General features: G+C 35.8%; 1 pseudogene; it reads right to left on the bottom strand.

The window, feature by feature from the left end:
• Positions 1 to 10119: 10119 nt before the first annotated feature.
• LOC143665957 (developmental pluripotency-associated protein 2 pseudogene) lies at positions 10120 to 34504 on the bottom strand (annotated as a pseudogene).
• Positions 34505 to 72089: the final 37585 nt, after the last annotated feature.

The following is a 72089-nucleotide window of genomic DNA, read 5'->3' on the forward strand; positions in this document are numbered from 1 at the left end:
TCTAACATATGTAAAGTTCATGACTTCAGGCATCTGCTGTACTTCTAGGACTTAGAAACTCCCTGTGATGGTTAAGTTCAGGTGTCAACTTGGCTAAATAATGGTGCCCAGTTGTCTGGTCAGGCAAGCACTGACCTAACCATTACTGCAAGTATATTTTGTGGCTGGTTAATAAACCAGAAGGCTGCTTTATGAAATCATCAGTCAGTTGATTGCATCCATGGCTGAATACATCTGTGATCAACCAAGGGTGTGCCTTCAGTGTACCAATAAGCTGGGTTTAATCCAAACATTTGAAGATTTTTAAAGGAGAAGATAGAATCTTCACTTCTTCAGCCAGCCAGCCTCTCCTGGGGAGGTCATTGAGGGCCTTCATTGGAGTTGCCAGTTTGTGGCCTGCCCTATGGATTTTGGACTTTTGCATCCCCACAGTTGCTTGAGACACTTTTATAAATCTCATATTTACAAGTATCTTCTGTTGGTTCTGTTTCTCTAGAGAATCCTGACTAATATACTCCCCAATAAACAAAGCTCTTAAAGGATGGGAATAGGTGTCTCATTATTATAAAATGTTGCCTTTATCAGTAAAGATGACATCATTGGCCACAAAATCAATATTTCCTTTTTATGATCCCCCTCCTTCTGGAGAAAGAAGACTGATGGGTTTTTTATTCTTCATGGGTTTTCTTGGAGGGGGAAGTCAGTTTTAATAGTGTATATCTCTACAGCATGAAATGACAATGGTTGAACACTACTCTGTTCTATATGTGGAAAAAGCATTTGATGGGGAAGTCAGAAGTCAGAAGACTTGAGTTCACATCCTGACTCCAACAGTGTCATCATCTATAAAGTAGAGATTTTATTTCTTATCCCACCTCTCTTATGGTCATGATGTAGTGAGGATCAAATAAGGTTATATAGGCAAGAGAATTTTTAAAGCAAATCACAATTGCTATTGATACGTACATATTTAATTTTAACCTGGTAAAATATTAAAGCCTAAGTTATTGGATAGCAGATATGACTTGGAGTTAATAAGGGACATAGGGAGCCAGGTACTCAAACAAAAATTTAAATGAAGATATTTCAATGATGTTTTTGATTTGCTATAAAAAATTTGTGAGTATAGGAGGAAAAAAAAAACAAAATAGACTTTAGAATCCTGTGAGCTATCTCTTTGAACAAAACTAGCTCATGGTTTGCCCCAGAAAGGAATATTATTTAGGGGGCATAAACAGTCTGATAAGCATAATGGGATTTGAGTCAGGAGGTGGGCAGTGCATTACTCTCAGATGGTGACTGGGAAGTCAATTGGGTCAGTTGGTTCATCCATTGGTTTGATGCAGACTAAATATCAGGACAAGGAGCCAAAGTCTTTACTGGGGAATCTGAAATGGAAGAGATGGAGACAATAGAAGAAGGAACCAAGGTAAGGAAAACAGCAGATGAATCTGAGTAGAAAACCTGTTGGAGTTTATAGACAATGCACAAACTTGAAGAAGGTAAATTTCACTAATGTGGTGAAGGGAACTGGTGAGGTAAGTTTGTTCAGGCAGCCTGCAGAACAGAAGATTCCTACCTAAAGGGAGCTGTTTTTTTTCCTACCTGCTTTGTTCTACCAAGTATTGAAATGTAAATGTCTGGGTTCCTCTCAGAGCAGAGTCTGAATCAAAAGTTTGTGTTAAGGGAAGTTATTTAGGAATGTTCTGCCAGGGAGCAGGTAGGAGAGAGAGTGGGAGTAAACAGAGGCAAAGAAGAAATCGTGCAAAGATGCAGAATCAAGTTGAGCTCCCTAAAGGCAACTAGTGTCTGACCCCACTGAACCTTCTAAGAAACATTCCAAAATGTGTGTTTGAAGTGGCTTCGTGTAGGAAGAACTTTTTTCCATTATTTCCTGCCCTCCAATACTTAGTGGTGATCCCATGTTTGTGCATGGGTTCCCACAATGGAACCAGAGGGCAGGATGCAAATGCTTTTGAAATGGGACCCAAGGCTAGACCTGTCAAGTTAGTATCTGCTTGAAACTTAGAAAGGCTTATGTGGACTGGTCACCACAGGTGTGACAGGGATAAAAAGCAGGGTCAAGAGGAAATGAAATGATGCATAAAGGTGTTTGATACAAAAGGGAAAATGTCAAAAATAAAGTGAAAAAAATATTTTAGGACAAGCTCATTTGGGGCTGTTCACTACAACTTCTAATTGCAAGGTGAATTTAGCATATAGGCTTTTGCACTATCATTAAATGAGTAGGGATATTTTGTTTTCTGCTATTTGAAAGATATAGAAAGCCTGGCTTTATTGATGCTACTGAATGGATTGAGTGATTGAGTGATTGAGTAATTGTCCTACTGAATGGATAAGAGATGGAATCTACATTAGTGGAAATTGAATCCTGTTCAGTCTGATTTCAGTTGATGTCTGGAGAGAAGAAAAGGAAAATTGTTCCTCAATCGCAGAAAGAAAGCAAATTCATAATATAGTATGTTGTGTTTCTTCCACTTTTAACAGTGTACATACAGTTTTCTGATGACAAAATTTATTATTTTCATCAGTTAATACTCCTAATTTCTTATATCTTTAAGTTGGTCATAATGGTATGGATAAATTAACTCATTTATAAAATGATGATTAAATATAAGGTTTAAATAACTGTTGAAAAAGCCATAAAATTCTAATATGATGCTTGATGCTTTATTTAGCAATCAGGATGAATATATCTAGCACTTTCTAAATTTTGTGTTTTTAGCATGTAGTCATTCCTATTAAAGGCCTCAGTGGGTTTATCTCTAAACTAAAAGTTCAGTCAAACTGCTGCTTTTGTTACTTGCCATTTACCCCTTAGTCCATTAACCAATTTTCTTTCACATATTAAAGTTCAGCTTGGGCTTCATATGATAAAAGTGCTGTATGGCAATGGTGTACTGATGACTGCTGGTAGCTGTGCTCACACCATTTGCTCTGCTCTCCTGCAAATGTGTGTGCCTGTGTGTTTTGCAAACTTACTTATCTGCATGCTCAATACAGTAATGACCCACCCTTAAACATACTCTTACTATTTATGCATCTTCCAGTTCTCCTTGTATTAACTTTCATCATTCAGTAAGGGATTTCTCTTTGTTTCAACAGGCCATGAAATTTTTGGAAATTTACAAGAATATTTAATGTCAAAATGTTTATTCTTAGAAATTCACAGTTTCTGTTCAATCTGTCCCTACTCTATTTAAGAAAATACCTCTTTAGAAGACAAAATGGTAGTTTGCCTTTATGAAATAGAGTTGGTTTATCTTACTAATGGGGGAAGTGAAAAGATGTAATGCAGAATATCGAGCCAAATTACTGTTGCCAAAAATGTGTAACTCTGAAACAGTATATAAAAGATTTAGTGATGATATTAACTATGTCTTCAGAAGAATTGTTTTCAGTCCAAACAAGGATAATAACCACCACCAATTGCCATCTGTGCATAAGACAGAACATTAGTAATTATCATTTAATGGTGCTGTAATCATTATGTATATAATCTCTGACCTAGCATAGCTCTTAAGGTAGTGATATTAATGAAGAAACCCAGAGCTGTTGATAGACTTTGGACTTGTCCAGGCTTATACCATTATGTTCTATCACATTTAGAATGAAGCTACTTATATGGCTCTATTAATTTCCCCAGCACAAGTAAGAAAAGTACAAACTTATATGCTATGTAACTTGTAAGCTATATAAACTTCAGGAAAAGTTGTTAAAGTTATTACATATCTTAAATCCATGATTTAAAACCTTCCCACAAAGATAAATCCAGGATCAGATGGCTTCATCTATGAATTCCACAGAACATTTAAGGATTAATAATACCAACTTTACAGAGCATTTGCAGATATCAGGAGGAAAGAAAAGCACCATTTACCAACTCATTTTATGAAATTCAATTGTTTCATTCTTTGATATATACTTCATGGCAATACACTCATATGTACATAAAAAGATATGTAAAAGGATTGTTTATAAGTACCAAACACTGGGAAAAAAAATCCCAAATCCTATAAGTAATAGATTATATAAATTGCAATATTTCTATAATAAAGTATATGACAAAGAGAATAAACAAACTGCAATTACATGCACAAAAATCTATTAATAAGATGAAAAATGTTGAACAATAAAAGCCAGACAGTAGTATCCAGGTTGACTCCATTTCTATAAAGTTTAAAGTCAAGCAAAAATGACATGTATTGTTATATTAAATTGAATCCCCAAAAGACATTATTATTGATAATTTATTCAGTCACTATTTATGTGGACTTAACCACATATTAACCCTTTTCCATGCTTGCTATTCCTTCTTACATCTCCAAGCCTCCATCTGGGACCATTTTCTTCTGTTTGAGGATCACTTTTCAGTATTGTTGGTACTATAACTCCTCTGATGTTTCTTTCTCTTTTTACTTTGTCTCAAAATGTGGATTTCTCTTTCTATGAAGATTATTTTGGCAATTATTTTACTTCAAAATATTGACGATAGCTATCTAATTGTTGGTCCTGTGGAGGTAATCTCTATCCTTTTTTTTCCTTGAGTTGGTCTTATGACTTTTCTGTGAGTCTGCTTCTCATCATATGATGTCAATAAGAGAGTATGTATAATGCTATGAAGGGAGCGTAAGTGTGTTTTTCACTGTGAGGTGTTTTGTTACGTTTTGCTTGCATTGATTCTACATAGGGTTCATAATGACAATTGAATGTATAGCTTGACTTCTTTTGATCAGTTTTGGGAAATTCGTAGTCATTCTATCCTGAAATATCGGGTTAGAACCATTCATTATTTCCTCCCGTTTTGAGACTTTAATACATATTATAACAATTCCTCATATCTAATAAGATCTTTTCCATAATTTTCATTCTTTTATCTCTCTGCTTCATTCTGCATATTTTCTTTTGAACAATACTCCAGTCCATTAATTTCTTTCTTGCTGCTAAGCCCATCCAATGAGTGTTTAATACATAAATATATGCATGCATACTTTATCATATTTGTTTTAGTTCTTGAATGTCTATTTTTAAAACTCACAGGTCATGGCTGATATTTTAAATCATGCATTTTATTTCCTCTACCATATTAAATGTGGTTATTTTAATACTACTATTTGATAGATCCATGGCCTGGATCTCTTGTGGGTCTCTTTCTATTGGCTGTTGCTTTGCTTGTTTTCATCATTTATCTTGTCTTCTATGCTTGGTTATTTTATTTCATGCCAGGTTTTGTTTATAAAAAATTCTGGAGCTAGTTTAACTTCCCACAGAAGGAAGTTTTGTTTTGATTCTTGCAGGTGCTAGGCTATTGGCACTAAAAATTCCTGGCAATCCAATCAAGGATTTAGCATTTTTAGGGATTTATTAAAAATTTGGTTGGTATTCATTTCCTATGAGAGCAGTAAGTCTAGTTCTTTTATTTTATTAGAGAAGTTGCAAATTTACAGAAAAATCGTGCATGAAATAGATAATTCCCATTTATCATCCCACTATTAACATCTTGCATTGCTCATAGTATATTTGTTACAATTGATGGAAGCACATTTTAGTAACTGCACTATAAACTATAGTCCATGGTTGAATTTAGGGTTTACTGTTCATGTAATGTAGCTACACAGATTTTTAAAAAATTTATTCTAGTAACATATATGCACCCTAAAATTTCCTTTTTTATATTATTCAAATATAGAATTTAGTGCTTTAGTTATGTGGCTGTAACATCACCACCATCCATTACCAAAACTCTGTATGTTTTAAGCCTTAACTTCCCATTTTCTATCTTCACCACATCCCCTAGTAACTTGTATTTTAGATTCTGATTCTAAGGGATGGCTTATTCTAATTATTTCATATCAGCAAGTTCAAATAGTATATGTCCTTTTGTGTCTGGCTGATTTCACTCAATATAGTTTCTGCAAAGTTCATCCATGTTGTTGCATATATCAGAAGTTTAATCCCTTTTATGGCTGAATAATATTCCATTATAAGTATATACCCCATTTTATTATCCGTTTACTGGTTGGTGAACACTTGAGCTGCTTCTATCTTTTGACCATTGTAAATTATGCTGCTATGAACATTGGTGTGTAAATATCCATTTCAGTCCCTACTTTCAGTTCTTTTAGATTTATACCAAAACGTAAGCTTGCTGGATCATATGGTAGTTCTATTCTCAACTTTCTGAGGAACTCCAAAACTGTGTTCCACCATAGCGTCCCCATTTTACAGTCCCACCAGCAATGAATAAACATTCTCCACATTTGTTCCAACTTTTGCAATTTTCTATATTCTCAATAGTAACCAGTCCAGTGGGTGTAAAATGGTATCTCACTGTGATTTTGGTTTGTGTATGCCTAATGGCTAATGATATTGAGTATCTCTCCCCATGTGCTCTTTGGTCATTTGCATATCTTCTTTGGAGAAATGTTTATTCAAGACTTTCATCCATTTTGAAAATTGGGTTGTTTGTCTTTACATTGTTGAGTAGAAGGAGTTCTTTACATATTCTGGATATTAAACCCTTATTGGAATATGGTTTCCAAATACCTTCCCCCATTGTGCAGGCTTCATTTCATTTTTGTGATAAAGTCTTCTGAGGCACAAAAGTTTTTATTTTTGATGCGATCCCATTTATCTATTTGTTCTTTTGTTGATTATGCTTTGGGTGTAGCATTTAAGAAACCATTGCCAAACCCAAGGTCCTGAAGACACTTCTCTACATTTCCTTTTAGGAGTTTTATAGTTCTGCCTGTTATATTTAAGTCTTTGGTCCAATTTGAGTTGGCTTTTGTATATGGTGTGAGGTAGAGTTCCATCTTCATTCTTCTACATATGCAGATCCAGTTTTTCCCAGCACCATTTGTTGCTTTATTGTGATTCTCATATTTTTAATTATTTTCTTGATATCTTTACTTGTTTCTCTGTTTTTCCTTCATCTTCTTTAGCATATTGAAGATTATGTTTTTAAAGTCTTTGTCCATGTCCCCATTTCTAGTCATCTTTATTGATGTTTTCTCGATTTTTATCTTCCTCTTTTGGATGGACCATTGTTCTAGACTGCTAGCTGCTGGAATACAATACACCAGAAATGGAAAGATTTTTAAAAAGGAAATTTTATAAGTTGCAAGTTTAGGTTCTAAAGCTGTGAAAATGTCCAAATTAAAGCAAGGCTATAGAAACATCCAATCTAAGACATCCAGGGAAAGACACCTTGGCTCAAAAAGACCAGTGATGTTCATGGTTTCTCTCTCAACTGGAAAGGTACATGGTGAACATGGTGACATCTACTGGCTTTCTCTCTGGGCTCTTGTATCATGAAACTCCCCCAGGAGCATATTCTTTTTTCATCTTTAAAGGTCTCTGGCTGCGTGGGCTCTTGTGGTTCTTGTGGCTCTCTTGCTCTTTCCAAAATGCTTCCTTTTTTAAAGGATTCCAGTAAACTAATCAAGACCCACCTAGAATGGGTGGAGCCACATCTCCTTCTAATCAAAGGTTAATACCCACAACGGGGGTATGTCACATCTCTGTGGAGATACCCTATTCAAGTTTTCAACCTACAGTACTGAATAGGGACTAAAAGAAATGGCTGCCTCCACCAGATGGATCAGGATTAAAACAGGGCTTTTCTAGGGTACATAATCCTTTCAAACTGGCACAGCCATCATTTACTGTTTCTCTTGTAATATGTTGTTGCACATAGTACATTTTAGTATTTTTAAAATGTTAACTCTGGGATTTATTCCTAAGATGACTGTTTCTTAAATTTGTACCCAGCTGGTGATATGACAAAGATTTTCTTGAGTGTCAAGACCTAACACAACCAAGAAAATTTGAGCAAAAAAATACCTTTCACCATCTTTACAAATTAGCTTTGTATTGACTGGAGGTTAGCTCTCCTTTCAGGAAGGTCAGCCTAAGGCACATGCAAAGTAAATGGAGAGTGCAGGTCCTCCCTCATCCCTGGGCCTGTATCTTCTCTTGGGCTTGCATTTCTTAGTGGCCCTAGAAATTCTTTTTTTTTAATAGAAGTTTGAAATCCCAGGAAGAAGACTGTGTCTCTCTTTCAGTTGTTACATTGCAGGACTTAAGCAAGTAAGTCTTTGTCCAAGGTTGCCTACTTCAATTGTTTCTTAGAGGTACTCACTTTTCTCAAGCTGCTTTTGCCTGGAGGACGAATTCTAAGCAGTGGAGTATGCTAAAAATTTTTTTCCAAAATCAGTGGTTCTCAGCTGTGACAAGGCCAGGGATCCACAAAGGTTGTGAAGGCTTTGGAAGGGGTTAAGGAAGGGGCTAGGAAGGGTGCCAGGTGCATCTTCCACAGCTCCACAAAGCTGCACTTTCTTGACTCAATACCTGCCCAGCAAATGGAGCCCCTCAACTGTGCTCTGCAGCTCTTAGGAAGTGTACTGGCTTTAATAATCCAAAACAGGTCAGAACAATTGCTGTCCTCAGAGTTGAATCCCCCCATGATCCAAAATAGCCAATCAAAAGGAGTGATCAGTCACTGGATCCCCCCACCCCCTGGTTCTTGTGAGGTCTCGATTTTTATGTCACTCTCTGGCATCTGCAAGATACACAGGGGTTGGATCCCACTGCTGCTGCCATAAGAATGGGGGATGGGTGGCAGTCACTACTACCCAGAGAGAACAGTTCATTGGCATTTTTCATGTTTTAACTGCTTCTTCTTCCTTCTCTTCCCCGGATGCTGTTACAGGGCTCTACTGGACTTCAGAGTGTTGAAATAGTTGATTCACAGTTCCTGCTTATTTAATAGTTATTCTAGTGGAGAGACTGACTCCTTGAGCATTTTGCTCTTTCATCTCCCCAGTATCCCTATTGGCAGTCTATTTCTTATCCCCCTTATAGGTTTAGTCTCTCACAATTCCAACCAAAAGCCTCAATGGTTTACTCGGGTCTCTTTTCTCTTGAAATCCCTGAACTCCAATTTTGTCCCCAGAGAACTGCAAGTCAGTCAAAAGCTCTCATCTTTGTAACCTTTTTACCATTTCTTTTAGTATTAGGAGAAACATATAGGGAAAGACAGCCTCAATTATCAGCCTCACCTCAAATGGGTTTTGTTTCTTCTCCCAGCTTTTGACCCCATGAATCTTCATTGCTTTATTAATCCCCACAGATCAATTTTATTTTTGTGCTTTTTTTTTTTAGTTGCTTTTCACACAATCCTTGGTCTAAATTGTCCAGTCAACTGGAAACCCAAATAACAGTGTAATGCACCTAAGTATTTCTTAATTCAAGAGTCCTTAAGCTTCAGTCTGTGTATATATTTCAAGGTATCCTTGAATTTGGATATGAAAAACATTGCACCTTCTCCAGGACCCTCCAGTCCCTCTCTTGGCAAAACTTAATATTGTGCTACCTCGCAAAAGATGAATATTTACATTGATCTTCAAGTAATGAAGGATGGATTTAAGGCTTAGAGGCAGCATATTGATAATTGACATAAAGGGATTCATTACCCCAAAATGGTTATCCATAGTGTAGGCATAAAGCTATAAAGCTATTTTTATTATTTTATTATTATTATTATTATTTACTGAGCATTTCCACTTGTAGGAATTTTATCCAGCAGCAAATCCACATGTAGATATTCATCGTATAAACACACACACACAGGATGATTGAAAAAGGTTGTCAATATTGCTATGAGAAATATTTTACTGTATAACACAAAGTACCTTTTGACTATTGTGAATATATTATACATCATGTAGCAAAAACATTCTATATAGCTACACACTTAATGTTGAAATATTTACTGATACTTTTTCTATAATGTACATCTCCTGTAACCGTAATTTATATGGAACCAATACATAGAGGAACATTTCAATTTGAGTAGTTGGGAAAACCTCTTCTTAAACCCAACTCATTATAGGTAGTGGTAGAAGTCGCTTTTTGGAAAAACCAAAGATCAGAGTCTAGAAATTTTGACTCAAGAAAGCAGGCAGCATTGAGGATGGTTAGGACACATCACAGCAATCAGGATGCAAGTCAATTTAGCTGCAGACTCTTGGTCATTAGTTGTTTATTAAAAAATTACCTATCCAAAAAAGAGATGGTGGTTGTGTTCAAAGCAGATCACTTCTCCTTCCCCATTAGCATTAATCTTTCTATTAACTTCTTGTTTCTCTTCACACATTCAGGGCAAAACATATTGTCTTCTACATCTGCAGATGCAAAAGTGCAGGCTGGTAATAAAAGGAAAAAGATCATTCTCTTGGGAAAGTCAGGAACCCTCACCTGCCCTGCATGGAACTGCAGGTGAACCCAACCCTTTGTGTCTATAGGGAGATCTCTGCCATGGACCACATATCATGTGACACCAGAGATTTGCTGCAAAAAGGTCTCAACAAAAATAGGCATGGGACATGAATTTACAGTCTTGGGCTGAGCTGCTCTTGCAGCAATTCTTGTCCATAACGCCAACATTGCCTCCTGAGCTGAAGTTATCACTTCAATTCTTTTAATCATTTCTTCTTTGTCCCTTCTCTTTCAACTTCTCTGACCCTTTGCTATCTTGGTCATTGGCTTGCAATTCTTTGAATGTGATTGCAACTTGGCATTCTGCAGTAGTGTAGGAATATTCTGCCTTTGCTCTGGGTAAGCATGTTGTTGGAGCCTCAGATAAACCTCTATTTTTGGACCATCTGTACTCAAATTAAAATGTTGGCACCACTTCCACATAGTGTCCCTATGTACCCTATCAATTGAAGGCAAAATGGTTGGCAAGGGAAGCACTGGAGATTTAGGTTCTGAGCAAGCTTTGAATTGCTCATTCGTTTGAGGAAGGGGAACTTTATCCCTTTCCCTAGACCTCTTTATTTAACTTCTGCAGTAAAAGTACTTTATATACAGCAAAATTCATTAGTTTTAATTGTACATTTTGATTTTTTGTTGTTCCCTTTAATAATTTGCACATAATGAAATTTACTAATTTTAAATTATTTGATGATTTTGGCAAATGTACGCAGTGGGGAGCCACCACACAATCAAGGTAGAGAATATTTATATCAAACAAAATGCCAATTTGTAGTCACTTTTCTGTACACACTTCCAGCAATCAATGATTGTTTTCTTCCTTTTATAGAATTTGAAATAAATGTAATCAAACAGTGTGTGCTCTTTTATATATACCTACTTTCTCAGCATGATGACTTTGAGATTTTTTTATGTTGTGTATATCAGTAGTTAATTCCTTTTAAATTTTAAATAGTATTCCGCTGTATAGATATAATACATTTTGTTTCTATTTTCACCTGTTGATGGCCTTTTGGGTTCCATCTAGTTTTGGTCTATTATGAACAAAGTGGCTGAACATTTGGTTGATATATTTCATTCCTTTCATGGAAGTATCTAGGAATGGGATTTCTTAGTCGTATAGTAAGTGTGTGTTCAACTTTATGAAAAATGTTAAAATGTTTTTCAGAACGGTGTTACCATTTTGTACTACCACGTCAATGTATGTGAGTTTCATTTGCTGAATACATAGTACTGAGAGTCTTTTTAATTTTAGCTATTTTAATGTGAATGTAGTGGTACCATATTGAAATGTTTATTTGTCTTATTCTAATGACTAATGATATTGAGATTCTTTTCATGTATGTATTTGCAGTTCCTATTGAAACACTTCACTCATTCTTGTTTTCATGTTACTTGTCTTAGTGTGTTGTAAGACTTGTCTGCATCCTGTGTAAAAAGGGACTTTTACAGATATATATATATATTTTTTTTTACATGGGCAGACACCGGGAATCGAACCCCGGTCCTCTGGCATGGCAGGCAAGCGTCCTTGCCTGCTGAGCCACCGTGGCCCGCCCCAGATATCATTTTTGTAAATATTTTCTCTCCGTATGTGAATTGCTTTTAAATTTTGTAACACTGTCTTTTGAAAAAATAATTTTGTAGAAATTTACATGATATCCAATTTTCCCTGAGCTTTCTGTGTCCTATGAGATATTTACCTAACACAAAGCTACACGATTTTATTCCTATTTCTTCTAGAATTTGAAAGTTTTAGCTCTTTCATTTAGGTCTGTGATCCATTTTGAGATTTTTTTTGTGCACTATTTGAAATTAAGGTTGAGGATTTTTTAAACGTTAATAGGCTCAATGTGTACAGCTCCAGTTGCTGAAAACTCGATTCTTTACCAATTGAATAACCTTGACACCTTTGTCAAAAATCAATTGACCGTATGTATGTAGGTCTATTTCTGCCTTTTCCATTGACTTATACATCTGATCTTTATGCTGACACCATACTCCTTCTATTACAGTAGCTCTATAGTCAGTCTTGAAATTAGGTAGTGTATATATTTCTTTTTATATTTCAATACCATTTTGGTTGTTCTAGTGCCTTTGCATTTCAATATAAACTTTAAAATCAGCATGCCAGTTTCTAAAATAGACCTGTTAGGATTTTGGTTGGGACCACCATCATTGCAGTATTAGCGTTTTTGATCCTTAACCTTGGGGTACTCTCTACATATTTATGTCTCCTTTAATTTTTCTAAGTAATGTTTCATAGTTTTTAGTATACAGGTCTTACCCATATTTTGTCATATTTATCCCTAAGTATTTAATATTTTGATGGTTTTCAAATATATTTCTAAATCCAATTTCCCTAATGTTTTTTGTTTACATAAGAAATAAAATTAACTGTTATATATTCCGTTTGTATCCTGCTACCTTCCTAAATTTACTAATTCTTTGTAGCAGCTTCTTTTGTTATATCTTAGAATTTTTCTACATAGACAGTCATATTATATGTCAATACAGACAATTTTAGTTTTTCCTGTCTAATTTGTTTTTTTCCCCTTGCCTTATTGCACTGGTTAGGCCCTCCTGTATGATGTGGAAGATAAATAGTGAGAATAGCAACCTTGTTTTCTTCTCAATATTAGGAGAATCAATCTTTCACCAGAAAATATTGTGTCAGCTGTAGTTTTTCTTATATAAGCCTTATATCAAATTGAAGAAGTTCCTTTCTTTTTGTAGTTTATATCATGAAGAATGAATTTTGTCAAATGCTTCTTTTGCATCTTATGTTATCTTCATATGTTTTTAAGTTTTAGTTTTTTTCCGATATGGTGAATTATGCTGATTAATTTTGAAAAGTGAAACCAAACTTGCTTTCCAGAGATGCCTTATTTGTTTATGTTATTCCTTTTATAAATTGTTAGATACAATCTGCTAAAAAACATTAAAGATTTTTTTATCTATGTTTATGAGAGTGTTGATATGAAGTTTTTTTAAGTTTTATTATTTTTTCTCTTGCAATGTCCAATATATTTGCCTGGTTTTGGTATCAAGGTAATATGAATCATGTAAAATAATTTGGAAATGTTCCTCCCCTTTCATTGTCTGGAAGAATATGTGCAGAAAGGGCATTTATTTCTTCATCAAACATTTGGTAGAATTCATTGATGAGAATATTTGACTCTATACCTTTTTTTTGTATGTGAAGAAATTTAACTAAAATTTAATATCTTTATAAAATATGGGGCTAGTCAGATTATCTTTTTTAATAAGATCTATAGTATGTGTCATTCAAGTAATTTGTCCATTAAATTTAAATTGTCTAATTTATTCTCATAAAGTTGAGTTATTCATATTTTCCCCTTATTATAAATTAATATCTGTGCTGTGTGATATTGTCGAATTTTTCATTCTGATAATTTCTGCATTTTCTCTTTTTTCTTTTATTTTCTCTGGCTAGCATTTTATCAATATCATTCATCTTTGCAAAGAAGCAGTTGCTGGTTTCCTTGATATTTCTGTTTTCAATTTCATTGATTTTTAGCCTTCTCTTTATTATAGTTTTCTGGCTATTTTGGCATTAATTTCCTTTCTGTGTATATATTCTTAAGGTAGATACTTAGATCATTTATTTTAGACATTTTTCTCTAATATAAGCAATTACGGTTATAAATATACCTTTAACCATAGCTGTAGTTGCTTCGTACAAGTCATGATATGCTCTATTTTCATTTTCATGTAGTTCAAAATGCTTTCTGACCTCCCTTGCAATATCTTCTTTAATTCATGGCTCATAGAGAAATGTGTTCTTTAATTTCCATATATCCTTATGTTATCATTCCAAGTTAAATAAATTTGTTGCTAATAAATATTTTTTATTATTTTATCTTTTTAAATTTGTTGAGGTTTATTTTACAGCCAGTATATGGCATAATTTAGTGATTACTGTATGCTCCCTTAAAAATAAGGGGAAAAATGTGAATTGTCCCATAAACATTTATAAATAGGTAAAAGTGGTTGACAGTGTTGCTTAGGCATTCTATATTTGTACTGATTTTCTGACTATTCTATGTATTACTCAGCAAGGCCAGTGGGCTCTGTTTGGGCTACCCCTGTCTGTGCTGTGGCCTGAGAACTATCTATTGCATATTAATTGGAGCAATTTTAGATCTCAATTACTTTTTCTTTGCTTAGGAGACCAAAAAGATTGCCTGTTTTACAATATCTGAAACCATACTTTCATATGTTTTGCCTGTTTTCTAGTTGATTACCATGGGTAGGTAAATATGGTCCTTGTGACTGTACTTTGGCTTGAATCTAAAGAACTTCTCAATTTCATCTTTTATCTTTATTCTGAATTCTTCTCATATGTTTTTTTTTTTTTTTTTTTTTTTTTTTAAAGGAAAGACAGAGAGAAGGAAGGAAGGATAGAAGGAAGAAAGGGAAACATCTTTAAACATTTTCTTGTTTTATTGTATTTTGTTTTTCCGTTTTTTGTTACATGGGCTGGGGCCGGGAATCGAACCGAGGTCCTCCGGCATAGCAGGCAAGCACTTTGCCCGCTGAGCCACCGCGGCCCGCCCCTCTTCTCATATGTTTTTGATGATTGAGTTTTACCTCATCTGTTCTTCAATTTTTATTATTACATTTTAATTTTCAGTTTTTCACATTTTTTTCATATAATCCTTATGTCTCTGTAAGATTTTCCAAGCTTCCCTCTTAGGTTTACATCCTGGATTTATTTTGCAAAAATGTCCTTGTAACTCTGCTATTAAACTATTTTCAAGGTTATGTTTTCTTCCAGATCTTCAGAAAGATTTCCCCATCATTTTTTTTGTTGAATTGCTTTTTATTTTGTAAATCATAATTGCTCTTGTTTGCTATTTTTCAGTCCAGACCTTGGGTTTCCTAACCCATGGGGATACAGTGACAGCAAAATGAAGCCTCTTCCTACATTTTATCTTTGTGACTAGGCAATTTTATTATGCTTTAAGAGTCAGATTATTTATCAGCTTCATCTCCAGACTGCAGTTCAAGTACCTAGGATTTAAATAGTGACATTTACTCTCAGATCCTCTCTACATGTCATCTGTACTTTTCAATAGAGATTGTGGTATGATTTTGTATTTTTCTTTATTTATTTTAATACAGAATTGGAAGGCTTGATGTTTTGGGATGAAGTTTTCCTGATTATATTTGTAGGTAAAAGAGAAAGAGCTAATGGAAGGGAAGATTTTGGAGGTATAAAAGTGAAAGAACAAATGATGGAGGATGTGAGTAAGGCAGGAGTATATGGAACGTGTGTAAAGTTTGAATCTGTGGGGACAGACGGATTATAATTTTTCCTCTGAGAACAGAAAAAAATGCACTAATAGTGAATTATCTGAATATTGACATGAATGAGAGGGAGTTGAATGATTGGGCTTAAAATCTTCAATTTTCACTCTGAAGTAGTATATAATGCTATCTGCTCAGAAAACACAAGCATCAAGGAAAAAACTGAAAGCATATTTTGTAGCAAAATTATGCATAAAAGAAAAAATAAATCTTTATTTCCATGTTCTAAGGCACTTTTGAGTAAATAAGTTTTCTGTATAATTGCTCAATTAAAGACAAATGCATTTAAAAGCCCCACAATTCTGTTTTCATACACAAGTATGGCAGAAAATTCAAATAATACATCAAAGTGAATTGCTAGGCCCTTAACTCTTTGGAAATAGCTCTAACTCTGAGTAATCCTGGATCTAATTCTCAGGTGCCTAGGGAGCCTTTAAAGTTTGGTAAGTTCCAAATTTCATTCTTAGTCAGAAAAAGGGAGATACATCTTATTGAAAAATGATTTTGATTCTTTAGTGGTGCCAGCAAGGTCCAATTTTGTTAGTTTATTCCACAATGTGTTGACAAACTAGTCTATTACATATTTAATCCAAGTTCATAGGGAAGCAATGATCATGCTACTTTCCGTTTTTGTCAAATACATCTGAGAACCAAGCTTCAATTAATGAAAATATCATAACACACATTTTCGTAAAATCTTGCAATTGTTTTAATATTGCTTATCATCAATATATAGGCTTTGTTTTCCAAAATGCTACATTAATTTTGTGTTGCCTGTGGATATCATGAAATTAGCATTGTTTATTTTATCACTAATGAGAATTTTGTAAATTATTATTTTATGAAATTCTATTGCCTTGGAAAGGTACCCAAGTTACTCAAGCTACTGTCATATTAGCACTGGAAAAGTGTACCTAATAAAATTTCTTAGAAAAATTTTTATTATATTGCTGAAGCATGTAAACAAAATTATGTCTTTTCAAAACAACTAGAATTATAATACAATTAAAGTAGTCACCTTTAGGATATGAAAAGTATCACTACTTATTAATTCTTTCCTGCTGTCCCTATGACCCTGTGTAGAGTTCTTTTGCTTATTCAAGCTCTTTAGAATTTCCTTGGCCAAAACATAGTTTTTGAATGCGTCTATTTCCTCCTAGTATTTATTATTTAAAAAATAATCTCTTATTCAGAAAGTTCCATCAAAGCATTTAGTGGATATGTTGCCAAGGGAGAAATAAGAGAAAACAACAAACAGAAAGACAAAGGTCAATGTTTGGAAATGATATTTAAGGTAGACACACAAAGATTGGCATTTAAAATCCATGTGATAAGGTCAGTTTTAATAAAATTAGCAAGCACCTTTAACATCTCCATCAGATCAGGAGGAAATGGGACTGGGGAAAAAATGGATTCAGGAAAGAAGCAAAGAACCTTTGAAAGATGTTGAGTTCGCCATTTCAGTTCCACCAGCCAAACATCTTTGGCTATTCCCTTTTTTCTAAGGCTGTGGTTCTCAACCAGAAAACATTGGTCAATGTCTAAAGACATTTTTGATTGTCTCAAAGGAGAGGGCTGGGGTGTTACTAGCGTTTAGTGTGTAGAAGCCAGAGGTGCTAATAACATTCTACAATGCACATGGCAGTCCCCCACAACGAAGGATTATTCATCCTAAAATGTCAATAGTGTCCAGGTTGAGAAACCCTGGTTTAAAGGAAAAACAAGAACAACTGTTCTTTTAATTTCCGCACTTCATGCTGTTATTTTCAGAAATTTTACCTTTGATGTTCACTTGATTTCCCTTGCAAACAAATGGTCCAAGGGAATAGGATGGGAATTGAGAAGGGGGTCAATGACTATCTACATAATTTTCTATGGCAGGACATTCTTTTTTTTGGTATTATTGAAGACATTTTTACTATCCTCATTGTAAAAGGACATTTACAAAATATAAGATTTGCAATATTTGAAATGTAGTGCATTTTGCTTCTGAAAAATTTCTGCCTAATAGTATATTTTCTCTACATGAAGATACATTTCAATTCAGTTTCTTGTGTGAAGTACATATTTTTTAGTATTTTTTTTCAGGATAGATCATTGTTAATGTCATAAATTTTCACCTATCTTTTTGGAAAACATTTGGCCCTAAAAATCCTGGTGTTTATATTTCAAGGCAAATGATGATGATATCTTTCTGATTGGAAAAGAGCTATAAGATGTGAATTAAATCACCAAAGTATCATCCGTGTTAAAATAGTTCAGAATCATTTCAGAACATTCTTGAATTTCTGAGAGGGTGTGTTAGGGGAATTTATTTCCCAGTCATAATTCAGGAACTTTAATTAGACTAAGATAGGTTCTTTGGATCCAATATACACTGTGACACAAGCAATCTCAAAGGCCATTAAGTAGACCAACAAATGTATAGGAGACATCCGTATTCTTGAGATTAGGTTGGTTTAGTCAGCTTAAACATTCTAGCTTTTAATGGGAATTATTTCTTACACCAGGTTTTTGTGGATTTAACTTACATTTTTAGTGTTAATTTGAAACAAAATAAATCTCTATGGAAATACTAAAGTCCATCACTGACTATGTATTTTTTTAACTAGAGTTTCCATGTTTTCCTTTTTGAGGAATTTCAGGGCTGCTAGTTGCATTCAACAATGTCCTGCTACCATCACCACCATCCATTACCAAAACGTCTCCATCATTCCAAACAGGAACTCTGTACATTTTAAGCCTTAACTTCCCATTGCTGTTTCCACAGGGGGCTCAGTATAGGGATGCCCTATGATCTTGCAATCTCACTATTAGGTATACGCTTGGAAGAACTGAAAGCAGGGACACAAACAGAGTTGGAGGTATGCAAGTAGATGAACGAACCTTGACAACGTTATCGTGAGGGAATTAAGCCAGAGATGAATGGACAATTATTGTATGGTGTCATTAGCATAATCTAACTATAGTGAGCAAACTCTGAGAATTGAATTGAGAGAAAGAAAGTGAACAGAGATTGGGAAATCAATGATTAAGGGGTGTGAATGTTCAATCAGGTTCATTGTAAAGGTTCCTAGATTGTAAGCTCTTACAGCAGTCACATCTATGCCTGAGTTTTAACTGTTATTTCTGAATTGAAGATACTGTGCTCTTTATGCATATGGGTCTCTGCAAGTTTGGGTATCTGTGTGACACCTGAGACACAGAGCTAGAGTTCTGCAGCTCTAAAGGTCAGCATTACCCCATAGAGCAGTTGTTAAAGAAGCTGAAAAGGAGATCAGATTTTATAATTAGAGATATGAATAGAATGGACCTGTTTAGCACTAAGGTAAATCAGAACATTTAGTAAGGGTTGATATTATCTGTGTTTTAAAACCTCAACTTCTATGTGAGACCAAAGAAAGAGACGTTTATTTGGTCCATGTTCTAGATTGCTAGTTGCTGGAATGCAATATACCAGAAACGGAATGGCTTTTAAAAAGGGGAATTTAATGAGTTGCTAGTTTACAGTTCTAAGGCCGAGAAAATGTCCCAATTAAAACAAGTCTAAAGAAATGTCCAATCAAAGGCATCTAGGGAAAGATACCTTGGTTCAAGAAGTCCGATGAAGTTCAGGGTTTCTCTCTCAAGTGAGAAGGCACATGGCGAAAACAGTCAGGGCTTCTCGCTCAGCTGGAAGGGCACATGGTGAACACGGCGTCATCTGCTAGCTTTCTCTCCTGGCTTCCTGTTTCATGAAGCTCCCTGGGAGGTGTCTTCCTTCTTCATCTCCAAAGGTCGCTGGCTGGTGGACTCTCTGCTTTGTAGTGTTGCTCTCTCTGAGTCTCTCATTCTCCAAAATATTTCCTCTTTTATAGGACTTCAGAAACTAATCAAGACCCACTCAAATGGGTGGAGACATGTCATCCCCTAATCCAGTTTAACAACCATTCTTAACTAAATCACATCAACCAGGGAGATGATCTCATTACAGTTTCAAATATACAGTATTGAATAGGGATTATTCTACCTTTAAGAAATGGGATTTATATTAAAACATGGCTTTTCTTAGGGGGCATACTTCCTTTCAAACCAGCACAGTCCAAAATTTAAATTTTCTGTAGCACACTTATCTAATTTAGCCTATTTGGTCAGCTTATTGAAATAACATAATTACATGGAACCTAGATTAGGGAATGAGATTTTGTTATTCTGTGCAGGTTAATGTAATACCCCAATACATTCCAGAGTATTTTGGGGAGAAAAATAAAAACTGTTTTCAAAGTCCCCTTGAGGGACTGGGAAAAAATGTGTAACTTTTATGTTTTCCCACCTGGGGAATTTTTTATATTCTCTCAAGCATTAGATATTCCCAATTTTAAAAGCCAAGCCCTAAATCTTAAGGCTTGCCATATGAAACTTATTTCTGGTGAAGCTAAGGTATTCATAAAAATTATGCCTGTCACCCCCAGAGAATCTTTTTTGTTGGACAGATGTGGCTTCTCTCTTTAGGCCAACTCTGCAAATAAACTCACTACCCTCACTGCACAGTACATGCCTCCTAGGGGTCTAAGTCTCCCTGGCAATTGGACATGACTCTCAGGGATGAGCCTGGCCTTGGTATCATGGGACTGACAATGCCCTCTTGAGCAAAAGGGGTTAAAGAAATGAAACAGAATAAAGTTCAGTGGCTAAAAGATTTCAAATAAGTTCAGAGGTTATTCTGGAGCTTTCTTCTTAAAATATTTTTATTGATAAAACTTAACATACAAACAAACAAATATTCTTAACATACAAACATTCCGTACATGGTGTACAGTCAATGGCTCACAATATCATCACATAGTTGTGTATTCATCACCATGATCCCTTTTTTTTGAACATTTGCATCACTCCAGAATAAGAAATAAAAAATTGAAAAGAAAAACTCATACATATCATACTCCTTATCCTTCCCTCTCATTGACCACTAGTGGTTCCACCTACTCAATTTATTTTAACCTTTGCTCCTCCTATTATTTGCTTATTTCTTAGTTATATTTTTTACACATCTATCCATACTGTAGATAAAAGGAGCATGAGACACATGACTTTCACAATCACACAGTCACATTGTAAAAGCTATATCATTATACAATCATCTTCAAGAAATAAGCTACTGGAATACAGCTCTATCATTCAGGAACTCCCTTCCAGCCTCTCCAACACACCATAAACTAAAAAGGGTATATCTATATAATGCATAAGCATAACCTCCAGGATAACCTCTCCACTCTGTTTGAAATCTCTCAGCCACTGCCACTTTATTTTTTTCTCATTTCTCTCTTCCCCATTCTGGTCAAGAAGGTTTTCTCAATTCCTTGATGCCAAGTTCTGTCTCATCCCAGGATTTATGTCCCATGTTGCCAGTGAGATTTACACCCTTGGAAGTCATGTCCTACATAAGGGTGAGGGCAGCGAGTTCACTTGCCATGTTGAGATAGAGAGAGAGGCCACATCTGAGCAACAAAAGAGGTTCTCAGGGGTGACTCTCAGGCCTAATGTTAGTAGGCTTAGTCTGTTCTTTGAAGGAATTGAGTTTCATAGGGGCAAACCCAAGATTGAGGGCTCAGCCTATTGATCTGGTTGTCCCCACTGCTTGCAAGAATATCAGAAATTCTCCAGATGTGAAAATTGAATACTTCCCCCTTTCTACCCAGTCCCCCAAGGGGACTTTGAAAATACTTCTTTACTCACTGTTAAAATCACTCTGGGATTTATCAGGTCATTATACTAACCTGGACAAACGAACAAAATCTCATGCCCTATTCAAGATCTCATGTACTTAACGGTGTTCACCTAAACTGGCCGTATAAGTTGAATTAGGAAATACATTGCCCAAAATAAAAACTTTGCACCAAATAAACATCTCTCCCCTTAGTCTCACACAGAAGTTGAAGTTTTAAAATATGAACAATATCATCTGGAGGTTTTTAAAGCAAGCATCAGTCAGATATTGTAAAATACCACAGTATGCCAAAACACAACCTGAGAGACCAAAAGAATACTATGGGCTCTGTCTAATACTCTATAAAAGTTTTTCTTAGTAATTTTATTTTTTCTTAATGTATCTGAAGATACTTAAGGCCTCCAGATTGTTACTATGCCAGATAATCCTGAAACCCAGAGGTACCAGTCTCTCCAAGGACATCAACCAGTTTCATTCTTATGAGTAGACCTCATAAGATCAATACCCCTTTCCAGCATGATAATGTTAAAATGTTCATTGGCCAGATATCTCTGAAGATTGAGAGAATGACCACATGGGAGAGAGGAGGTATAACTGAGAAATTAGGATTAAACAAATAATTATGACTACTGACTCATTATATAGATTTTTTTTAGTATCTAGTACATTAGAAAAGCTAGAAAGAAACACCTAAAATTGTTGAACTGTAAACCATTAGCTTTGATATTTGATAATGATTGCATAACTATATAGCTTTGATTGTGTGACTGTGATTGTAAAATCTTGTGACTGATGCTCCCTTTATCCAGTGAATAGGTAGATGAGAATTAATAAAAGATTAATAATAATAATAATAATAATGGATTTAAGGAATATGGGATGTTTTGAGTTTTCTTTTTATTCTTTTTTTGGAGTAATAAAAATGTTCTAAAATTGATTGTGATGATGAATATGCAGCTATATGATGATATAGTGAGTCACTGATTGTATACTTTGGATGGGTTATATGGTGTATAAATATACCTCAATAAAATTGCAGTTACAAAAAATTTCCCATTTCCTATCATCACCCTATCCCCTAGTTTGCTAGCTGCCTGAATGCAATATACCAGAAACAGAATGGCTTTTAAAAAAGGGAATTTAATAAGTTACTAATTTACAGTTCTAAGGCTGGGAAAATGTCCCAAATAAGACAAGTCTATAGAAGTGTTCGATCTAACACATCCAGGAAAAGATACCTATCTTTAAGAAGGCTGATGACGTTAAGGGTTTCTCTCTCAGCTGGAAGGGCACATGGCAAAGTCTGCTAATTTTCTCTTCTGGCTTCTTGTTTCATGAACCTCCTGGGAGTCATTTTCATTCTTTATCTCCAAAAGTCACTGTCTGGTGAACTATCTGCTTTGTGGTTCGGTGGCGGTCTCCTCATTCTCAAAAGAAACTCTCTGCTTCTCATGGTTATGTCATTCCATCATCATTCTCGGTTCTTTCCAAAGGTTGTTGGCTGCTGGACTCTGTGGCTCTCTCAGCCTCGTGGCTCTGCTTGACTCTGCTGTGGTTTTCTCATTGGTCTCAAAAGGCACTCTCTGTTTCATGTTCTGTGGGGTTCTCCAGCTTTCTCCAAAATGTTTCTTCTTTTAAAGGATTCCAGTAAATTAATCAAGACCCGTGTAGAATGGGTGGAGCCACATCTCCACCTAATCAAGTTTAATACCCACATTTGATTGAGTCATATCTCCGTGGAGATAACCTAATCAAGCTTCCAACCTATAGTGCTGAAAAGGGATTAGAAGGAACCATTGCTCCCACAAGGTTGATTAGGATTAAAGCATGGCTTTTCTAGGGCACATAAACCTTTTCAAACCAGCACATCTGGTGACTTATGTTCTAAATTCTGAGTCTATGAGTTTGTTTATTCAAATTATTTTGAATCAGTGAGATCATATAATACTTGTCTTTTTCTTTTTGGTTTAGTTTACTCTAATGTCTTCAAAGTTCATCCATGTTGTCACATGTATCATGAGTCCATTTCTTTTTATGGCTGAATAATATTTTAATGTATGTATAGAGCATACTTTATCCATTTATCAGTAGATGGACCCTTAGATTATTTCCACCTTCTGACAATTGTGAATAATGCCTCTGTAAACATCAGTGTGCAAATATCTGTTCATCCCTTCCTTCAGTTCTTTTGAGAGCATACTTAGCTTCCAGAGTCATATGATAGTTCATAATTTAGCTCTCCAAGGAAATGCCAGATTATCTTCCAGAGTGGTTGTGCCATTTTGCAATGTCATCAGCAATGAAAAAGTGTTCCTATTTCTCCACATCCTTCCCAACACTTGTTATTTTTCATTTTTTAATAGCAGCTGTTCTAGTTTGCAAGCTGCTGGAATGTGATATACAAGAAACAGAAAAGCTTTTATAAAGGGGAATTTATTAAGTTGCAAGTTTACAGTTCTAAGTCCATGAAAATGTCCTATTTAAAGCAATTCTATAAAAATGTCCAAATTAAGGCACTAACAAAATGTTATCTTCACTCAAGAAAAGCTGATGAAATTCAGGGCTTCTTTCTCAACTGGAAAGGCACATGGCAAACATGGCAATGTCTGCTAGCTTTCTCTCCACCCTTCTTGTCTCATGAAGCTTCCCTGGGGGCGTTTTCATTCTTCCTCTCCAAAGGTCTCTGACTGCGTGGACTCTCGTGGTTCATGTGGCTCTGAAACACTTTCCTCTTTTAAAGGATGCCAGTAAACGTATCAAGACCCACCTGCAATGGGTAGTTTCACATCTCCCTCTAATCCAAGGTTAATACCCACCATTGGGCAAGGCACATCTCCTTGGAGATAATCTAATCAAGTCTCCGATCTAGAGTACTCAACAGGGATTAGAAAAGACAGCTCCTCTACAAGATGGATCAGGATCAAACATGGCTTTTCTGGGGTGCATAATCCTTTCAGACTGGCACAGCAGCCATTCAAATGGGTGCAAAATGATATCTCGTTTTGGTTTTGACTTTCATTTCCCTGATGGCTGATAATGTCAAGCATTTTTTCATGTGCTTTCTGATCATTTGTATATCTTCCTTAGAGAGATTACTGGTCCAGCCTTTTGCCAATTTTGTATTGGGTTTTTAATCTTCTTTTTTTATTCTTATATTTTATCTTATATTTTTATTCTTATATTTTTTATTCTTATATTTTTTATTCTTATATCTTGGGTTTTTTAAAAAAAATATTTTTATATTCTGACCATTTGTCTCTCTCTTTCTTAGAGAGATTATTGTTCAAGGCTTTTGCCAGTTTTTATTGGGTTTTTAATTGCAAGCTGAAAGATTTTTTATATGCTCTGAATAGCAATCTTTTATTGGTATGTGGTTTCCAAATATTATTCCCCATTGTGTAAGTTGCTATTTTACATTCATGATAAAGTCCTCTGGGGTAAAGAAGCTTTCAATTTTTTTTTTATTAATTAAAAAAATTTAATTAACACAACATTTAGAAATCATTCCATTCTACATATGCAATCAGTAATTCTTAATATCATCACATAGATGCATGATCATCATTTCTTAGTACATATGCATCGATTTAGAAAAAGAAATAGCAAGACAACAGAAAAAGAAATAAAATGATAATCTAGAGAAAAAATAAAAATAAAAATAAAAAATATAAAAATATATAAGAAAAAAAACTATAGCTCAGATGCAGCTTCATTCAGTGTTTTAACATAATTACATTACAATTAGGTAGTATTGTGCTGTCCATTTTTTTTAGAAATCATACCATTCTACATATGCAATCAGTAATTCTTAACATCATCACATAGATGCATGATCATCGTTTCTTAGTACATTTGCATCGGTTTAGAAGAACTAGCAGTATAACCGAAAAAGATATAGAATGTTAATATAGAGAAAAAAAATAAAAGTAATAATAGTAAGAACAAAACAAAACAAAACAAAACAAAAACCTATAGCTCGGATGCAGCTTCATTCAGTGTTTTAACGTGATTACTTTACAATTAGGTATTATTGTGCTGTCCATTTTTGAGTTTTTGTATCTAGTCCTGTTGCACAGTCTGTATCCCTTCAGCTCCAATTACCCATTATCTTACCCTGTTTCTAACTCCTGCTGGACTCTGTTACCAATGACATATTCCAAGTTTATTCTCGAGTGTCTATTCATATCATTGGGACCATACAGTATTTGTCTTTTAGTTTTTGGCTAGACTCACTCAGCATAATGTTCTCTAGGTCCATCCATGTTATTACATGCTTCATAAGTTTATCCTGTCTTAAAGCTGCATAATATTCCATCGTATGTATATACCACAGTTTGTTTAGCCACTCTTCTGTTGATGGACATTTTGGCTGTTTCCATCTCTTTGCAATTGTAAATAACGCTGCTATAAACATTGGTGTGCAAATGTCCGTTTGTATCTTTGCCCTTAACTCCTTTGAGTAGATTCCCAGCAATGGTATTGCTGGGTCATATGGCAATTCTATATTCAGCTTTTTGAGGAACCACCAAACTGCCTTTCACAGTGGTTGCACCATTTAACATTCCCACCAACAGTGGATAAGTGTGCCTCTTTCTCCGCATCCTCTCCAGCACTTGTCATTTTCTGTTTTGTTGATAATGGCCATTCTGGTGGGTGTGAGATGATATCTCATTGTGGTTTTGATTTGCATTTCTCTAATGGCCAGGGACATTGAGCATCTCTTCATGTGCCTCTTGGCCATTTGTATTTCCTCTTCTGAGAGGTGTCTGTTCAAGTCTTTTTCCCATTTTGTAATTGGGTTGGCTGTCTTTTTGTTGTTGAGTTGAACAATCTCTTTATAAATTCTGGATACTAGACCTTTATCTGATATGTCGTTTCCAAATATTGTCTCCCATTGTGTAGGCTGTCTTTCTACTTTCTTGATGAAGTTCTTTGATGCACAAAAGTGTTTAATTTTGAGGAGTTCCCATTTATTTATTTCCTTCTTCAGTGTTCTTGCTTTAGGTTTAAGGTCCATAAAACCGCCTCCAATTGTAAGATTCATAAGATATCTCCCTGCATTTTCCTCTAACTGTTTTATGGTCTTAGACCTAATGTTTAGATTTTTGATCCATTTTGAGTTAACTTTTGTATAGGGTGTGAGATAGCTTCCATGGTTTCTGCTGAGAAATCTATACATAGTCTTATTGGGTTTCCCTTGTATGTGATGGATTGTTTTTCTCTTGCTGCTTTCAAGATCCTCTCTTTCTCTTTGACCTCTGACATTCTAACTAGTAAGTGTCTTGGAGAATGCCTATTTGGGTCTAATCTCTTTGGGGTGCGCTGCACTTCTTGGATCTGTAATTTTAGGTCTTTCATAAGAGTTGGAAAATTTTCAGTGATAATTTCTTCCATTAGTTTTTCTCCTCCTTTTCCCTTCTCTTCTCCTTCTGGGACACCCACAACATGTATATTTGTGCGGTTCATATTGTCCTTAAGTTCCCTGATACCCTGTTCAAATTTTTCCATTCTTTTCCCGATAGTTTCTGTTTCTTTTTGGAATTCAGATGTTCCATCCTCCAAATCACTAATTCTATCTTCTGTCTCTTTGAATCTATCGTTGTAGGTATCCATTGTTTTTTCCATCTTTTCTACTTTATCCTTCACTTCCATAAGTTCTGTGATTTGTTTTTTCAGTTTTTCTATTTCTTCTTTATGTTCAGCCCATGTCCTCTTCATGTCCTCCCTCAATTTATCAATTTCATTTTTGAAGAGGTTTTCCATTTCTGTTCGTACATTCAGCATTAGTTGTCTCAGGTCTTGTATCTCATTTGAACTATTGGTTTGTTCCTTTGACTGGGCCATATTCTCAATCTTCTGAGCATGGACAGTTATCTTCTGCTGCTGGCATCTGGGCATTTAGTCAGATTTCCCTGGGTGTTGGACCCAACAAGGTTGTAAGATTTTTCTGTGAAATCTCTGGGTTCTGTTTTTCTTATCCTGCCCAGTAGGTGGCGCTCGTGGCACATGTTTGTCTGCTGGTCCCACCAGTAAAAGGTGCTGTGGGTCCTTTAACTTTGGAAAACTCTCGCCATGTGGGAGGTTCGCTAGCTGAAGCGGCTTGGAAGAGTGCCAGCCAGCCCGGGGCCTGAACGCGGGGAGGGTCGCTGGCCGCCACAGCCTGAGAAAGCGCCAGTCCGAATTTCCTAGTCCACCCAGGGCGCCAAGCCTGATGGGAGGGCGCCAGCCGCAGCGGCCCACCCGGGAGAGTGCACGTTCCTGGGGAGTCACAGGTTTGGAAGGGGCCCCCCCGTCACCATTCCCCGCGGTCTGGGGATTTCCGATCCAATTCTCTCAGTTGGTCCGGGGGGCCATGCGTGGTGTGGGCACCAGCTGCTGCGGTTTGAGTGGATCGCCTGTCCAATTCTCCCAGCCGGCCCGGGAAGGGGGAAGGGAGCGACTCTGGCCGCTTGCCGCCCCGCCCGGTGAAGCCCGCACCCCTCGGTGATCTCACCAGAGCGGGTTCTCTCAGCCAGCCAGCCATTCCAGGATGGGGTACGCTGTCTTTTTTATCTCTGTCGTGGCTTTGGGAGCTGTTCTGTATTGTTTCTACTCCCCTAGTAGCTGTCCTGGAGGAGAAACTAAGATCTGTGCGTCTTACTATGCCGCCATCTTCTCCGGAAGTCAGAAGCTTTCAATTTTGATGTGGTCCCATTTTTTTGTTGTCGTTGTTGATTGTGCTTTGGGTGTAAAGCCTGAGAAGCCACTGCCTAAAATAAAGTTCTAAAGATGCCTCTTGTGTTTTCTTCAAGAAGTTTGATAGTTTTACTCTTATATTAAGCTCTTTGGTTCATTTTGAATTAGTTTTTGTATCTAGCGTGAGGTAGGCATCCTTCTTTTTTTTCTTTGCAAGTGAGATAACATTTTAGCACCACCATTTGTTAAAGAGACTATTCTTTCCCAATTGAGGAGTCTTTGCCACATTGTCAAAAATCAGATGACTGTAAATGTGAAGGTTGATTTCTAAGCTTTTTGATCTATTTTGCTCATCTATATGTCTGCCCTTGTGCCAAACACCATGCTGTTTTCATTACTGTGACCTTGTAATAAGTTTGGAGATTGGGAAGTGTGAGGCTTTCAACTTCATTCTTCTTTTATATGGTAGATTTAACTGTTTGGAAACACTTGCCGTTTCATATCAATTTGATGATTGCCTTCTCCTTTCAGCAAGAAGGCTGTTGGAATTTTGATAGGGATTTCATTGAATCTATAAATTGGCTTGGGTAGTATTAACATCTTGATATATAGTTTTCCAATCCATGAACAAGGAATGATTTCTTGATTTCTTTTAGCAATGTTTTGTAGATTTCTGTGTAGGAGTACTTTACATCCTTGGTTAGTTTTATTCTTGGATATTTTATAATTTTAGTTGCTGTTGTGAATGGAATTTTTCTTGATTTCTTCTTTTGATTGCTCCTAGCTTCTGCACAGAAACACTACTGCTTTTAGGGTGTTGATCCTGCACCCTGCCACTTTGCTGAATTCATTTATCAGCTCTAAGGCCTTCGTTGTGGATTTTCAGTAAATAGGATTTTGTCATCTGCACATGGGGAAAGTTTTACTTCTTTCTTTCTGATTTAGATGTCACTTGTTACTTTTCCTTGTCTAATTGCTCTGGCAAGAACTTTCAGTATGATGTTGAATAATAGTGGTGACAGTGGGCATCTTATCTTGTTCCAGATCTTAGCTGGAAAGCTTTCAGTCTTTCACCATTAAGTAGGATGTTAGCTATGGGCTTTTCATATATGCCCTTATCATGTTGAGGAAATTTCCTTCTATTTCTAGTGTTCTAAGTTTTTTTCTTTTTTTTTTTGGTCAAGAACAGATCCTGTATTTTGTCAAAGGCCATTTATGCATAAATTGAGATGATCATGTGGTCTTGTTGCTTCATTTTGTTAATGTGGTGTATTATATTAATTGATTTTCTTATTTGAACTAATTTTGCATACCAGGGATAAATCTTCCTTGATCATGGTGTTTAATTCTTTTAATATAATGTCAGTTTTGCTTTGCTAGCATTTTATTAAGGATATATTCATAAGAGATATTGAGCTGTTGTTTTCTTGTGGTATCTTTATCCAGCTTTGCTATACAGGTGATTCTGGCCACATTGAATGGTTTGAGGAGTGTTCCCTGCCCTTCAATTATTTTGGAAGAGTTTGAGTAGTATACACATTGTCTTCTTGGAATATTTGGTAGAACACCCCTGTGAAGCCATGTAGTCCTGGGTTTACTTTTGTTGAGAGGTTTTTAATGACTGATTCCATCTTTTTGCTAGTAACTTGTTTGTTGAGATCTTCTATTTCTTTCTGAGTGAATGTAGGTAGCTTGCGTGTTTCTAAGAACTTGCCCATTTAAGTAACCTAAGTTAATTAATTTATTGGCATTCAATTGTTCATAGTATCCTCTTATAGTTCTTTCTTATGCCAGTGGGGTTGGCAGTAATATCTCCTGTTTCTTTTATGATTTTTGTTATTCGTATCCTCTCTTTTTTTTCTGCTTTGTCAGTCTGGCTAAAGATTTGTTGATTTTATTGATCTTTTCAAAGAACCATCTTTTGGTTTTGTTGATTCTGCCTGTTGATTTTTTTTCTGTTTCATTTATCTCCACTCTGATCTTTGTTACGTCCTTTCTTCTACTCACTTTGGATTAGATTGCTTTTGTTTCTAGTTATTCCAACTTTGAGGCTATGTCTCTGATTGAAGCCTTTGTTATTTTTTTAACGTAGGAATTTTGAGCTATAATTTGTCCTCTCTGTACTGCCTGTGCTGTTCCCATAACTTTTGGTATGTTGTATTTTCATTTTCATTTACCTCAACATATTTCCTAACTTTGCTTCTACTTTATGCTTTAACCTATTGCTTGTTTAAGAGTATATTGTTTAATTTCCACATACTTGTGAAGTTTCCGTTTCTTCCTCTGTTATTGATTTCTAGCTTCATTCCATTGTGGTCAGAGAATGCACATTGTATGATTATAATATTTTTTTAATTTATTGAGACTTGTTTTGTGACCCAACATATTATCTGTCCTGTAGAACGATCCACGTGCACTTGAGAAGACTGTGTGTTCTATTTTTATTGGGTGCAGTGTTCTATGTGTATATATAAGTGCTAGGTCTAACTGGCTTAGTGTATCATTCAAGTCATTTATTTCCTTTATTGATCTTTTGTCCAAATGTTCTATCCATTATTGAGAGTGGTGTGCTAAGGTCTTCTATTATGAATGTAGAATCATTAAACAGTCCTTCAATCTGTCAGTATTTGCTTCATATATGTTCTGGTTCTGCTTTTAGGTCCATATATATTTATAATTGTTATATCTCCCTGTTGAATTGTCATTGGTATTTATGCCCCACCTTGCCCTTAATAACTGTTTTTGACATAAAGTCTATCTTATCTGATAGTAGTATAGCCACCTTAGCTCTGTTTTGGTTACTATCTGCATGATATAAACTTTTTTCCATCCCATTACCCTGAACCTACTTATATCATTGACTTTAATTGGAGTCTCATGTATACAGCATATAGTTGCGCCATACTTTTTTTTTGTCTATTCTACCAATCTCTGACTTTTGACTGGAAGGTTTAATCATTTACACTTATTACTAATAATGCAGGATTTTCCTCTCTTTTGCCATTTAGGCTTTGCAAATCAAATACCTTTTGTGTCTCTCATTTCTATTAAAACCTACTTTTATATGTCTTTGATTTTTGTGTCATACTGTATTGAGGAGTTCTCATTTCTATCTGAATATATTTTTCATTTTTTCCTTGTGTCTATCATGGAGTTAAAATTTAACATCCTAAATATATTACAATATTATTTGGTTTGATGCCATGTTAATCTCAATTGCAGGCACATATACTTTTCCCATATCTTTGTACTTATTACCACTTATATCATTGTACATTGTATATCCAAAAACCTAGATTTATCATTAGCTTTGACGTACTTGAATTGTAGCATGTGTAGGAAATAAGAACTGGACTTACATACCAAGCTATACAGTACAATAATACTGGCATTTATAATTATCCAAATGGTTACTTTTACTAGTAGATCTTTATTTTCATGTGCTGTTTGAACCACAGTCTACTATCTTTTTCTTTAAGTCTGAAAAACTTCCTGTTCTGTTCTAGTTTGGTAGCTGCCAGAATACAATATACCAGAAGTAGAATGACTTTTAAAAGAGGAATTTATTAAGTTGCTAGTTTACAGCTCTAAGGCTATGAAAATGTTTCAATTAAAGCAAGTCTATAAAAATGTCCAAATTAAGACCCCAACAAGAGATTACCTTCATTCAAGAAAGGCCAATGAAGTTCAAGGTTTCTGTCTGAACTGGAAAGGCACATGGCAAACATGGCAATGTCTGCTAGCTTTCTCTCCAGGCTTCTTGTTTCACGAAGATCCTCAGAGGCATTTTTCTTCTTCATCTCCAAAGGTCTCTGGCTACATGGGTCCTAGTAGTTCTCATGGCTATCTCATCATTCTAAAGCTTTCTCCAAAATTCTTCCCCTTTTAAAGGATTCTAGTAAACTAATCAAGACCCACCTGGAATGGGTGGAGTCATATCTCCCTGTAATCCAAGGTTAATACCCACAATTGGTTAGGTCACATCTCTGTGAAGATAAACTAATCAGGTTTCCAACCTATAACACTGAATAGGGATCAAAAGAAATGGCTGCTCCCACAAGATTGCATCAGGATTAAAACATCGCTTTCCTAGGGTACCAAATCCTTTCAAACCAGCACATTCCACCCTCTGTACTCTAAAAAAAAAAAACACATGTTTTTATGATATACAAAATACATTCATGCCATTGCAATATCAGAGAACTTTAAAGCATTTCAGTGACAATATAAATGCAATACCAAGTAGAAATAGTTCAAAGTTAGTTAAGGGAATTGTCTGTTCTAAGGCAAAATTCTCTTCTGGCTCTGGACGTGTAAGACTAAGAACAAATATTTGCTGCCAATATACTAACAATGAACAGCCATAGGATAAATACCTCCATTTCCATGGGGAGAAATTAGAAGGAACATGGGGGTCACAGGACCCAAGCAGTCTCAAAAACTTACAGGGCAAATTCCATTAGATTTCAAAGTCTGAGAGTCATTTATCTTTGGGGCTTTATTTATATATTTTTCCTTTTGTTATTCTTTCTTTAGGGCTTTAAAAAGTGGCAGTCCCACCCTTTCTAAGGACCCACAGAGGCCTACATCTCTCCAAATGAAACCTTGGGGGACTTTGGAGAGCCCACCTTTACCTTGGCTCCAATCTCTCCAAGCATTGGGGACATACGCGGGCTCTCTGCCATCTCCAGGTCACACACTCTACCTTTACATGTGGCTGCAGCCAGGGTCTCCCCAGTCCTGAAGGAATGTGATCCACCCTCTCCAAGACCTAAGACAGCACCACTCTTCCACTGCAATGAGGTGGAAGGTTCATCCTCTGCCTTCAGGGCAAACTCACCTTTTCCAAGTGCTTGGGTGGTTCTGCTCTCTTGGTCCGAAGTTTCTTAGCTCTAGACTTTAGCTTCCATAGTTCTGCTTATGAAGTTATTTTTCTTCCAATGTGTCCCTTTTCTTTCCCTCTCAGTTCAGGCTGGCAGAGGTTCTGTTTATACATGTCCCACAGCACTCTTGTTGGCTTTCTATATAGTAAGCAAGGGTCATGCCCGTCAGACCACAGGAGTTTCCACAAACTCTTCCTGGATACCTCCATCTCCAAACCTGGCTTTCTCTGAAATGGTTGACTGGTTACACATTTGGTCAAATCCTTATGTGGGCACACTCTCTGGGATTTCCCTTTCTGGAAGCCCAGAATTTTCCAGAACATCTATTTCTGGTTTCTTTGTGGAACAAGTTTGGTTCTCAGTTGATCTCTCTCCTGTCACATTTCACCATAAGCTGCGAGAAGAAACCAAGTTGCACTTTCTACATTTAATTGGTAAATCTCTTCTGCTAAATATCCAAGTTCATGGCTTTTAAAATATGCCTTCCAGCCAAACCCATTAGTCAATTTTGTCAGATTATCTGCCATTTTGGAACAAGGATCACTTTCCTTCTATTTTTCAATAACACGTGCCTCATTTTTGTCTAGCGCCTCATTAGAGCTATCTTTAGAGTTCACATTTCTACCAACAGTCTTTTCAAAGCATTCTATACCTTCTCTATCAAACTCCTCTCGACTCCACCAGAATCCTCCCCTTATCCATTTAAAAAACTATTCCAACATGTTTGATATTAGCAAACTGCAGCAGCACCCCACTTCTCTGGTACCTGCTTATAGGGCAGGTCAAGTAGTGATGATGAACTTGTTTACCTTTTGTTATCTGAGAATGTCTTAATATTTTATTTTTGAATGAGAGTCTCACTGGATCAAAAATTCTTGGTTGGCAGTTGTTTTCTTTCAACACTTTAAGTATTGAACCCACTGCCCTCTTGGGTCCACATTTTCCTGTAAGAAATCAGCATTCAATCTAATTGGAATTCCCTTGTATATGGCACATTACTTTCTCTTGAAGTTTACAGAACTGTCTCCTTGTCCTTAGAATTTCATGGTGGGATGCATATATGACAGGGAGCATTTTTCTTCATGTTTATCCTGTTTGTTATTGTCTGAGCTTCTTGTATGTGCATATTCACATCTTTTGCTAAGTTTGGTAAGTTCATTGTTATTATTCCTTTGGCTATTTCTTCTGCCCTTTTTCCTCTTTTTTTCACTTCCCATAATGTATTTATTGGTGCAGTTGGTGACCCATAGCACTCTTAGGTTATTTCTGCCTTTAATATATATTTTTTTCTTTCTCAGCCTGACTCAATTCAAATGTCTTGTATTCATGTTCTCTTATGCTTTCTTCTGCCAACTCCATTCTGCTCTTGAAACCCTCCTGGGAATTTTTCATTTCAGTTATTGTGTTATTCAACTCCAGTTGTACTGTTTAGTTCTTTTATAAAATTTCTGTCCCTTTACTAAATTTCTCATATTGTTCATTTCTTGTTTTCCTATTATCCTTTAGCTCTTTCTCTGTAACTGTATTTTTCACGTACTTGAGCCTTTTTAAGATCCTTGTCTTCTTCACTGGTGGTTTCCGTATATTTATCTCTTGTCTTCTTCATGGATGGTTTCCAAATCTTTATCACTTCCATTTAATGAAACATCATTTCCTGTTTTTCTGTCTTATAGCCTTTTGTTGCACACTGCACGTTTTAATATTTCAAAATACTATCTCTGGGATTTATTCCATGGGATGTCTGTTTATTGGTTTTGTAATCTTCTGGTGATGAGAGTTTTTTTTTTCCTCTTCAGTCCTCCGATCTGGAAGTTCTTCCCAAGGAGAATGCAGCATGCATACTTTTCCATGCCTTTTTTGGGCCTTTGCCTTGTTCTGTGCTTCTTCTTCTTAGTTGTTTTGGAGTTTCCTTGTTTACAGGAGTTTGACCATCCCATCTGCTTCCTAGGAGACAGACCTCCCTCTCCCAGGTATTTGAAGCTATCAGGCCTTTGTCCCAGAATGTCCCTATATGTTTTAGTATTCCTTTTATTGGCTCATGTTGCTTTTGCCTGGAGGTCAAATTCTGAGAGAAGTGTCACCCCAGAAGGGGTTTTCCAAAGTTAATCTTTCCCAGCCAACACAGCACTAAGGACCCACAAAGGGGTTGCAATATGGCTCCAAAGTACCCTGTGGAAGGGATCAGGAAGGGTGCTAAAATATTCTCTGATGTCTCCCCAAAGTTGGGTTTTCCTTGTTTGCCCAGCAAATGCATCTCTTCAGTTAAATTTCACCCAAAACCCTGAAGAAGTGCTGTGCATTTAAATCTTTACCACCTCTGTTCTGTTTTAGGATGATTGAGACAATAGCTGCTACCCCCTTTGTCAGGTGAGGTTGAAACAATGGCTGCCACCACCTTTGTCCTGGGCATTTGAAACAAGAGCTGCCTTCAGAGCCAGGACCTAGTGGTCTGAATTCACTGATTAAAACGTGTCATCAACAATTGGCCATGCCCACCTCTATTCTTGGAGAAGATTTTTAGGTCCTTTTCTGTTACCAGTGAGCTATTCAGGAATTGAACCCAACAACAGACTGCTGCAAAGGTGGGGGATGAGTACCAATAGTCACCATATGGAGACAGCATTTACAATTCTGTACCATAAGTTATCAGTCTCTTCCTCCTACTCTTCCTTGGATGCTGTACAGGGTCCTTTTAGTCTCTGGTGTTTCAAAATAATTATTTTGGATAATTCCTTCCTGTTAAATAGTTGTTTTGGTGGAAGGACTGAGTCTTAGCACTCCCTACTTTGTCATCTTTCCCAGCTCCTATCAACTTTTGATCTGTTCAATCTTTTGAATGAATAATAAAATGCATACAGAAAGGTTTTGGATGTCCTGATCTTTTGTAAAACCCTCTTTTTCTTCTGCCTCTGGTTTTTCCTCTCAAGAGGAGGGAAAAAACCCAAATTATCCTTTTATTTGCTCCCTTTCAATTTGATGTATATTTCCCCTTCAATTTAAAATAGATTTAAATATGTTGACTAATTAGTAAAATGGACTAAGAAAAAGACTGCCTACATTATAGACTAAGGAATCATAATTTAGAATTTTAATGGATAATTAAAATTAAGAGAAATTCAAGCCAGCTTCAGGAAAAAACAAATTAAAATGTGGTTCAGTTGACAGTTTCTAATTTGCAAATGGCATGTTGCTTCATGATTTATATATTCCAATACGTAAACAATCTCATCTTTTTAAAATAGAAAATGGCTTTAATTATTTATATAATGAAGACTTTGCTTTTGGCTATAGTTAATCATTTACTTACGCTTTTGCAAAAATGATTATGACTTAAAATTGGTATTTTATTATTCATACAATTGTGTCTTACAAGCATTTGTAGATAAAATACATCTATGAACATGCTACTTTCTATTGTTGTTTTGTAGTTTTTGTTATAATTATTAATTTAGTATGTGAATGTTTGATGTTACACAGCTGTGGACTATATGCTTAGCCAAATATAAATATCAAGTATCTACCATCTTGAAATTGAGTAAAAAGCACTGTAACATACTAATGAACATAGAGAGTGAGTGAATAACTAAACAAAATGGCAGAGAAGCTAGAAAACCTTTAAGAATTTTCATGATGAGTATTCAATTTTTGACTTTTCTGTTATTTAAACCCACAAGCTCATCTAAATTTAGCAATGATCTCTATACACATAGTATCGATGATAATATATTATATATTTACCAGAATTGGTTTTATGCTGATGTTGAAAATGAGATGCAGAGAAGAAAAATGGAATTCAGAAGAGGCCAAAAGCTGGAGTCAAATAAGACCATGAGAATATCAGAATTTTAGGAATCTGGAGTATGGAAGTAGACTCTAAAGGGTTCAAAGCAAACTTGATTTTCTAGGCAGTATGAGCCCAGCTGACTGGGTTATATGGAGAGTGATTACTGTAGTCTCATTCTCCCCTTTATTTAAATTCAAATCTAAGCAGCAATTTATTATTTTTTCTTTTTGTTTGTTTTTGTGAGACAGATAGAAACAAAGAGAGAACCTGATCTGTTAGAAGAATGATCTGGCTACCACATCTGACACTTCAAAATTAATATACTATCTCCTACTCAGTAAAGGTATGAACCTGAGTCTCACTTTAAACATCTTCTTTGCCTTCTATGTAAAAATATTTGCAAATCTGCTATATTATTTCCCACAGTCTCTTGAAATTTTATTCAATTCTTCATCTTACTGCTATTGTCTTATCTTTATCATTTCCAATCTATTCAAATAGTTTTTTTTTCTTTTTGTCTTCCCTATGACACTTCTGAAATCATCTATGCTGACAAAACAGTGGTCTTTAGTTAGTTTACTTCTATTTGATTGTTACCCTTCTGTTTAATAGTTTTCACCATTTTCCCATTGTCTTCAGGATAAGATTCAAAAGCTTAAGCAAAAAAATCCTGCACCTTCAAGATCCACCACCATATCCCAGAACATACTATATTCGTTCTAATAGTCTTGGTTGTTACCATTACACTGTGACTGCTTTACATAAGAGTTGTACACTCTCTGGTACTCCTTAACCTATTCTTTCTGTCTGGCTAATATTGAGTTTTTTTCTTGACACCATGCTAATTTATTAGGACAGATCTCAAATGGCTAATTTACTTGTACTAATGAGCAAATTGTTTGAATCTCTGATCTGCTTTTCTAAAAAGCACGTCAACTGAGATATATCTACACACTATACAATCCATCCAAAGTGTACAATCCATGACTTGCAGTATGTTCACAGAATTGTGCATTCATCACTACAATGAATTTTAGGACATTTCATCACTCCATAAAGAAAAACCCCATATCCCTGTACACTCTTATTATTGACAGTTAACATTGTTGTGTTACCTTTGTTGTAACTGATGAAAGGATACTGAAATATTACTATTAACCATAGACCATAGCTTGCATTGGGTGTACTTTTTCCCATATGCCACCCTATTGTTAGCACCTTGTACTAATAATGTACATTTGTTCTAATTCATGAAAGAACATTCTTATAGTTGCACTATTAACCACAGGCATCACTCACAGCATGGTCCACTATAATATACAGACCCATATTTTATCATCTAACGTTGCTTCCAGTGACATTCAAAACCCTACATTTCCCCTTTCAACCACATTCACATGCATATTTCAGTGTTATTAATTATACTCACAATAATGTGCTATCATCACCTCTATCCATCTCCAAACATTTACAATCAATGTAATAAAAAATACTGCAACAAAGTAAGCCTCAGCATGCCATTCTCTACCCATAGTCAATTGTTTGGTATCCTATACTCTAGATTTTAACTCTATGAGTTTGTTTGCTATAGTTATATCATATTAGTGAGCTCATGCAATATTTGTCCTTTTGTGTCTAACTTATTTCACTCATCATAATGCCCTCAAGGTTCATCCATGCTGTCACATGCATCAGAGCTTCATTTCTTTTTACAGCTGAATAGTATTCCATTGTATATATATATACCATATTTTGTTTACCTATTCATTAGTCAATGGACTCTTGGATTGCTTCTTCCATCTTTTGGAAATTTTGAATAATGCCATTATGAACATAAGTGTGCAAATGTTTATTTGTGTCTCTTATTTAACATCTTCTGGGTATATACCTAGTAGCAGGATTGCTGGATCATATGGAAATTCTATACTTAGCTTCCTGAGGAACCACCAAACTCTCTCCCACAGTGGCTATACCATTTTACATTCTCACTAGCAAATGAATAAGTGTTCTCCTTACTCTGTATCCTCTCCAAGACTAGTAGTTTTTTTTTGTTGTTATATAGTCGCTATTCTTGTAGGTGTGAAATGATATCTCATTGAGGTTTTGATTTGCATTTCTTATTATATATTCTAATAGCTAGTGATGTTGAGCATCTTTTCATGTATTTCTTAACCATTGGTATTTCCTTTTTGCAAAAATTTCTATTCAAGTCCTTTGCCCAGTTAAAAAATTGTGTTTGTATTTTTTATTGTTGAGTTTCAAGATTTCTTTACATTTTCTGTACATTAAACTCTTATCAGATATGTGGCTTCCAAATATTTACTTCAATTGAGTAGGCTGCTTTCTCACTTTCCTGCCAAAGTCTCTTGAAGGGCAAATTATCTTATTTTGAGGAGGACCCACTTATCTATTTTGTTTCTTTCATGGCTTGCACTTTGGGTTTAAAATCTAAGAAACCATTGCCTACCACAAGTTTATGGGTTATAATATTTCACTATATTTTCTTCCAGGAACTTTATGGTCCTGACTCTTATATTTACATTTTTAATCTATTTTTAAATAATTTTGTATAAGGTATGATATAGGGATCCTCTTTCATTCTGTCACATATGGACATCCAGTTAACTCCAGCACTATTTGTTAAGGAACCACTTCTGTCTTAGTTGAGTGGACTTGGCAGCTGTGTCCGAAATCAATTGACTGTAGATGTGAGGGCCTATTTCTGAACTCTCAACTCAATTCCATTGGACAATATATTTATATTTTAGCAAGTGACATGCTGTTTTGACAACAGTGGCTTTCTAATATTCTTTCAAGTCAGAAGTGTGAGTCCTCCAACAACGTTCTCTTTTAAGATGTTTTTGGCTATTTTGGGCCTATTCCCTTTCTAAATAAATTTGATGATCAGCTTTTCCAGTACTGCAAAGTAGGCTGTTAGATTGAAAAAAAATTTTTATCATGAAATATATCATATACAAAAAAGTAAAAAGTAATAAAAATAAGGGACAATAATTTTCAAAGTACATTTTAACAAGTAACTACATAAAAGATTTCAAAATTGCTGTGGATTACCATTTCACAACTTCAGGTTTTACAGTCTAGTTGCTTCAAATCACTAAGGCCAAAAGAAACATCGATACAGTGATTCAAGAGTCATACTCATCTGTTAAATCCTATTTCTATCATAACTCTTCCTACTCTTTTGATCCTACTCTCAATCTGCGTTGTCAATATGCCTTTCAACATGAAAAGTTAGAATGGGCATACCCTAAAGACCTTTATATAAGCTGTTGGAATTTTGATTGGAGTTGCATTGAATTTGTGTATCAATTTTGGTAAAATTGACATCTTAACAACATTTAGTCTTTAAATACCTGAACAAGGGATGCCTTTCCATTTATTTAGCTTTTTAAAATTTCTTTTAGTGATTCAACCTCAACCACCTTGGGTATCTGGTCACTCTGATCAAACTGCAATAAGCCGGCGACTTCCGGAGAAGATGGCGGCTTACTAAGATGCGCGGATCTTAGTTTCTCCCCCAGGACAGCTACTAGGGGAGTAGAAACGATACAGAACAGCTCCCAAAGCCACGAAAGAGATAAAAAAGACAGCGTACCCCATCCTGGAATGGCTGGCTGGCTGAGAGAACCCGCTTCACCGGGCAGGGGCGGCAGGCGGCCGGAGTCCCTCCCTTACCCCTTCCCGGGCCGGCTGGGAGAATTGGACAGGCAGTCCCCTCAAACTGCGGCAGCTGGCGCCCACACCACACGCGGCCCCCCGGACCAACTGAGAGAATTGGATCGGAAATCCCCAGGCCGCGGAGAACGGTGACGGGGGGCCCCTTCCAAACCCGTGACTCCCCTGAATGTGCACTCTCCCGGGCGGGCTGCTGCGGCTGGCGCCCTCCCATCATGCTTGGCACCCCAGGCCGACTAGGAAATTCGGACGGGTGCTTTCCCGGGCTGCGGCGGCCAGCGACACTCCCCACGTTCGGACCCTGGGCCGGCTGGCACTGTTCCAAGCCGCTTCGGCTAGCGAACCTCCCGGACTGTGAGAGTTTTCCAAAGTTAAAGGACCCACAGCACCTTTTACTGGTGAGACCCGCAGACAAACGTGTGCCACGAGCGCCACGTACTGGGCAGGATAAGAAAAACAGAACCCAGAGATTTCACAGAAAAATCTTCCAAATTTTGGATCCAACACCCAGGGAAATCTGTCTAAATGTGCAGATGCCAGCAGAAGATAATGGATCACGCTCAAAAAATTGAAAATATGGCCCAGTCAAAGGAACAAACGAATAGTTCAAATGAGATACAGGAGCTGAGACAACTAATGCTGAATATACGAACAGTAATGGAAAACCTCTTCAAAAATGAAATCGATAAATTGAGGGAGGACATGAAGAAGACATGGGCTGAACATAAAGAAGAAATAGAAAAACTGAAAAAACAAATCACAGAACTTATGGAAGTGAAGGACAAAGTAGAAAAGATGGAAAAAACAATGGATACCTACAATGATAGATTCAAAGAGACAGAAGATAGAATTAGTGATTTGGAGGATGGAACATCTGAATTCCAAAAAGAAACAGAAACTATCGGGAAAAGAATGGAAAAATTTGAACAGGGTATCAGGGAACTCAAGGACAATATGAAGCGCACAAATATACATGTTGTGGGTGTCCCAGAAGGAGAAGAGAAGGGAAAAGGAGGAGAAAAACTAATGGAAGAAATTATCACTGAAAATTTCCCAACTCTTATGAAAAACCTAAAATTACAGATCCAAGAAGTGCAGCGCACCCCAAAGAGATTAGACACAAATAGGCGTTCTCCAAGACACTTGCTAGTTAGAATGTCAGAGGTCAAAGAGAAAGAGAGGATCTTGAAAGCAGCAACAGAAAAACAATCCATCACATACAAGGGAAACCCAATAAGACTATGTGTAGATTTCTCAGCAGAAACCATGGAGGCAAGAAGACAGTGGGATGATATATTTAAATTACTAAAAGAGAAAAACTGCCAACCAAGACTCCTATATCCAGCAAAATTGTCCTTCAAAAATGAGGGAGAAATTAAAACATTCTCAGACAAAAAGTCACTGAGAGAATTTGTGACCAAGAGACCAGCTCTGCAAGAAATACTAAAGGGAGCACTAGAGTCAGAAATGAAAAGACAGAAGAGAGAGGTATGGAGAAGAGTGTAAAAAGAAGGAAAGTCAGATATGATATATATAATACAAAAGGCAAAATGGAAGAGGAAAATATTATCCAAACAGTAATAACACTTAATGTTAATGGACTGAATTCCCCAATCAAAAGACATAGATTGGCAGAATGGATTAAAAAACAGGATCCTTCTATATGCTGTCTACAGGAAACACATCTTAGACCCAAAGATAAACATGGGTTGAAAGTGAAAGGTTGGGAAAAGATATTTCATGCAAATAACAACCAGAAAAGAGCAGGAGTGGCTATACTCATATCCAACAAGTTAGACTACAAATGTAAAACAGTTAAAAGAGACAAAGAAGGACACTATATACTAATAAAAGGAACAATTAAACCAGAAGACATAACAATCATAAATATTTATGCACCGAACCAGAATGCCCCAAAATACGTGAGGAATACACTGCAAACACTGAAAAGGGAAATAGACACAAATACCATAATAGTTGGAGACTTCAATTTCCCACTCTCATCAATGGACAGAACATCTAGACACAGGATCAATAAAGAAATAGAGAATCTGAATATTACTATAAATGAGCTAGACTTAACAGACATTTATAGGACATTACATCCCACAACAGCAGGATACACCTTTTTCTCAAGTGCTCATGGATCATTCTCAAAGATAGACCATATGCTGGGTCACAAAGCAAGTCTTAACAAATTTAAAAAGATTGAAATCATACACAACACTTTCTCGGATCATAAAGGAATGAAGTTGGAAATCAATAATAGGCGGAGTGCCAGAAAATTCACAAATACGTGGAGGCTCAACAACACACTCTTAAACAACGAGTGGGTCAAAGAAGAAATTGCAAGAGAAATTAGTAAACACCTCGAGGCGAATGAAAATGAAAACACAACATATCAAACTTATGGGATGCAGCAAATGCAGTGCTAAGAGGGAAATTTATTGCCCTAAATGCCTATATCAGAAAAGAAGAAAAGGCAAAAATGCAGGAATTAACTGTTCACTTGGAAGAACTGGAGAAAGAACAGCAAACTAATCCCAAAGCAAGCAAAAGGAAAGAAATAACAAAGATCAGAGCATAAATAAATGAAATTGAAATCATGAAAACAATAGAGAAAATCAATAAGACCAGAAGTTGGTTCTATGAGAAAATCAATAAGATTGATGGGCCCTTATCACGACTGATAAAAAGAAGAAGAGAGAGGATGCAAATAAATAAGATCAGAAATGGAAGAGGAGACATAACTACTGACCTCATAGAAATAAAGGAGGTAATAACAGGATAGTATGAACAGCTTTACGCTAATAAATGCAACCATTTAGATGAAATGGATGGGTTCCTGGAAAGACATGAACAACCAACTTTGACTCAAGAAGAAATAGATGACCTCAACAAACCAATCACAAGTAAAGAAATTGAATCAGTCATTCAAAAGTTTCCTAAAAAGAAAAGTCCAGGACCAGACGGCTTCACATGTGAATTCTACCAAACATTCCAGAAAGAATTAGTACCAACTCTCCTCAAACTCTTCAAAAAAATCGAAGTGGAGGGAAAACTACCTAATTCATTCTATGAAGCCAACATCACCCTCATACCAAAACCAGGCAAAGATATTACAAAAAAAGAAAACTACAGGCCAATCTCTCTAATGAATATAGATGCAAAAATCCTCAATAAAATTCTAGCAAATAGTATCCAACAACACATTAAAAGAATTATACATCATGACCAAGTAGGATTCATCCCAGGTATGCAAGAATGGTTCAACATAAGAAAATCAATTAATGTAATACACCATATCAACAAATCAAAGCAGAAAAATCACATGATCATCTCAATTGATGCAGAGAAGGCATTTGACAAGATTCAACATCCTTTCCTGTTGAAAACACTTCAAAAGATAGGAATACAAGGGAACTTCCTTAAAATGATAGAGGGAATATATGAAAAACCCATGGCTAATATCATCCTCAATGGGGAAAAATTGAAAACTTTCCCCCTAAGATCAGGAACAAGACAAGGATGTTCACTATCACCACTATTATTCAGCATTGTGTTGGAGGTTCTAGCCAGAGCAATTAGACAAGAAAAAGAAATACAAGGCATCAAAATTGGAAAGGAAGAAGTAAAACTATCACTGTTTGCAGAGAATATGATACTATGTGTCGAAAACCCGGAAAAATCCACAACAAAACCACTACAGCTAATAAATGAGTACAGCAAAGTAGCAGGTTACAAGATCAACATTCAAAAATCTGTAGCATTTCTATACACTAGTAATGAACAAGCAGAGGGGGAAATCAAGAAGCGAATCCCATTTACAATTGCAACTAAAAGAATAAAATACCTAGGAATAAATTTAACTAAAGAGACAAAAAACCTATATAAAGAAAACTGCAAAAAGCTGTTAAAAGAAATCACAGAAGACCTAAATAGATGGAAGGGCATACCGTGTTCATGGATTGGAAGACTAAATATAGTTAAAATGTCAATCCTACCTAAATTGATTTACAGATTCAATGCAATACCAATCAAAATCCCAACAACTTATTTTTCAGAAATAGAAAAACCAATAAGCAAATTTATCTGGAAGGGCAGGGTGCCCCGAATTGCTAAAAACATCTTGAGGAAAAAAAACGAAGCTGGAGGTCTCGCGCTGCCTGACTTTAAGGCATATTATGAAGCCACAGTGGTCAAAACAGCATGGTATTGGCATATAGATAGATATGTCGACCAATGGAATCGAATAGAGTGCTCAGATATAGACCCTCTCATCTATGGACATTTGATCTTTGATAAGGCAGTCAAGCCAACTCACCTGGGACAGAACAGTCTCTTCAATAAATGGTGCCTAGAGAACTGGATATCCATATGCAAAAGAATGAAAGAAGACCCGTATCTCACACCCTATACAAAAGTTAACTCAAAATGGATCAAAGATCTAAACATTAGGTCTAAGACCATAAAACAGTTAGAGGAAAATGTTGGGAGATATCTTATGAATCTTACAACTGGAGGCGGTTTTATGGACCTTAAACCTAAAGCAAGAACACTGAAGAAGGAAATAAATAAATGGGAGCTCCTCAAAATTAAACACTTTTGTGCATCAAAGAACTTCATCAAGAAAGTAGAAAGACAGCCTACACAATGGGAGACAATATTTGGAAATGACATATCAGATAAAGGTCTAGTATCCAGAATTTATAAAGAGGTTGTTCAACTCAACAACAAAAAGACAGCCAACTCAATTACAAAATGGGAAAAAGACTTGAACAGACACCTCTCAGAAGAGGAAATACAAATGGCCAAAAGGCACATGAAGAGATGCTCAATGTCCCTGGCCATTAGAGAAATGCAAATCAAAACCACAATGAGATATCATCTCACACCCACCAGAATGGCCATTATCAACAAAACAGAAAATGACAAGTGCTGGAGAGGATGCGGAGAAAGAGGCACACTTATCCACTGTTGGTGGGAATGTTAAATGGTGCAACTACTGTGGAAGGCAGTTTGGCGGTTCCTCAAAAAGGTGAATATAGAATTGCCATACGACCCAGCAATACAATTGCTGGGAATCTACTCAAATGAGTTAAGGGCAAAGATACAAACGGACATTTGCACACCAATGTTTATAGCAACGTTATTTACAATTGCAAAGAGATGGAAACAGCCAAAATGTCCATCAACAGACGAGTGGCTAAACAAAATGTGGTATATACATACGATGGAATATTATGCAGCTTTAAGACAGGATAAACTTATGAAGCATGTAATAATATGGATGGACTTAGAGAACATTATGCTGAGTGAGTCTAGCCAAAAACTAAAGGACAAATACTGTATGGTCCCACTGATGTGAACGGACATTCGAGAATAAATGTGGAATATGTCATTGGTAACAGAGTCCAGCAGGAGGTAGAAACAGGGTAAGATAATGTGTAATTGGAGCTGAAGGGATACAGCAACAGGACTAGATACAAAAACTCAAAAATGGACAGCACAATAATACCTATTTGTAAAGTAATCATGTTAAAACACTGAATGAAGCTGCGTCTGAGCTATAGGTTTTTGTTTTGTTTTGTTTTGTTTTTACTATTATTGCTTTTATTTTTTCCTCATATTAACATTCTGTATCTTTTTCGGTTGTGTTGCTAGTTCTTCTAAACTGATGCAAATGTACTAAGAAACGATGATCATGCATCTATGTGATGATGTTAAGAATTACTGATTGCATATGTAGAATGGTATGATTTCTAAATGTTGTGTTAATTTCTTTTTTTCCGTTAATTAAAAAAAAAAAAAGAGAAGGGTAATTGGAACTGAAGGGATACAAACTGTGCAACAGGACTGGATATAAAAACTCAGAAATGGACAGCACAATACTACCTAATTGTAATGCAATTATGTTAAAACATTGAATGAAGCTGCATGTGAGGTATAGGTTTTTTTTTCCTCTCTATTATCATTTTAATTCTTATTCTGTTGTCTTTTTATTTCTTTTTCTAAATCGATGCAAATGTACTAAGAAATGATGAATATGCAACTATGTGATGATATTAAGAATTACTGATTGTACATGTAGAATGGAATGATTTCTAAATGTTTTGTTAATTTTTTTAATTAATAAAAAAATATTTAAAAAAAATTTCTTTTAGTAACGTTCTATAGTTTTCTATGTACAGGTCCTTTACATCCATGGTTAGACTTATTCCTAGATATTTCATTCTTTTAGTTGTGTTATAAATGGAATTGTTTCCTGATTTCTTCTCAGATTGCTCACTAGTTGTGTATGGAAAAACTACTGATTTGTACATGTTGATTTTGTATCCTGTCACTTTGCTAAACTAATTTATCAGCTCTTTTGTAGCTTTATTGTAGTTTTTTCAGAACTTTCAATATATGGGATAATTTCACCAGCAAATAATGAAAGCTTTACTTCTTCCTTTCAGTTTGGATGCCTTTTATTTCTTTCACTTGCATAACTGTTCTAGCTAAAAGTTTTGGCACAATGTTGAGTAATAGTGTTGACAGTGGGCATCTATATCTTGTTCCAGATTTAAGATGGAAGACTTCCAATCTTTCATCATTGAGTATGATGTTAGCTGTGGCTTTTTCCTGCATACACTTATCACATTGAGGAATTTCCTTCTATTTCTATCTTTTGAAGTGTTTTTAGCCAAAAAAGGTGCTTGATTTTGTCTAGTGCATTTTTTTTGCATCAATTGAGATGTTCACATGGTTTTTCTCCTTCAATTTGTTAATGTGACATATTACATTAATCAATTTTCTTCTGTTGATCCAAATTTGCATAGCTGGAGTAAACCCACTTGATCATGGTGTATAGTGTAATCTTTTTTTTTTTTACATTGGCTGGCACCAAGAATCGAACCCGGGTCTCCAGCATGGCAGGTTAGAACTCTGCCTGCTGAGCCACCATGGCCCTCCCAGTATATAGTATATTTTTGTCTGTGCTTTTGGATTCTATCTGCAAGTAATTTTTAAGGATTTTGCATCTATATTCATTAGAGAAATTGGTCTGTAATTGTCCTTTCTTGTAGTATCTCTATCTGACTCTGGCATTAGGGTGATATTAGTTTCAGAGAATGAGGTAGTTAGTATACTTTCCTCTTCAATTTCTTGGAAGAGTTCGAACAGGAGTGGGATTAATTCCTGGGATTTGTTTGTGGTTTGATTGATCAAACTCACCTGTGAAGTTATCTGATCATGTGCTTTTCTTTGTTGGGAGGTTTCTGATGACTGATCTAATCTCATGTAATTGGTATGTTGAGATCTTCTACTACTTGGTCTAGATTCAGTGTAATCTGTTCATGTGTTTCTAAGAACTTGTCCATTTCATCTAAATTATCTAGTTTGTCGGCAGGCACTTGTACATGGTATCCTCTTGTGATTCCTTTTGTTTCTTTGGGGTCAGTAGAATGCATCTCTCTCATTCCTGATTTTATTTAGTTGCATCTTCTCTCTTTCTTTCATTGTGTAGCTAAGTGTCAATTTTAGTGATTGTGTTAAAGAACAAACATAGTTTTGTTTATTTTTTCTTTTTTTAATTCTCAATTTCATTTATTTCTGCTCTAATATTTTTTATTTCTTTCCTTTTGCTTGCTTTGGGATTAGTTTGCTGTTCTTTTTCCAGTCCCTCCAGGTGTGCAGTTAGGTCTATGATTTTAGCTCTTTCTTACTTTTTTTCTTTCTTACTTTTTTTCTTTCTTCCTTTTTAATATAGACATTTTGGGCTTATGCATTTCCCTCTGAGCACTGCTTTCACTGCATACAATGTTTTGGTATGTTGTATTTTCATTTTCACTCCTCCCCAGATAGTAACATTTCTCTTGCAGGTTTTTCTTTGACCCATTGATTGTTTAGGAATGCTTTGTGTTTAGCTTCCATATTTGTTAATTTTCCAGGTCTCCACCTGTTATTGATTTCCAGCTTCATTCAACTATAGTCAGAGAGAGTGTTTTGTACAATATCAATCTTTTCAAATTTATTGAGATATTTTGTGACCCAACCTGTCATTTATGCTGGAGAATGATTCATAGATACTTTGCAATGAATGTGTGTTCTGTCATTTTGGGGTGCAATATTCCATACATGTTCATTAGGTCTAGTTAGTTTATCATATTATTTAAGCTCCCTGTTTCTTTATTGGTCCTCATTCGATGATCTATCTACTGATGGAAGTGGTGTATTGAAGTCGCCAACTATTATTATAAAGCCACCTATTTCTGCCTTCAATTTTTTCCAGTGTTTCTTCGTGTAATTTGGGGTACCCTGGTTAAGAAAATAAATTTTTATGCTTGTTATTTATTCTTGTTGGATTGTTGCTTTGATGAATATAAAGGGTCCTTCTTTGTAGTTTGTAGCAATATTGCAATTGAAGTTATTTTGTCTGATGTTAGTATAGCTATTCCAGCTCTTTTTGGTTACTGTTTGCATGGAATATCCTTTCCCAACCTTTCACTTTCAACCTAGTTGTGTTCTTGGCTTTCAAGTGAGTCCCTTGTAAACATTATATAAATGGGTCATATGTTTTTATCTATTCTGAAAATCTGTGTTTTTTGGGGGGAAGTGTTTGGGTTTAGTACATGCAGCTGGAATGCAATATACCAGAAATGGGATGGCTTTTAAAGAGGGACTTAATATTAAATTGCAAGTTCTGAGGCCATAAAAATGTCCAAACTAAGATATCTAGAGAAAGATACCTTGACTCAAGAAAGGCCAATGTCTGTCACACGGGAAGGCACATGGCTGGCATATGCTAGTCCTTGTTCCTGGTTCTGTTGCTTTCAGGTCCTGAGTTCAGTGTTTTCCTCTCTCAGCATCTGTGGGCCTTTGCTTACCTTCTCTGGGGCAAAATTCTGGGTTCTGGCTTGTTTAACATCTTCTAGGAAGGCACATAGCAATACCTACTAGGCTCTGCATCTCCCTTCATCTCTGTCTCAGTGTCTGCTCTCTCTGATGGTACTCCAAGCATCTCCAATTATCCGTGCCATCTCTGAAGCAACTCTGTTTTCACCAAAATGTTTCCCCTTTTGAAGGACTCAGGTAAACTAATCAAGACCCAACTTGAATGGGCAGAGTCACATCTCCATCTAAACAAAAGAGCACACCCACATTTGGGCATGTCACATATCCATGGAGTAATCCAATCAAAGGTCACACCCATGAGTCAGTGGGTCATTCTCCATAGAAACAATCCATTCAAAGGTTTCCACCCTACACTAGTCTATCAGTATTCAAGGATATGGCTTTCTGGAGTACACAACACTTTGAGACCAGGATAGGGAGTTTAATCTATTAACATTCAATGATATTACTGTATAGATGGAATGTGCGTCAATGATTTTATCATTTGGTTTTCTCATATGTCATACTTTACTTTATATGTTATACTTGTCTTTTTTTTCAGCCTGCAGAACTCCCTTTAGTATTCTGCTTAAGTCAGGTGTCTCGTTGAGAGAACTCTGTTTCTGTTTATCTGTGAACATTTTAAACACTCACTCATTTTTGAAGGGTAATTTTACTAAATAAAGAACTCTTGGCTCACAATTTTTCTCTTTCAGTACTTAAATATGTCTTATCACTTTTCTTTCCTCCATGGTTTCTAATAAGAAGTCCACATATAGTCTTACTGTATTTCCCTCGTGTGTGATGAATTACTTTTTGCTTGCTGCTTTCAGAACTCTCTCTTTATCTTTGATATTTTCAATTCTGATTATTATGTGTCTCAGAGTAGGTTTATTAGGATTTATTCCATTTGGAATATGTTGTGCATCTTGGGTGACTCTATTTATGTCCTTTATATAAAGTTGAGAATTTTTAGCCATTATTTCATCAAATATTTTCTTCTGTGCCTTTCCTTTCTCTTCTCATTCTGGAACATGCATGATGCATATGTGAGTTCACTTTGTGCTGTCATTCAAATCCCTGAGACCTTGTTCAATTTTTCCCATCTTTTCTCTATCTGTTGGTCTGCCTGTAAGATTTCAACTGTGCTGTCTTCTAGCTCACTGATTTCTCTCTTCTTCCTGTAGGATTCTTTCTTTTACCTACCATCAGGCTAAATTCTATGTGAAAGAATGCTTTAAAAATATTACACGTGTTTTACTATGTTTCTTCTAAGACAGCACGAGAAGAAACTTCGGAGTTTGTCCTCATGTATTGAGCATACTTTAAGAACTCGTCCATTTTAATAATAAAAACAGCCAAGGAATTCCTTACCTATAGAAATTACTGAATGGCTTAGTTCTCTCTTTCTTTCTGTATAAACATAGACATATATCTATATATACACAAATGAGATATATATGTTATAAACTCTTTCCATCAAGTTTTACATTGATCACAAGTTTATTATTCAGTTGTCATGAAGTTCTCAGGTGAGATCTACAGCTTTTCAATGATCTAAAGAGAATGTTTTTAAATCTGTCACTTTTATATTTCAGATAAAATCAGCATGTCATAATGATTAGTCCTTTGTTAACTTGCTGAGGAAGGAGAGTATTTTGTATTTGTAAACAATTGGGTGTGTATGGCAGATATTGTAAATTACTTTGTTCAATACGTATTCCTACTCACTTTTAGGTAAGAAAGCCCAACAATGCATTTCCCAGTTTACCTTGCTGACTGGTTTCTTGATGAGGGTAAGTGCAAATGAGGGACACTCTCATAAGCCTGGGAGAGGAACTGAATCAAGTGAGGAGGGAGGCAGGGTGCAGGAATCTGTTTTTCTGATGCAGATTATGACTTGTTAGCAGCAGCAGCAACAATTCCCAGATTCACCAGTCAGCTTCCTGATTGTGGAAATTCTTTCTGGAAGCTCATCCTAGTGTTTGTTTCTTCATTTCTCACTACAATTTTGCAAAAACACTTTATCCTCTTTAGTAAATTCTTATACACACTAGCTAGAAAATCTTTTGTACTTTGTAAACATTATCCAACAAGTTTTAGAGGTAATTATGAAACAAATAGAAATATAAGGTAGGTGATTCATTTTTACTGTGAATCCAAACAAAGTCATTCATTATACTTAAAGTCATAAAGGTTTTCGTGTATGTGAATATAAACTAGGCACAGTCTATATCTCATTCATGGCTTAAAGAAAGAGAATATACCAATTCTGGAGTCACAAATCCTTGCTCCACATATTCTCTTAGCTTTCCGTAATGCTAGCATGGTACTCACTCATTCCCTCTGAGGTTGGTGTTCAATTCCTAATGCTGCCCAGAGCTGCTGTGTTTGCTATTTGTATAACTTCAAACTGTTTCTTCAGAGCAGCCATCCCTGTGTGTGTGAGTAGCCAGTCTTGGATAGTTAGTTTCAACTATTTTGTTTCCTTTTCTCTTGATATCTTAGAAAAGTCTTCCCAGAGAGTTGAACTTCCTTAACAGGGTGCCAGCTGGATCATGGACCACTTTGGTAATTATTTTTTTTTTTTTTTTTTTTTTTGATGGGGAGTGAATTCAACCCTCCCTCTCTGTTTGTTACAGCAGCATTCCTCTTCCTTCTGCAGGCGACTCATTCCCTTCTATCTCCAGTTACGTCTAGCAGAATTTGACCATATTCGATTGAAACACTGTTGTTTTCTTTCTCGTGGCATTTGCTTATGTTGCTCACGTTCTTTTCACTCCTGAAAGGACTATAGCACACTTGCGGAGTTTTACAACTTTACTTTTCATTTAACACAGACCCAGCAAACCATGCTCACATTTTAAGTCATTGCAATGTAATTCATATTACATTTAGGATAGTATGCTAGTTTTAGAGTATCTTCTTCTTATTTAGTCGGTTACCTTGGAGATGCTGCTTAGAAGATTGAAAGAAAATGTATTCTTTTGTGACTTGACATTGCATGACTAATTTTAGCATTAATAGGCCTATCATCAGACTAAATCGATTACATTTCATAACACACAGTGCATATTTCCCACCCTCTAGCCACACTGCACAATGGTAGGCACCACGGCACATGTTGTATGTCTGTTAGTGCAGATTGTCAATCCATGGCCTTTCAACATAGGTTTTGCCAGATGACTGAAACTAGTGTAGCTTCTGTCCACTCCTTCCTAATTTTCTTTTGAAGAGAGGGCCCTGAGAGATGAAATTACGTTGAGAAAAAATGCTACCATAACCTCATGAGGCAAGTCGGTAAAATGGTAATTGAGCTATATTTTTGTTTATACACATGGTGAAAATCAGTACCTCCTCTTTATTATTATTATTATTATTATTTTGCAGGCACTGGGAATTGAACTCGGGTCTCCGGCATGGCAGGCGAGAACTCTGCCGCTGAGCCCCCATTGTACCACCACCTCTCTTTATTATTTTTAATGCAAATAAATCTATTCAAAGTTGTTTAACTGTACAGTATAGTTAAGACTCTGAACAGTTTATATGATCCGAACTTTAAATTTGTTAGAAATAATTTATAGTAGTGCTTTTTGTCCATGAAGACCTGGGTTCAAATCCTTAATCTACCACCGAGTGGCTGTTTGTTCTCAAAACAAGTTATTTAAATTTAGAAGCTGTTTTCTCATCTGTAAAATGGGGCTAATTAAACCATTGTTGTTAAGTTATATAAAGATTAAATGGGATAAAACCCAATAAATATGGTTCTTTGTACAGTTAGGGGTAAGCTCATTAATGGTAAGTGGTAATGTTTTGTTTGATAATCTAGGTTTTTCATATAAAAGGACTGCTTAATTTCTTGATATTTACTCATTAGAGAATTGAAACTTTTAGTATTTAAAAGGACTTAACTGATAGATGAGAAAATTGAGATCAGAATAATTAAACAAAAAGCCCAAGGTCATGCAGGTCACCATCTAGGCTTGTCAGATTTAGCAAATAAAAATACTATAAGACCAATTACATTGAATTTCAGACTGACGACAAATAATTTTTTAGCTTAAGAATGATCCATGCAAAATTTGAGACATACTTCGATACTAAAGTATTCAATGTTAAATAATACTAAAATATGAAATAAATTAAAAATGTGATATTTGGGACATTTATACTGAAATTATTTATCTATCTGAAATTCAAGTTTAACTTAGAATCCTGTACTATATTAAGATATAGATAAGATATATAAGATTTTATTTCTATCACTGAGGTTCTATTAAACTGCTAAATTTCTGTTTCGTTGCTTCCATTCCTGCCACATAGGTTCAATTTTCAGTCATGCAAATTGCCCATAAACAGGCTTCAAATGTGCCACTTTCTCCCCCAAATCCAAGTGTAGAGAGACTAAAATGAGTTCATGCAGTTCGTCATTAACTGGGCCAGCTTGGGGCCATGTGCTGCCTAATAGTTTGCCCCCATATGCATCTAGGATGCTCTTAACTAATGTGTTATCTTCCTTCAGCTTGAATGCAACTTCTAATGTAAGGCTTTCTTAGCAGAGAACGTGGGAATATATTGCCACACAATTGATTTAGACTTGATAGTGAGGCTGGCATAACTTTTCTTCTAAGACTCATCAGATAATTCCTATGCTTTCTTTTATTCTGAAGGTGAATTCTAGGACTCTTAACAAATTGTGTTCTTGTGTTAAATGAGAATTTTCACCCTCTCAGGTAGAAGGACTGGGATAGCAATCCATTATCATGCAAGTTCCCATGTGACAATAGGTTTGTCTCAGCACTTCCACATCTTTCATTTGTCTAAGATGGTAGTGGGGCTTATAAGAAATGTGGAGAAAAATAAAGGCATTTTCACTCAGCATTGCTCTTTTCATTAAACAACAAAAAAGAGATTAGTTCATTCACACTTTATCATAGCATTCCTCAGTGTTAGCATTTAATTAAATTCTTTATAAGTTGTGAAAATTGCATCCTATTGGATCTGTGAATGTTTTGATAATCTTACAGTGTCTCAGACAAAAACAATAACTTTGGAAGGTGGTGGCTGCTTGAGAGGAGGATATGGTTAAAGCATTTGTAAGCTTTCTTTCTGTTTGCACATCCTCAAGCAGTGGAAAACCATTGCACTTATTTGTTTTCCTGTTTGTTAAGCTGAAAACAGCTTAAGATGTTTGGAAGCTTTGGTGTGCCACTTGCATATCTGTCTGCTTTACTTATCTGGAACACATTCTCCTACTCATGGAAAAATTCCTGCTTTGCTCTTAAAATTAAAGATATCTCCTCAAGTCAAACAGGAACTTCCCCTGGTGTTTAATGGATAGCTTAACTCCAATAGGTCCCTTTACCCAATAAATAGTTGGCAGAAAATAAACTCAGAGCTCTGGCTCTCTCTTGGGTCAGAGACTTCCTTGCTTTCTGACTTTGTGTCATAGTTTTTTTTCCCCGTGCTGATTCTTTGCTGGACAAGAAATGACTGCCTTAGGTGGTGTCACCCACAGTTACTCAGTTGAGTTCCAGAAATTCTGATTTTCTATGGTAGTATTGGGTGAAATGCTCAGATTTTAAGGCTAAACAGCATAAATTCATAACAAGAAGCAAAATAGAAATTGTCAAAGAAAACATAGGTTTTGAGTCTAGATGCCTGTATTTTAGTTGCAGCTTCACCATGAGCTAACGCTGCATCCTTGGCTAAGTCTCTTTAATCTATTTGGGTTTTAGTATTCTTTTCTTTCATTTTTAGAGAAGTTGTGGATTTACAGAACAATCATGCATAAAATACAGGATTACTATATACTAACACCTTGTGTTGGCATGGAACATTTGTTAAAATTGAAGAATGCACTTTTCATAGTTATACTATTACCTCTTGTCCATGGTTTAATTTAGGGTTCACTGTTGCTGTGGTACTGCTTCATGAATTTTGGGGTGTGTGTATGCGTGTGTATGTGTGTTTCCTTTATGAAGAGAATGTATTGTAGGCTAATTGCTGGTCTCTTTGAGTATAAAAAGGTATCATTCTTTACTCCACCCTTTCTAGCTTTTTATCCCAATTCACATGAAATTTGTTGGTAAATCATGTTGCTCTTACAACAATGTTTTACCACTTCACTGCTGACATTCTGATACAAGCACTGTCATCTCATGCCTGAACTATTTCATTAGACTCCTGTCTGACCTCACTTCTTTCACCCTCGCTTACACCCCCAACTTAAAAAATAATAATTTACAAATATGAATCACATCATGTCACTCTTGTTCGCAAGACTCTCCAGAAGCTTCTCATTTCATTCAGAGTAAAAAGAAAGTCCGTACAGTGGTTAATCCAAAAACCTCATGTGGACTCCCAGGGGTATAAATCTCCCTGGTAACATGGGACAAAACTCCTGGGATGAGCTGGGACACATCCCAGCATCAAGGGATTGAGAAGACCTTCTTGACCAAAAGAGGGAAAAGAAAAATTAAACAAAGTAAAGTTTCAGTGGTCTTTCCTTGACAAACTTTCTCTCAATTTCTGTTTATTTGTGAATATTTTAATCTCTCACTCACTTTTAAGGGCAATTTTGCCAGATAAAGAGTGTGGCTGGCAGATTTTCACTTCCAGTACCTTAGCTATGTCATACCACTGCCTTCTTGATGGCATAGTTTCTGATGAGAAATCAGCACTTTGTCTTTTGAGTATCATCTGCATGTGATTAATTGTTGTTCTCTTGCTGCTTTCATCATTTTCTATCTTTTGCCCTTAACGTTTTGATTAATATGTGTCTCAGAATAGGGCTATTTGGGTTTATTCTGTTTGAAATACATGTTGTACATCTTGGGCATGTATATTTGTGTCTTTCATAAGTATTGGATAAGTTTTGGCCATTATTTCCTCAAACATTCTTTGTGCCCCTTTCCCTTCTCTTCTCTTCTGGGACACACATGATGCATATGCTTCTATGCTTTATATTGCCACTCATGTCCCTGAGACACTGTTCAATTTTTTCTGTTCTTTTCTCTGTCTGTTCTTCTGATGAGATTCAAAAGCAGCTCAGAGGTGGCAGAAGAAAGACTCTGTGAACTCAAATATAAGACAATTCAAATCATCCAGTCTAAGGAGCAGAAAGATGAAGAAATAAAGCAAAATGAAAAGAGCCTTAAGAATCTATGAATCACCATCAAGCAAAGTTTCCAGTGCCAGAGATAAAAAGCAAATTCCAAAAGCTGCAAGACAGAAGCAACATGTCACATATGAAGGAGACTCAATAAGCTTGTGTTTATTTCTCAAAGAAGGCAGTGGGATGATGTATTTAAAGGGCTGAAAAAATGCCAACCAAGAGTTCTGTATCCAGCAAAACTATGTTTTAAAAATAAGGATGAAATTAAAACATTCCCAAATAAACAAACCTGCAGAATTTGCCACCATAGCCAGGCCCTACAAGAAATGCTAAAGAGAGTGCTACAGGCTGAAAAGAAAGGACACTAGACAATTGACTGAACCCATATTAAGAAGGTTCTCCAGTAAAGATAATGACATGGGTAAATAGAAATCACTGTACTACTGATTTTTAAAAATGTTTAACTCCACTTTTTTACTTCCTATAGGATCTAAAAGGCAAATGTATAAATTATAATGAAAACTCAATTGTTTAAAACTCACAATGCATAAATGTAATTTGTAACAAACAGGATGATATGGTTCAGTCAGGAAATAAATTGAAACCTCAGAGGAAGCACAGAATTTGGAACAACTAATTAAAGAAATTCAAACAAATATCTTAAATCAACTCAAGATGAAGGAAAATATCAATAGGAATAAACTAATGGTCTCTTTAGGAACTTCTAAATTTCTGTTACTGTGGTCTTCAGCTCTGTTTGGCTCTTTTTCAAAATTTCCATTTCTCTAATGACAACTCTATTTGTCTTCATCTACTGTTTACCTTTAATTCTTTTTCTATATTTTCCTTTAGCTCTTTGAGCATATTTAGGACAATTTTCAAAAAGGTTTTGTCTGGCATGCCCCAGAACTGATCATCCTTATTGCTTTAATCTTCTAATACTTTAATATTCTCATTTGTTTGGAACATGATATCCTGTTTTTTATGTATCTTTTGTAATATTTTGTTGAAATTTGGATATTTTAGTATTTAGTGTTTTATCACTGCAGTTTAGACTCTGAGTTATGTTCTTAAGCTTGTAACCAACTAGTGTTTTGACAGTGATTTTCTTGAATGCCAGGCTTTCCTGTTCCTTAGTGATTTATCCCTATTGGTGTTTCTGGGAGGTTTGAACATAATATAGTACCTCCATTAGGGAGGTACTATTATTAGCTCCATTTTGGAGCTTAACTTACAGTAAACATTTTGCTGTCTGGGTCCACTTTCCGTGTTTTATATTCTTCCATGGTACTGCATTCACTTAGATAATATATTATAAAGTATGTCAAAAGGATAAAGCACTACTCTAAATGTGTAGTGACATGCAGTTAAATTGAAGGATTTTTTCTGCTCAGAGGAATTAAAATACAAGGCAAGATAATTTATTTTGTTTTTCTTTTGGCCATCTTCAAAATTGGACATGTTGCTGTACAAGGATATCATACTATGTATCTACTGCTAGAAATAATTTTCTTCTGTTCTTGGGGTAGAAATACTCTTATGGTATTTATTAACTTTGGATGGTGGGGGAGAGTTAACAAGAATTTTTGGTGCATTGGTTAGGGTTCTCTAGGGAAACAAAACCAACCAGAGATATCTGTAAATACTGTAGAATTTGCATAATAATTGTCCCATGCAACTATTCACAAACTGGGTATTCCAATGAAGGTTTTTGATACATTCTCCAGCAGATGTTGGTTGGCTGAAGTAGAAATGGAAATTCTCTATTTTGACTGCTGAAATAATCACTTATTCCTTTTAAGCCTTCAACTGATTGGTTAAGATTTATCTTATTGTTGAAGGCAATCTTCTCATTTGATTGTAGATATAATCAGCCATAGATGTAATCAGCTTGCCATTGACCTAAATTCATGAAATATTTTCATGGAAACAATGAGGCCAGTGCTTGTTTGACCAAACAGCTAAGCACCATGACCTGGCTATGTTGACACATGAACTTAGCCATCACGTAAAGTTCATACATTGTCATCTTCTTTAGAATAAATTACTTGTCATCTATACTAGACATGCATTTTTATAGAGAATTAGACCCATTAATTCATTATTTTCCAAACTTGTCAGGCATTTTCTTCTCTCATGATTTTTGCTTACCCCATTCCAACTGTAATATTGTTTAGTGAATATTTTTATTTGAATAGACTCAACATTTATACTTACTAAGTGAACATTTTACTTAAGTAATGGATGATAGATCTGAAGTCAAAGTCATGTAGTTTTTTCATCTTTAAGATTTTAAACTTTTTATTGTGAAATATAGCATATATACAAAAAAACAATATAAGTACATTTTAATGAGTAGTTATAGAATAGAGTTTAAAGTTTGGTATGGGTTACAGTTCCACAATTTTTCATTTTTTCTTCTAGTTGCTCCAAGACACTGAAGATCAACAGAAATGTCAATATAATGATTCAACAGTCATTCTCATTTGTTAAATCCTATCTGTAATACTCCTCCTTCTCTTTTACTAACATATATACATACAAGCAATACATTTCAAAATACATCACAACAATTAGTTGTAGAACAGATTTCAGAGTTTGGTACAGGTTACAATTCCATGCTTTTAGATTTTTATTTCCAGCTGCTCTAAGGTACTGGAAGCTAAAACCAATATCAGCATAATGATTGAACACACATACTGAATTATTAAACCTTACCTTCTCTGTATAACTACACCATCACCTTTGATCTTTCTCCCACTTTTTAGTGCTATTTGGGGTAGGTTTTTCATGTTGGAAGGGGCTGTTGATAATATGAAATGGGGGATGAAACTAGTTGATGTTCTGTAAAGGCTGGGCCTTCTGTATTTCAGCACTTATCTGCTGGTCCAGGGACCCATCTGGAGGTTGTAAATTTTGCAAAGTTACCCTAGTGCATGGAAGCTTTGTAGAATATTATATAATGCCCTAGGAATTCATTAGGATTTGCAGGAATGGTCTTGGTTGGGTTTGGAAACTTATGCTAGGTAACAATGTCTAACTGAAGCATGCATAAAGGTGACCTTCAGTGTAGCTGCTCTACTCTATTTGAATTCTCTCAGTCACTGATACCTTATTTTCCCCCTTTTGGTCATGATGACATTGTTGATCCTACAATGCCAGGGCCAGACTTGTCCCTGGGAGTCATTTCTCATGCCACCAGGGAGACTTTCATTCTTGAATGTTATGTCCCAGTAGGGGGGAGGGCAATTGTTTCACTTGCACAGTTGGGCTTAGAGAGTGAGGCCACATCTGGGTTCCAAAAGAGGTCCTCTGGAAGTAACTCTTAGGCATGCCAATAGTAGGATAAGCTTCTCTACTATATGCATAAGCTTCACAAGAGCAGGCCCCAAGATCAAACAGCTTGGCCTATTGATTTGGGTGTCCCTAATATTTGGCATAGTATCCAGGGTTTTACCAGTGGTAAAGTTTAATAGTTCCATAATTTTTCTCCCATCCTTTAAGGGACCTTGCCAATACTTTTTGATTACCTACTTAATATACTTTGGGATGTATCCGGGCATTACATTAAGCTATACAGGATTAAAGGCTCTCATTATTATTCTGAGCTCCCTGTGTTTGGATTGTTTAAATGACCCCTCTAGATAGGTTGTGTTAGAGTACGTGCTACAGAAAATTTAGGTTCTAGACGTAATAAAACTTTCTTCTTTTGCTCTCAAAGAATAGATGAATTTCTAGAATGCAGGCAGTGTTTTCCTTACCTTTGTTTTCTGAATTACCTTGATCCCAACCTGATTGGCTTCATTCTTATTCCTAATTACCAGTTAGTTATACATATATAAAACAGCCCTCAAAATCCAGAAATAGCAATTATCTCTCCAGACTAAACATGACTGCTGTAAGAGTTAACAATCTAGGTCTCAGTTTTCTGATATGTATTTTCTAAATGCGATCATACAATATTTGCTCTTTTGTTTCTGGCTTATTTTGCTAGTCCTGTAGTTTTACATACAAAATATATAAATTCTTAAATATTAAATTCTTGTAAAATCTATCAGTTTACCAGTGTAAATTATGTAGCTTTTCATACATGGATTGTACATTTTATATATGTGTCCCTCAATTTGGTAAATACTAATTAATACAATAGAATAAACATTTGAAGAATTAGTGAGAGTATCCATATGGTCAAAATGCCTGCACAAAGGTGGAGGGGAATAAATTTATTGGGTTGATTAAATCCCAAAATGGCTGAGTAGTAAACAGAAATATTCTGTTGAAACAAAATATTACTTTCAAAAACTGAATTTATAGTATATAAGAATATATCTGAAATTTTATCAAAATATTAATTTACTATTATAATTGTTAGAAAAAAGTTGGGTTTAAAAAAAATTCACAGAATTTTAGCCTTCCTATACCAGTAATCTTTATCTATTCCTCTATTTGTCCATACCAGGAACAATTCACCTTTTATACACCTTTAAGAATGGACCTACACTCTATATGATTGTGAACTCTAATATCTCCTCTTTTTCAGTAACTCTTTCCCATACACTTGGTTTTATTAAATTTGCTCTTTGATATTTGATTTTAATATCATTTATTCATAGCCTGCTCATTCCTTTATTTCATTTTCTGCCTTACTAGTAAAGACCTACATATTAATGATATTGTCATTTCTTAATCTTTTGTTTTCTGGTACAATTGAATTGTTAATCATCTGCCCTAGGTAAAATACGCTTTTGAAATTCATGATTCCTTTTCTGAGTTCTTAAACATTGCTGAATCCTTACTCTTTGTTGCAATACAAATTCAGATTCTTTGTTCAATTTTCTTTCACACAACGTATAAATCATTTCACTCACTTAATATCAAATACTTTAAATAGATTATTTTGAGTATTTTGAATATTTTCCACTCTCTTCATAATTATAGATGGTTGGTTTTAGGAAGATGGTAAGGACTAATGTGGATTGCCTTAGCTTCTGTCTTTGATTCCAAAATATCTCTATTTTATCTGTATTTACAAATTTTCTTCCTGTTTTTCTTGGTAGGAATAGTACTGCATCTTTACCAATCTTTCCATATGTGTTCTTAACTCCACTTTTAGGATTTTAGCTACCAATCATCTTTTGATTTTCTGGATTTTGACCACTAATTCTCTTAGCTATTATCTGACCTCAACCTACTTCCAATCATTGCCCCAGATTATATATCTTATTTTCTGATCATATTCTTTCATGCTTTTCTACACTCATTTAAGCCAAAATTGCCCTTCTTTCCAAATTATGTTCAAAATTTCTACTCATTATATAAGCCTCTCCTCAAGTGCCAATTCCCCCATGAATTCCCCCTAACTAAGAATTGGGACAGAATGTGTGTGGATTAGATTCACCAATGCAAAGTAATTGAGAGATAATGAATAATTGTTTGCTCTTCTTGACATACAGTTGGCTATGTCATTAGACCAACTCTTTCATGAAAAATTCTGGATAAGACATTAGAGGGAAAAAGCATCAAAGAGCTCATAAATTATTAATGGAAAGAGAGAACCCAGAGTGATAAGGTGAATGCTAAATTCCACCTCTATGATATTAAAGGTAAGGAAGAAAAAACATTGAGATATTACAATCACAAGCTAGTTTTCTCTTGGACTTCTGCTCAAATTCTCATCATATGCATGGTTCAAAATTTCCTAAGCCAGGAATGCACTTGGAGATAGTCCAAGAAGATTGCTGATTCGACATTTAGGATAATGATTACCCCTAGAAGCAAGGGAAGGGGTTGTGAACCCAGTGAGATATGTGGAGACTTTATGGAACACTGGCAATGGTCTATTTCTTGACCTGAGGGGTATTCCTTTAAAATAATTATTTTAATTATGTATGCATGTTTTTAAAATTGTACATTTGTATATTACATTTCACAGCAAAAAAGTGATCTGGAATTTGCTTTTGTTTTTGAAAGATATAGGATAAGTGTTTCCCATTGGGGAGTATCGAATGGACATGGTGTCAGTAGGAAGAAGGATCAGTAAAGCTGAAGTAATAAGTAAAATAAATATCTAACCAACCAACTGCAGGCATACCTCTGCGATAGTGCAGTTTTTGTTCCAGACCATCACAGTAATACGATTTTTGCAATAAAATTCCCATGAATTTTTTGGTTTCCCAATACAAAGAAAAAAAGTTGTTTTTATACTATACTGTAACCTAGGAGTGCAAAGGCATTAAGTCTAAAATATAATGTACATGCTTTAAGATAAAAATACATTATTACTAAAGAATGCCAACCATCATCTGAGCCTTCAGCAGGTCATAAACTTTTGGCTGGTGGAGGGTCTTGCCTTGATGTTCAAGGTCGCTGATGGGTCAGCATGGGGTTCACTGAAGGTTGGGGCAGCTGGGGCAATTTCTTGAAAAAGGCAACAGGGGTTCCCCACATCAATTGAATTTTCCTTTCACAAAATATTTCTGTGCAACATGTGATGCTGTTTGATAGCATTTTACCCACCTAGAATGTCTTTCAAAAGTGCATTCAATCCATTCTAACTCTGCAGCTACTTTATCAAATAGTTTATGTAGTATTCTAAATACTTGGGCTCATTTCAACAATGTTCATTGTTGAGCAATGAACAATTTACACCAGGAGTAAATTCCATCTCAAGAAACCACTTTCTTTGTTCATCCATTGGAAGCAACTCCTCATCCATAAGCATTTCATTATGAGATTGCAGCAGTTCAGTCACTTCTTCAGGCTTCCCTTGTAATTCCAATTCTCTTGCTATGTCTACATTTGCAGTTACTTCCTCCACTGAAGTCTTGGATCACTCAAAGTCATCCATGAAGGTTGAAATCAGCTTCCTCCAAACTCATGTTAATGTTGATATTTTGACCTCCTCCCATGAATCATAAATGTTCTTAATGGTATCTAAAATGGTGAATCCTTCCAGAAAGTTTTCTTTGCTCAAATCCATCAGAGGTATCAGTATCAGTGGCAGTTATAGCTTTATGAAACATATTTCTTAAATAATAATACCTGAAAGGTGAAATTACTCCTTAATCCATAGGCTTGGCATGATTAAGCAAGCATGAAAGCAACACTAATCTCATTGTACATGTCCATCAGAGCTCATAAGTGACCAAGTGAGTTATAATATTTTGAAAGGCATCTTTTTTTATTAACAGTAGGTCTTAACAGTGGCCTTAATATATTCAGTAAGCTATGTTTTAAACAGATGTGTTGCCATCCAGGTTTTGTTGTTCCGTTTATGGAGCACAGGCAGAATAGATTTAGCATACATTTTTTGGGCCCTAGGATTTTCAGAGTGGTAAATGAGTTTTGACTTCAACTAAATATCACCAGCTGCATTATTCCCTAATGAGATAATTGACTTGTCCTTTGAAATATTGAAGCCAAAATGACTTGTCCTTTCTAGCTATGAAAGTATTAGATGGCATCTTCTACATAGATGTTTCATCTACATTGAAATCCTGTTATTTAGTGTAGCTACCTTCATCAGTTATCTTAGCTAGATCTTCTTGATAATTTGCTGCAGCTTCTACAGTAGCCCTTGTTGCTTCATCTTGCACTTTTATGTTATAGAGATGGCTTCTTTCCTTAAATCTCATTAACCAACCTCTTCTGGCCTCCAATTTTTCTTCTGAAGCTTCATGACCTCTCTCAGCCTTCAAGGAATTTAAGAGAATTAGAGCCTTGTTCTGGTGTAGACTTTGACTTAGAAGAATGTTGTGGCTGGTTTGATCTTCTGTAGACACCACTAAAATGTACTCTATAGCAACAATAAGGCTGTGTTGTTTTCTTATCATTCATGTTTCACTGTAGTACCACTTTTAATTTCATTCAAGAACTTTTCCTTTGCAGTCACAATTTGGCTTACACATGCAAGAGGCCTAGTTTTGGGTTATCTTTCAACATGCCTTCCTCACTGAGTTTAATAATTTCTAGCTTTCGATTTAAAGTATGAGACATGTGACTCTTCATTTGGGTACTTAGAAAACATTGTAGGGTTATTACTTGGCTTAATTTCAAAATTGTTCTGTCTTCAGGAATAGGGAGGCCCAAGGAGAAGGTCAGAGATGGGGTAATGGATGGTCTGTGGAGTATTCAGCACACAAAATGTACCATGTAAGTTTGCCGTCTTATATGGGCACGGTTTGTGGTGCCCCAAAACAATTACAATAGAAACGTATAAGGTCATTGCTCACAGATCACCATAACATTTAGTAATAATGAAAAAGTTTGACATATTGAGAGGATTACCAAAATTTGACACAGAAAGATGAAATGAGCACATGCTATTGGAAAAGCGGCACAGATTTACTTGACACAGGGTTGTCACAAACCTTCAGTTTGTAAAGAAACAGTATCTGTGTAGTGTAATACAGTGAAGCATGATAAAATGAAGTATGCCTGTATATTATTGAGTTTGCTTTAGATACAAGAGATGGACTTTAGCACATAGTAGCATGAGAAGGCCACATAATCTGAGTAAGGATACAGTTACATTATATAAAATTGGAAATACAGTAGGAAAAAAAGAGGAAAAGAAGAAAAGATTTCTGCCAAGAGCAGCAATTAGAAACAGTAGAATTAAGGCAGATTAGATGCCTTGGTGGAATCACCAAGGATTGACACCCTCATGGCATCCATCAATCCTCTCTCTCTAAACCTTCATAATACAACTAAAATGTAAATAAGGCATTTTGCCTGCTTGAGGACACAAACAGCCTCAAGGCAATATTTTTGGCCATTCCCACCTCTGCTTGCAAATCAATTGCTACCCTGAATGCCCATCTATTTGAAAATTGTGGAGCTGTTCCAGGCATTGAGAGATGTTTCCTGTATGGTTTATTGTCAGGGCAAAGGAAGAGTGAAAAAAGATGATGATGAACAAAGCAAAGATAAAGATTAAATTTCCTACTGAATTATCTTTTCAAGTCCTTAAGTCACTTTATTATTTTGTAAAAGAAATTCTTACAGTATAATTAAATTAAGAAGAGATATTTATTCTTACTGGACAATGTTTGGTATTATATTTTATACAATATGTATTAATAGACAAATGAAAGTTAAATATGAATGTAAAATTAGTAATGTAAAAAGAATAAAAGGAACTGAAATGGGAATTAGAAAATTTGACCTAGAGTCCCAACCCTGACATTAATCAGCTGTGGCATAGGATTTATACTCCTTGGATTTCATATCTCCATCTGTGAAGTTATGCCATCCAGGGGCTAGATCAGTAAATTGCAAAGAAAGCTTTATTCATTATGGAGGAATTTCCTTATTTGTCATTGTTTCGCTTTTGTCTGCCTCCAGAGGACCTTCCCTGTTGGTAACTGAAGTGGGAAAGATGGTGAAAATGTACCTGACAGTATTAAAAACCCCCAACACTCACTTCAAATAGACCAGATATATTTTTGTTTGATTACAGCATTGGGCAAAATTTCAATTGAACAAAGATTTCTGCGTGTAAGAAAACAGTAGACTCTCTGATCTCACAGATATCTTTCTAATAGTCTAAGGAATGTTTCCAGCTTTTAAAGTGGAAAAGTATCACTGAATCCCTAAAGGATAGTCTTTTTCAAGATGGAACTCAAATAGTTGCATTCGCTTAGAATGTCTGATTGTGTCTTTATTTTCTATGGAAAAAGAATGATGTGTGGATCATTCACGTATTACATCAATCATGAGTGTAGCTGTGTTGAACATTTCTTCTATGCTTACAATGAAATGCTGGAAACAGATTTTTGATTATCAGCTCTGTGTAAGTACCCCTTTAGACCTTTCTTAAACATTGTTTTGGAATTCTGAGAAATACTCTGACAATTTGCTTCAGTAGATCTATTTAGAGTGATAGTAAGTTCTAAAAATAATATTTAACAATTTATACTTCAGAGTTTATTCAGTAGTATCAGTTTTTCGAGGGAAAGTTGTTTATAGTCTACTTTTTATTCTCTGATTTCTCAATTTTATAACAGAGATTATGTGTGTATTAGAATATATGAAAATATTTACCTTCATGGGAAAAATACAGAGCTGCAAGAAGTAACTTTTAACTAGGAAGGAATGAAATAAGAGCCAGGAGGTTCAGAAATAATTTGGCACTAACAGTAAAATAAAATGAAAGGTTGTTTTTGGTAAGATTTATTCCTTAATTAAAAAGCACAGCAACTAAACTTGTACATAAATCTGAGCTCAAGTGTACTCCATTTCTAGTCCTGAAAACTTACTGGTTTATTCATAATCTTCAAATTTTACAAAAATTTTCTATCATCTATCCATCCATCCATTTATCTATCTACACAAATGCACACAACACACATGGACATCTACTTAAATTCAGCAGACGCTGTTACAGGTGCACATTCTCACATAGTTACACAGCTACCATCAACTCACAGGAAGAAAGGAAAGGAAGAAGAGCACATCATGCTCTAAAAGAAATGTAGCAATGATGATTATAAGTTAAGGAGGTGAGTTGGAGGTACAGACTGCAAGAAACATGGGGCAGGTACATATTTGGAAGGAACAGCGCAAGCTTAGTCTTCTTAAGAGCATGGAAAGTTATCAAAGAGCGAGCTGAGTTGTCCTTTTTAAAAATGAGTGCTTTTTGCTTCCTATTACATTGATCTAATAGCATCTCAGTCCTGCTGAGCTGCACTGGGAAGTTTGCTGCTTGAAGTCATGATAATATAGATGGATAGACTAGACATGGGTATGACTCACTCCAGTCCCTGAGATTGTACTTAGAGGTAGGCACTGTCTTTATTTTGGGTCTTACTGCTCCTGGCACAGATACTTATAGTACTTTAATGACACTTGAAGTGACCTTTTTTATGTCCCCTGCATTTATCATGATTTTTGGCTATTTCTTATTGAAAATGCTTTCATGGTTGAACATTTTGATTTACAGACCTCTCATCAGCTATAGTAAAAAATTCTGACAAAAATGTAATTACTTAGCTTTAAATTTCTATTTTTCCAAACTTGTCTAAAATATTTTTACATGTATTCGTATTTTTATGAAATTAAACATATTTGAAAACAATGTCTAAAAGTTCATTTTAACTATACAGAAATGAATAACTTAGAGCTGCTGTTCAAGTCATTTTAGCTGGGTAATTGTTTCCTGATGTATCTGTTATATATTGGAATATATAACTGACACTACCACCAAAATAGAGGGGTAACGTTTTCCTCAAAATATAAGAAACAGTATTTTCATGCTATGTATATGAAGGAACAAAAAAGGAATGGAAGTAAGATTTCTTATGAAATGACCATTTCTTTAATTACATTTCTAGAAAACAACTTTAAGTAAAGTTAGATATTGGAGTTTGAGTAAAGGAAGAACTTTAACACACTGGGGGATGCACCGGATATGACTGACAGAAAAAGAAAGAATCGATTGCAATTTTACATTGTTCTATAAATGTCAACAGAGATATTGATTCCTTCAATAGTTGCTCAGAGAAGAGTGATCTAGTCTGTGCCCTTTAACAACTGATGGAAGAAACCTTCATTCATCATCCTGAAGCCAAACTTGACGGTTTCCTCTGGATTGTCTAAGACTCCTTGGCAGGTCCTAGTAAAGGCAAATTTAAAATAACTCTTGAAAATATCTTCAATTGACATATTTTTGTTGTTCTTTAGATTTTTCTTTTTTTAAAAAATATTTTTATTGAGAAATCTTCACACACATTCAGTCCATGCATGGTGTACAATCAATAGCTCACAATATCATCACATAAATATGCATTCATTACCATGATTGTTTTTGAAAATTTACATCACTCCAGAAAAGGAAATAAGAAAGGTAAAATAAAATATTCGTACAGCCCATACCCCTTACCCCTTCCTCTCATCGGCCATTAGTATTTCAATCTACCCAATTTTTTATCCTTTATCCCCCCATTACTTATTTATTTTCTATCCTTATTTCTTTACCCATCTGTCCATACCTTAAATAAAAGGAGCATCAGACACAAGGTTTTCACAGTCACGCAGTCACGTTGTAAAAGCAATATCGCTATACAATGTCTTCAAGAATTCCTTAAACTTTAACAATATTTCTTGGTAAAGTGAAGGACAGATAGAGATGATTATGAGTTACAGGTTTTGTGGTTTTTTTTATCCTGGTTAATTAATTGAGAACAATTTACAGTATCTTACATTTAGGTTCTGTTTCATTCACACTGAGAAAAAAATACTCGATTGTGAAACAGACACAATAATAAGCTGACATTGGACTAGGAAAGCACATGTAGGTATATATATATAGGTATTTTTTTTTATTTCCAGTATAACTCAGACAGAAAATTCATAATTGGAGGAGCTTCATATGGGGCTTTCATTGTTACTTAACTTTTAAACATCAAACAAGTTTTCAGAAGCAACATTTAGAAAAATATTTTAAAGCATGATTGCTATTATGGCTTATTCTTTAGTTAAATAAGTGAGCTGAAGAACAGAACATTGTTTGAGAGACAACCTGACCTAATAAAAACAGTCCAGGCTTTGGAAACAAATCACTCAGGGTTTTCTCCCAGATCTTTCCACTAGGGCTTATGTGATCTTGAGCTAGATTGTGCTTCGGTTCCCTCACTGGAAAATTGGACTTAGAAATGATATATTTTCAGGGTTTGGCCATATTGGACAGGTTCCTCTATAAAGAAACAGATGACACTTTCAAGAGCTTAACTAGGGTAGGCAGCAGTGGCTCAGTGGCAGAATTCTTGCTGCCATGTCAGAGACCTGGGTTTAATTCCTGGAGATACCCATGCAGAAAAAAAAAAAAAAGCTTAACTAAAGATTATTTAATAATTTCAGAACTATGGGCACTGAGATCAATAAGGGATGGGAAAACCAAGGTCTAGAAGCAGTAGGAAGCCACTGCTCCACGCCTGCTAAATAAAAGGGTCACAAGATAGATCCGATCCGTCGTCTCTTGTTGGCAAATGTGGCTTCTTCCAGATCTTGGCAAGGTAAGAGGTGGGAATAAATAATCTGCCCTTTCCTACTATCCTCTCATCCTCTAGTGGTGTCCCTATTATCTGAATGCAACAGGAAGCAAGTGGACAAAAGAGCTTGAGGGAAGCAGTTCATAAATATCCTGGATCACAGAACACAGCAGAGAATGGGGGATAATGGAACTAGGAATGAGGCAAATTGAAAATAAAAAAAAGCAACACATTGGCATATGTTAAATATTCACCCTATAACAGGAAGAAAAAAAAGCAATCTCTAAATCTCTGTAGCTTTGCTGTGGCATAAACCTTCTCCAAATCTTTAATAAGTTTATTACGCCTATATAGGTCTTTTATTTATTTTTTTTTCTTTTGCTTTAGTGGAAATCAAGATAAACAGCTCAGCTTCATATTTGGGTTAGTGCCAGGGCAGAGATAAAGAAACAGCTGCAAGATTTGGAATAGAAAATAAAACTTCAGCAGAGGCAAAGAACAGAAGATTTTGATGGCATAAGGCTTCTAGAGATTCAGAGAAAGTTTTAGATGAACATTGTTTGAATTTTCTGTGACAAATGAAAAGAAAGTTTATAGAAGTAGCCTAATCTTGGTCGCAAGAAGCAAGTTGATATCTGGATTACAGACAAATAACGATTCTCATATAAGTTTAATTTGGGGCACTAAATTATTCCTCAGATTTGTGAACTAATGAAAATCTATGTCCTATCTCAAACTGTGTAGGGACTCAAAGCCCCTATAATATGCCATTGCCTTGAAAACTAGAGAAAGAGATCGATTGAAGTCCTGTACGATAGCAAATGGCTTCAGAAGCCATAAACAAAGCCTGATTTGCAAAGCAATAGTGAAATTCCGGAACAGATAGCTGGAAAGGAAAAATTGGAACAAGAACACTAAAAGAGTTATCTGAGAGGCTTTTCCAAATCTGCAATCAGAACAGGTAGGGTGGTTGAAGCAGAGCAGGAGAATGCGCAAGCATATGACCAAGAATAAATTGCGTGTAACCTGCCAGCATTCTGCCAGGCACGGCACTGTCAAGAAACATGAAGGATCCTGAGATTTTATCCTACTTGCAATCTAACAAGTTAGCTTGCCACAGTTTCATGGATGCTGGACCAGACACAAAGGACTCGGTTATCCATGGCACAGCAAGCAGCAGGAGCATCAATTAGTACATTTGTGCCAGTTTTCTTTGTCCCTGAGTCCCAGGGGATGTGATGTGCATGGGCCCAGCAGATACCTGGATATGTAGTATGTTGCATAGCAGGACAGCAACCCTGAATTTAGGGAGCCCAAATCTTTGGTAGTGGGCAGTTATCATTCCTGCCCTCCCTGGAGAGAGGCACTGTCTTTCTCTTCTGTGTCTCTTCACTAGACAAACATCCATGAAAAGGTTATCCACAGCAAAGCATAGTCAATGTTTTACCAACAAGAGTACAGAAAAACGAGAGCTCATGGAGAAATGTCGCCCAATGGACGGTTGACATGACCTGCCTGTGCTGTGGTCAAGCACAGATGTGTGACGATCTGTTTGCAAAGTTTGCAAATCCTGCTTCATCCTGTTTGCCTCTTCACTTGGAAAGGAAATTGCTGGCAATACAGTCCAATAGTGACTTTTCCTTTGGTCAATGTAATTGGGATTGAACTGGACTCTTAACTCCCTCCACAAATGAATGTTTGGATTTTTCACCATATCCCTATCATAAACCTGGTATACGTAGTCATGATTATTAACTCAAGATCTGGGAAAGACAACTGTCTATAATAATATGATACTGGTCAAATAGGATTTAGGTATTTACAGCTCATAGGTAGAAAAGGAGAGAAAAAAAAAAAGACTCGCAATAAGGAGGGAATTACTGACCTGCTGACTGCTTCTGGCCCAGGTGAATGAGGAAGAACGGCCCAGTAGCTAGTTGGGGATAAATTATGGTGCCTATAAGTATACAGATTTGGTCCTAGGTCCTAGTGTTTTTTCCTCAAGATCTGTGTTGGATTCAGATGATGTTTTATTTGCTCTAACCCTGACTTATCTGTTCTAAATTGGAGGCAACCAAAGCCCTGTTTTATCGCAACAGACATCCAAAGGCAGGCACTCAGAAGTGAAAGATACCCAGGGAGAATCAGTAAACTCTCAATAGAGAATCCTGAAAAGATGACTTATGATATAACAGCTTTTGTTCCAAGAGTTACTAATTGTTGGGCTGCTCATTGGGATTTGACACTCCCCTTTGTTCTCACACTGATTTAAAAAAAAACTGCATTATTTGTCAATTCCTAAAAATCAGGAGAATTCACATGTAGAAGCAAATTGTTGACTTATTGGAAAAAAAAATCTCTAAGATGCTGGACCTGAAATTTGGGGTTACTCACATAGCTAAATCCATTGATTTTTTTTTTTTTCTTTTTTGGCATCAGCAGGGTCTGAGAATCAAACCCGAGTCTCTGGGATGGCTGGAAAAAATTCTGCCATTGAGCCACCATTGCACAGCCCTCCATTGATTTTGTTTAACTTGGTCTAAGAGTTCCCTTTACTTTGCATTGACTCTCAAACACTGGCACAGTTAGCATTTTTCACACACTTGTGCTTTTCTCTTATAGGTAAACTATGGTAAAATTTGCTACATCTTACCAACTTACTCCTGCCAGACATCTGAGTTTGCAAATCCTTCTTCATCCTGTTTGCCTCTTCACTTGGAAAGGAAACTGC

The sequence above is a fragment of the Tamandua tetradactyla genome, chromosome 22, assembly GCF_023851605.1.
Source record: "Tamandua tetradactyla isolate mTamTet1 chromosome 22, mTamTet1.pri, whole genome shotgun sequence".
Lineage (NCBI taxonomy): Eukaryota > Metazoa > Chordata > Mammalia > Pilosa > Myrmecophagidae > Tamandua > Tamandua tetradactyla.